Genomic DNA, 72,089 nt, shown 5'->3' with positions numbered 1-72,089 from the left:
GCAATTATTTAGATCTGACTTTATTTGGCTGAGAAGTGCCTTATAATTGTTTGTACAGGTTTGCGGTTTTTCTTGGGAGGAGATTCCCAATTACTTAATGTTGTCAATAGTAATTTTAAATGGAATTTGTCTTTTTATCTCTTTCTCTTTGACTTTGTTCTTCATTTATAGAAATTCTAATGATTTATGTAGGTGTATTTTATATCTCGCTACTTTGCTGAATTTATTAATTGCTTCAGTTAGATTTAAGGTGATTTTCTTGGGTTCTCTAAGTATGACATCATATCATCTGCAAAGAGTGAAAGTTTTGCCTCTCCTTTGCTGAATCTGATTCATTCAGTTTTTTTCCTTGTCTTATTCCTACTTCTAGGATTTTTAATATGGTATTGAAGAGTAATGGTGATAGTGAACATAATTGTTACACCCCTGACTCCCTGACTTTATTGGAAATGCCCCAACTTTATTCCATTATATATATATATATATATATATATATATATTTGTTGATGATTTCAGATATATATATATATATATATATATATATATATATATATATATATATATATATATATATTTGTTGATGATTTCAGATAGGTAGTATTTGTTATTTGAAGGAAAACTCCATTTAATCCCAAACTTTCTTGTGTTTTTAATAGGAATGGATGTTGTATTTCATAAAAGGCTTTTTCAGCATCTGTTGGGATAATCATATGATATCTGTTGGTTTTGCTATTGAAATGTTTACTTATGTTGAGTGTTTTCCTAATGTTGAATGATCTTCTCTGCCTTGGAATAAATCCTACTTCATAATGGTGTATTCCAATAGTAATTACTTGCGGCAGTCTCATTGATAAAATTTTACTTAAGATTTTTGCATCAATATTCATCAAGGACATTGGTCTATAATTTTTTTAATCTGTTTTGGTTCTTCCTGGTTGGGGTATTAGCACCATGTTTTTGTCATAAAAAGGGGTTTGGCAGAACAATATCCTCTTCAACTGATTTTAATTGTTTATATAGAGTAGGAGTTAATTGTTCCTTAAATATTTGGTAGAATTCAATTGTAAATCCATCTAGACATGGAGACCTTTTCTAAGGGAATATACTGATAGTTTCTTCAATTTCTTTTTATGAAATGTGATAATTTAAGTAGTCTATTTCCTCTTACATTAATAAGGGCAGTTTGTATTTTTTAACTATTCATCTGTTTGAATCAAGTTATCCAATTTATTGCATACAGTTCAGCAAAGTAGTTACTAATTACCTCTTTAATTTCTTCCTCCTTTGTGGTTAGGTAACCCTTTCTATTTTTGATGCAGGTAATTTGGTTGTATTCTTTCTTTTTAAGAAAATCAGATCAATAAAAAGTTAGCCTATTTTATTGGCTTTTTTATAAAACCAGATCCTAGTTTTATTAATGAGATCAAGGGTTTTCTGGCTTAAAGTTTTATTAATCTCTCCCCTGATTTTCAGAATTTCTAATTTGATATTTAATTGGAGAGTGCTACTTTATTTTTTTTCACTACATTTTTATTTACATAGCCTTTTCATTTATCTTTTTTTTTCTCTATTATATTTGTATAGGCATTTAGAGATATAAAGTTTCCCCTTAAAACTGCCTTGGCTGCATCCCATAAATTTTGGTATGATGTCTCATTGTTATAATTTTCCTAGATATAATTATTGATTATTTCCATAATTTACTGTTTGATCCACCCATTAATTAAGATAAAGATATTTAATTTCCTGTTAGTCCTTGGTTTATCTTTCTATGAAACTTTATTGCATATAATTTTTATTGCATCATGGTCTGAGAAGTGTGCATTTATTATAAATGCCTTTTTCCATTTGATTATAGGGTTTTTGTGGTGTCATGCATTGTCAATTTTGGTGCAGGTGCCATGTAGTGTTAAGAAAAAGGTATATTCTTTTCTATTTCCTTTAGGTTTTCTACAGATGTCTATCCTATCTATGTTTTCTAAGTTTTCATTCACCTTCTTAACTTCCTTCTTGTTTATTTTGTGATTATATTTATCTAGTACTGAGAGAGGGAGATTGAGATACCTGTTATTAAAATTTTGCCATCTTTGCCCACTTTTAATTTACTCAGCTTTTCCCACTAGTAATCTGGATGCTATATCAACAGATACATATATGTTTAGTAATGATATAACTGTATTACTAATGGTGACCTTTAAGAGGATGTAGTTTCCTTCCTTATCACTTTTAATGAGATTGCTTTTTGCTTTTACTTTATCTGAGATGAATTTCACTACCCTATTTTTTTTTGAACTTCAACTAAGGCAAAAGAGATTTTGCTCCAACATTTTTGCCTTTACCCTGTGTGTATCTCTCTGCTTCAGATGAGTTACTAGAAAATGACATATTGTAAATTTCTTCTTTTTCAATCCATTCTGCTATCTGCTTCCATTTTATTCTGTATTATGCTCTTGTTATCTTGCTCCATTCATATTTTTCTCTTTCCTTTTCTCTTATTCTTCCTCAGCAAAATTTTACTACCTTTCCTCTTTAATTTATTTATAAATATTTGAGTATACCTTTGCCTTCCCTTTTATCAGTTCGTTCTTCTCTTATATTACCTTTTCCCATTCTACCCTCCCACACAGGTTAGGGTAGTTTTTTAACCAGATGTGGCAAAGTATCTTATTCCCTCTCTGAGCTAAATCCATTGAATAGAATTTATTCTGCATTCACGTTTCCCTTCTTTCCCTCTAAAATTATAAATATTGGTGCCTCTTCCCTTGGTGTTATGTATTACACTAATACTATTAATCAGGTATCATAAATCACTGTTTGGTTATCTGATTAACTGATAAGCTCATATTTTTATCAAGATATCACTAATTGTTTTCTTAATTGTTTGATAAGTAGTATTGACTCAAATTTCATCAAATTAAAATTATAATCATTTTTTTACTCTACCCCCTTTTCAACTATCTTTCAAGTACACACAATTCTACTCATGAGCCAAATCTTCATCCAAAGTCATATCATTTCATGAATTGTTTGTGCTCCTCCCCCCAGGAAAATTTCCTTTCATACATTATACTCCCTCACCCCCACAGGTTACTTAACCCTTTGTTAAGTGAAGCAAGACGTATTTTCTTTCATACTTTACCCCTGCCCATTCTTCTCCCAGTGTATTAACACCTTGTTAAGTGAAGCAAGGTTTAAGTCTAATCCTAATCTAATTAACTCTAAGAATCTTAAAGATCTATAAGTATTGGGAGATTCTAGAGTTCTCACCTGAGAATTTTAGCAATATTTATATGTTGGAGACACACTGACTCAGTACCTCCCAGTTCTTGATGCCCTCATTAGACAAGGTGCTAGGCATGTAGAAGTAAAGTGGTTCAAATGATAATGAAACAACTTAATTTTAAGTTAACACCCCTGCTTTTCTTCAGGGCTTTTTGCTCAAACATAGTGATGACATCTTGGAAATTTTCAATGAAGGGATAAACTGCAATAATATCCATATACTTTAGGTTTGTTCTCTTCAGGTAATTATAACCTTTAATTAAAATAAGAGAAGTAAAGTTCTAAAGAATTAGAATTTTATATTTTCTTTTAGGTTCTTATATTAACTTCTGATAGTCTTGAGCAACATTTTTTTGATTTTCTTTTGTTCTCTCCTCATTCTTTTGAATTACCTTTTTTTATGCAATCCTTGAGTAGTGTATTTCGAGATTGAATTCTCTAATAAGTTCTGGGTTTTGTGTCAGGGAATTCTGTAAGTCATCTATTTCATTGAACATCCATCATTGTCCCTGACAGTATATGCTGAATTTTGCAGGGTAGTATATTCTTGGTTGTAATTGTAGATCCTTTGCTCTCTGAAATAGGCTGTTCCAGTTCTTCATATACTTCAGTGTTTAGGCTGACAGGTTCTGTATGTGTCTGCTTGTGTTTCCTTTGTATTTGAATTGTTTTCTTTTTTGCTTCTTGCAATATTCTCTCCTTTATATGAGAATTCTGGAATTTGGCCATTACAGTCCTTGAAAGTTTTAAACTGGGGTCTCTTTCTGTAAGCACTCTCTGGATTCTTTCAATGGTTATATTATTATTTGGTTCTAGAAGATTTGCACAGTTTCCCTTATAATTTCTTGCATTTTATTTTCCACGTTGCTCTTTTGATACAGTTTTTCTGTTTGTCTGATGAGTCATAGATTATCTCTCCTGGACCTGTTTTACCAGGTCATTTGTTTTTCAGTAAAAGAAACTTAAATTTTCACTTCTGGTCAAAATTGTGGAGAAAAGAGAGGCGCTGTGTTACGTGCACCTCTTTCCCCTCAAACATTACATGAGAGAAACCTCTGAACAGAAATTTGACCTTGGACAAGCCACTTAACCCCATTTGCTTTGCAAAAACTGAAAAAAAAGGAAATTACCTTGACAAAACCTAGAGAGAGAAACTAGGAGAAGAACACCTACCAAACAGGTCTATCTCAGGTAACTGTAAGAAAACTGGGAGACAAGAGCAATGAGTCAGCCCAGAGACAGCAACTGGGGGAAGCCAGAGGACTAGCCTCAGCTACAGAGACTTTGGTGAGTGGTGGGTGTGAGATCCAACTTTAGCTGAAGAATCTTTGACCAGGGGGAGAGGATCTATGGGAGGGTGATTTCCAGCAAAGAGAGTTTCAGAGCATGCTTGAAGCACAACAAGCTGTGCTGGGGATCTGAGCTCCATACTTTCAGCTGAGCCAGTTTCCCAGGACAAACAATAAACAAACCCCCCACCTCAGGCTCAGCTGTGGGCAAGACAGGTCACTCAAATGAAAGAAAGATTAACTCCTGCCTCCAGGGCTCAGCACATTGTTCCAGGTAAACTCAGACCCTGCTACTGAGGGCCTCAAATACTCCAGAGAAAGCAAGCAGTGCTCCCTACTGTCCAGCCCTTGAAATAACTAAGCCACATAAACAAAGCCTCTAGGATGTTCAAAAAAAAAGCTGATAGCTAGGCCCCCAAACATAAGATCCCAGAAATATGAAAAAAAAGCCAGTGAAAAGGGTTACCCATGGAGAAATGCTTAGAAGAAAAAGATTTTAACCCAGAGAGGTCTAACACTTCTGAGGAAAATATGAATTTTCTTCAGTCCAGAAATATTTCTTTGAAGAAATCAGGAAGGAGTTAAAAAACAAATTGGAAAAATTGGGAAAAGGAACTCAAGAGAAAACTAACACCTTGCAACAAGAAAATAAATCCTTTGAAAATAAAATTGGACAAATACAAAATGAAAATAACTGTCAGATCTTCAATTGGGCAAATGAAAAAAAGAAAATGACTTCTCTCAAAACTGCACTTGGACAAAAGGAAAACTCTTTCAAAAATAGAATTGATCAACTAGAAAAGGAGTTGCAAAAGGTAAATGAAGAAAATTCTTCTCAAATTAAAAATAATGGAATCAGTGGAAACTAATGACTTCATAAGACAAGATTCTGTTAAGAAAAGCCAAAAGATTGAAAAAATAGAAGGTAATGTATAATATTTTATCAGAAAAATCACTGACGTCAAGAACAGATCAAGAAGGGACAACCTCAGAATTATAAACCTTCCTGAAATCACTGAAGTGATTAAAAAAGAAAGACTAGACTTAAAATTACAGGATTTAGTGATGGAAAATTGCCCTGATATCATGGAACCAGAGGACAAAAAAGTTATTGAAGGAATACATCAATCCTCTCTGGAAAGAGACCCTAAAATGAAAACACCAAGGAATGTTTTGATTAAATTCCAGAACTATCAGATAAAAGAGAAAATTCTGTAATCAGACAGAAAGAAACAATTGAAATACCAAGGAGTCAAGGTAAGGACTATGCAGGAACAGGTTGAATCAACATCAAGGTTTCAAAGTGGCTGGAATGAGGTACAACAAAGAGCAAGTGAACTTGGAGTGCAGCGAAGCATCCACTATTGAGCAAACTGAGCCTTCTCTTCCAAGGAAAAAGATGGACATGTAAGGAAATGGCAGACTCCAATCATTTCTTGCTGTAGATAACAGAGCTAAATAGACAATTTGGACATCAAACAGGAGGCTCAAGAGAAACATGAAAAAGTTAAAAAAGGCTGCTATCTAATAAGATGAAACTGGTTATATACCTACTTGGGAGGAAGATTCTCATAACACTTGAGAATTTTAACTCTTATTAGAGAGAATATACTTATCCAGAAGTGATGGACACTCATAACTTTTCTGTGACTCAGAATGATTTAGAAACAATACCTCTCTAAAAAGGAGGACATTAAGGAGATGGGAGGATGGAGGAGATTTAATGAGGAAAATCTCATTACATCAAGAGGTACAAAATAACTGTTGTCATAAAGGCAAGGAAGTGAGGAGCTGAGAACCACCTGAATCTTCATCTCATTGGACTTGGTTTAAGGTCAACACACACACTCAGTTAAGAAAATTATCTTATTTCTAAAATATTAAAAGGGGAAAAGGGGAGGGGGACAGGGAGGGGTCAGAAATGGGAACTAACTGAAGGAAGGGAAGAAGGAGTAAAGGGAAAGAGGAAAGAAAGGGAATGGAGATTGATATAGAAGGGCAAACACAAGGAAGGTGGCAGAACTCAGAAACAAAACACTGGGGAATATGGATAAATGGAAAAAGGGGATTATTCAAACAGAAGGAAGATAGCATGAAGGGCAATAAAGAGTTTGCAAATATCAATCTGAATATGAATAGGATGAACTCTCCATTAAAACATAAGTGAATAACAGAGTGGAATAAAAAAACAGAATCCTACAATATGCTGCTTACAAGAAACTCATTTGAACCAGGGAGATACATATAGAGTTAAGGTAAAAGGTTAGAGCAAAATATACTCTGCTTCAGCTGAAGTGAAAAAAGCAGGGGTAGTAATCTTTATCTCACAAAAAGTAGATGCAAAAATAGATAGCGTTAAAAAGGTACCATAGACAATAAAGTAATTTCAATACTAAATATGCATGCATCTAATAATATAGCATCCAAATTCTAAGAGGAGAAGTTGAAAGAGCTACAGGAAGACATAAAACAAAACTCTACTAGAGGGAGACCTCAAACTCCCACTGTCAGAAAAATCTAATCATAAAATAAACAAGAAGGGAGTTAAGGTAAATAGATTCCTAGAAATGATAGATTGCTGGCTATGATAGACTTATTGAGGAAATTGAATGGGGATAGATGGGAATATACTTTTCATTTCTACAGTATATATCACACAAAAATTGACCATGTTCTAGTGCATAAAACCAAAGGATCAATTGCAGAAAGGCAGAAATAGAGAATAGAGACCCAGAAATAATTGGAAACTAAATAGCCTCATTTTAAAGAATGAGTAGATCAAACACCAAATTATAGAAAGAATTAATTATTTAATCCTAGATAATGACAATAATGAAACACCACACTAAAACCTATGGAGCTCTCCGGGGATATATTATATCTTTAAATACTTACATGAATAAATTAGAGAAAGAAAAAAAATCAGTGAACTAAATATGCACCTAAAAAATTATGGAAAGGGGCAGCTAGGTGGTGTAGTGGATAGAGAACTGGCCTTGGAGTCAGGAGTACCTGGGTTCAAATCTGACCTCAGATAATTAATAATTACCTAGCTGTTTGGCCTTGGGCAAGCCACTTAACCCCATTGCCTTGGAAAAAAATCTATAAACAAAAACAAAAAAATTATTGAAGGAAAAAAAAAACTTCCAATTAAATACCAAATTCTAAAAATTAAAGGAAAAATTAATAAAATTGAAAGCAAGAAAACTATTGAATTAAAAAAAATTAAATATCTAGGAGCCACAGTAAGGATTACTCAGGACCTGGCTAAATCAACATTAAAGAATTGAAGGGCCTGGAACGAGATATTTTGAAGAGCAAGGGAGCTTTGAATGCAGCCAAGACTCCACTATCCCAACAAAGCTGAGCATTCTCTTCCAGGGGAAAAAGATGGACATTTAATGAAATAGGAGAATTCCAAAACTTCCTGATGAAAACATGAGAGCTAAATAGAAAATTTTGACATCAAACAGGAGGTTCAAGAGACACATGAAAAGAAAAAAAAAAGGGGGGGTGCAGTAAATGAAAAAAAAAAAACCCTGCTATCCAATAAGTTGAAACAGGTTATATTCCAGCATGGGGGAAAAGATTCTCATAAATCTTGAGAATTGTAACCCTAACAGAGAGAATATACCTAGCAAGAAGTGATGGGCATTCATGACCTATCCATGAGACTGCTATCCAATGAGATGTAACTGACTTTAACCCTATTTGGGAGAAAGACTCTACTAATTCTCAAGATTTTAACTCTGTTAGATAGAATGTACTTAGCTAGAAGTGGCAGATAAACAGAATTTTCTATGAATCAGATAGAATGAGCTAAAAAACACTACCTCCTTTAAAAAGAGGGACAGGAAAGAGAGGGGAGGAGGGAGGGGATTGAATGGGGCAAATGTCTTTGCACTAAGAGGTACAAAAGGGTGACAATACTTATTTCACACAAAACAGTAGCAAAAAAATAGATCCTGTTAAAAGAGATATAAGGAAGGAAATTTTATCCTCCTAAAAGGTACCATAGACAATAAAATCATTTCAATACTGAATATCTATGCACTCAATGGTATAGCATCCAAATTATTAGAGCTGAAGCTGAAAGAACTACAGGAAGACATAGACAGCAAAACTCTACTAGTGGGAACCCTCAACCTCCCACTCTCAGATCTAGATAAATTGAAATATAAAATAAACAAGAAAGAAGTTAAGGAGGTAATTTGATTGTTAGAAAAACTAGATATTGTGGACTTATGGAAGAAACTGAATGGGGATAGAAAGGAATATACCTTTTTCTCTGCAGTACATGAAACTTATCTAAAAATTGACCATGCAGTAGGACATAAAAACCTAATGATCAACGGCAGAAAAGCAGAAATAGTGAATACATCTTTCTCAGTTCACAATGCAATAAAAGTCATATGCAATATTGGGCCAAGGAGATACAGACCCAGAACCAATTGAAAACTGAATAACCTCATTTTAAATAATGAGTAGACCAATAAACAAATTATAGAATGAATTAACCATTTTATCGTAGATAATGATAAAAATGAAATAACATACCAAAACCTATGGGAGTCACTCAAAGCATCTCTCAGGGTATATATTATAGCTTTAAATGCTTACATGAATAAATTGGATAAAGAGGAAATCAATAAACTAAACATGCAACTAAAAAAATTAGAGAAAGAACAATTTTAAAATCCCCAATTAAAAACCAAATTTGAAATTCTAAAAATTAATGAGAAATTAATAAAATCAAAAACAAAAAGACTATTTAATTCATAAATGAAACCAAAAGTGGGTATTATGAAAACACCAATTATTTTGGCAAATCTCTGGTCAATTTGATTTTAAGAAAAGAAAGAAAGAAGAGTATCAAATGTCTAGTATCAATAATGAAATAGGTGAACTCAACAGCGAGGAGGAAATTGAAGTAATAATTCAAAATTATTTTGCCCAATTCTATGCCAATAAATTTGACAATCTTAATGAAATGGATGAATATTTACAAAAATATATGTTGCCCAGGTTAAATAAAGAGGAGATTAAATACCTAATCAACCCCATCTCAGAAAAAGACATTCAAGAAGCCATCATTGAACTCCCTAACAAAAAGTCTCTGGGCCCGATGGTTTCACAAGTGAATTCTACCAAACATTTAAGCAACAGTTGGTTCTAATTCTATATAAACTCTTTGGAAAAATAGGGAAAGGTGGAACTCTGCCTAACTCTTTCTATGAATCCAATATGGTACTATTACCTAAACTAGGAAGAGTTAAAACAGAGAAAGAAAATTATTGACCTATTTCCCTGAAGAATATAGATGAAAAAATCTTAAATAAAATCTTAGCAAAACAATTACAATAAGTTATTACTAGGATAATACATTATGATCAAGTAGGATTTATTCCAGGAATGCAGGGTTGGTTCAATAATCGGAAAACTTAGCATAATCAATTATATCAACAACAAATCTATCAGAAATTATATGATCATATCAATAGATGCTCAAAAAGCTTTTGACAAAATACAACATCCATTCCTACTAAAAACACTAGAGAGTGTAGGAATAAATGGACTCTTCCTTAAAATAATTAGCAGTATCTATCTGAAACCATCAACAACTATTATATTCAATGCAGAGAAGATAGAGAGATTCCCAATAAGATAAGGGGTGAAACATGGGTAACTATTATCACCACTACTATTCAATATTGTATTAGAAATATTAGCTTCAGCAATGAGAGAGGAAAAAGAAATTGAAGGAATTAGAATTGGGATAGAAGAGACAAAACTCTCACTCTTTGCAGATGACATGATGGTCTACCTAGAGAATCCCATGAAATTATCCAAAAAACTACTGGAAACAATTAGCAATTTTAGAAAAGTTGCAGGTTATAAAGTAAACCCTCATAAATCCTCAACTTTTATATTTACATACATACATATGTATATTTATATATATATATGGACTAGACAAATATATACATATATATATGTATACATATATATATGTATATATATGTATATATAGCAAGATACAGCAGGAAGAGCTAGAAAGAGAAATCCCAAAGTAAACTCAGACAATATAAAATACCTGGGAGTCTATTTGCCAAGACAGACTCCAAAACTTTTTAAAAACAATTATAAAACACTTCTCACACAAATTAATTCAGATTTAAATAACTGGACAAATATCAACTGCTCATGAATAGGTAGAGCTAATATAATGAAAATAACAATTCTACCAAAACTATACTACCTGTTTAGTGCCCTACCAATCAATATTCCAAAAAATTACTTTGAGTTAGAAAAAAATTGTAAGTAAATTCATAAGAAAAAATGCAAAGTCAGCAATTTCCAGCAGCTTAATATAAAAAAGTGCAAAATATGGGTGCTTAGTCCTACCTGATCTAAAATTACATCATAAAGCATCAGTCATCAAAATTATTTGGTATTGGCTAAGATATTGATTGGTGGACCAGTGGAATAGACTAGGTATAAAAGCAGGAGATGATTATAGTAAACTGCTGTTTTATAAACACAAAGAGTCCAGCCATTGGGATAAAAACTCCCTCTTTGATAAAAACTGCTGGGATAATTGGAAGTTAGTATGGAAGAAACTTAGATTAGATGAACACCTCACACCCTTTACCAAGATAAGATCCAAATGGTTACAGGACATAGACATAAAAAACAATACTATAAGCAAATTAGAAGATCAAGGACTAGTTTACCTGTCAGATCTATGGAAAAGAGATCAGTTTATGACTAAGGAAGAGTTGGAGAACATCACCAAAAACCAATCAGATGATTTCGATTACATTAAATCAAAAAGTTTTTGCACAGATAAAACCACTGTATCCAAGATCAAAAGAAATGTAGTATATTGGGAAACAATCTTTACAACAAGTGATTCTGACAAAGGACTCATTTCTAGAATATATACAGATAACTGAGTCATATTTTTATAAAAAAAAGCCATTCCCCAATTGACAAATGGTCAAAGCATATGCAAAGGCAATTTACAGATGAGGAGATCAAAGCAATCCATAGCCATATGAAAAATTTCTCTAAATCATTAATTATTAGAGAAATGCAAATTAAAGCTTTTCTGAGGTACCACCTTACACCTCTCCAATTGGCCAGTATGACCAGAAAGGATAATGATCATTGTTGGAAGAGTTTTGGAAAATTTGGGACTCTATTACACTGTTGGTGGAGCTGTGAACTCATCTAACCTTTACGGATTGAAATTTGGTACTATGCCCAAAGGGCAACAAAAATGAGCATACCCTTTGACCCAGCAATACCACTACTGGGTCTGTACCCCCGAAGAGATGATGAAAAAGGGTAAAAACATCATTTGTACAAAAATATTTATAGCTGCCATGTTTGTGGTGGCAAAGAATTGGAAATCAATAAAGGTCCTTCAGTTGGAGAATGGCTTAGCAAATTGTCATATATGTATGTCATTGACCAATATCGTTCTATTAGAAACCAGGAGGGACATGCTTTCAGGGAAACCTGGAGGGATTTGCATGAACTGATGCTGAATGAGATGAGCAGAACCAGAAAAACACTGTATACCCTCACAGCAACATGAGGGTGATGCTCATTCCATCAGTGCAACAATCAGGAACAATTCTGGGCTGTCTGCAAAGGAGAATGCCATCTGTATCCAGATGAAGAGGTGTGGAGTTTGAACAATTTCCAGGACTATTCCCTTTAATTTAGGAAAAAACAGTTATCTTGTTGCCTGATGTTATCTCTTAGACTTTTTGTCTCTTCCTTAAGGATATGATTTCTCTCTCATCACACTTAATTTGGATCAATGTACAACATGGAAACAAAGTAAAACTGACAGATTGCTTTCCATTGTGGGCGAGAAGGGAAGTAATATTGGGGAAAATTGTAAAACTCAAATAATATCTTTGATAAAAATATTAAAAAAATAATTATTCACTTCAGGAATAAGAGAAGAAAAAGAAATTGAAGGAATTAGAGTTGGGAAAGAAGAGACAAAACTGCCATTCTTTGCAGATTACATGATGGTATACCTAGAGAATCCCCCCAAAATCATCTAAAAAACAACTAGAAATAATTAGCAACTTTAGCAAAGGTGCAGGATATAAAATAAATCCTTATAAATCCACAACATTTCTGTATATGACTAGCAAGATACAGCAGAAAGAGCTAGAAAGTGAAATTACATTCAAAGGAACCTCAGGCAATTTAAAATACCTGGGAATCTACCTGTCAAGCCACATGCAAAACCTTTTCTGAAAACAATTACACAACACTGCTCGCACAAATAAAATCAGATTTGAATAACTGGGAAAATATCAACTATTCATGGATAAGTTGAGGTAATATAAGAAAAATTAAAATTCTACCAAAACTCAACTACATATTAAGCACACTACCAATCAAAATTCCAAAAAATTACTTTAATAAGTTAGAAAAAGTTGTAAGTAAATTAATATGGAGAGATAAAAAGAGAAAGATTTCCATGGATTCAAAGGAAAAAAGTGCAAAAGAATGTGGCTTAGCTTTATGAGATCTAAAATTACATTGTAAATCATCAGTCATCAAAACCTTCTGGTATTGTCTAAGAAATAGAGTGGTGGACCAGTGGAATAAACTAGGTGCAATAGCAGGAAATGATTATAGTAATCAGCTGTCTGATAAACTCAAAGTGTCTAACTATGAGAATAAAAAAACTCTCTCTTTGATAAAAACTCTTGGGAAAATTGGAGGTTAATATGGAATAAACTTAGATTAGACAACACCTCACACTCTATACCAAGATAAGACAATTTGGATACAGGATTTAGACATAAAAAAACAATATCATAAGCAAAATAGAAGATCAAGGAGTAGTTTACCTGTCAGATTTATGGAAAGGGAAGCAGTTTATGAACAAGGAAGAGATGGAGAACATCATTAAAAAGAAACTAGATAATTTCTATTGCATTAAATTAAAAAGCTTTTGCACAGATAAAACCACCATAACCAAGATCAAAAGAAATGTAGTAAATAGGTTAGCAATTTTTATAATTAATATTTCTGACAAAGGACTCATTTCTTAAATATGCAGTGAACTCAGTAAATTTTTCGAAATAAAGAAGCCATTCACCAATTTATGAATGGTCAAAGGATATTCAAAGACAATTTACAGCTGAGGAAATCAAAGCAATCCACAGGCATATGAAAAATAGCTCTAAATTATTATTTATTAGAGAAATGCAAATGAAAGCTGTTCTAAGATACCACCTCACACCTCTCAGACTGAGCAATATGTCAGGAAATTACAATTATCAATATTGGAAGGGATGTGGGAAATTTGGGAAACAAATACATTGTTGGTGGGACTTTGAACTCATCCAAACTTTCTGGAGAGCAATTTGGTTCTATGCCCAAAGCACAATAAAAATGTGCATACCCTTTGATCCAGCAACAGCACTACTGGGTCTATACCCTGAAGAGCTTATGAAAAAGGGTAAAAACATCACTTATACAAAAATATTCATAGCAGCCCTGTTTGTGGTGGCATAGAATTAGAAATTAAGTCAATGTCCTTTAATTTGGGAATGGCTTAGCAAACTGTGGTATATGTGCGTCGTGGAACACTCTCGTTCTATTAGAAACCAAGAAGGATGGGAATTCAGGGAAGCCTGGAAGGATTTGCATGAAGTGATGCTGAGTGAAATAAACAGAACCAGAAAAAACATTGTACAACCTAAGAGTCACATCTTTGTGATGGCCAACCTTGATGGACTTGCTCATTCCTTCAGTGTAACAATCAGGGATAATTTTGGGCTATCTGCAATGAAGAATACCATCTATATCCAGAGAAAGAATTGTGGAGTTTAACAAAGACCAAAGACTACCCTTCAATTTAGAATAAAAAAAATATCTTATTATATAATTTGTCTATCTCTTATACTTTACTTTTCTTTCTTATGGATATGATTTATCTCTCATCACAGTCAGCTGAGATCAGTGTATACCATGGAAACAATGTGAAGGCTAACAGAATGGCTTCTGTGGTGGTTATGGGGATTGAAACAAGAATGGAGGGCATAATGTGAAACTCAAAATAAATAAAATCTTTCTAAAAAAAAGATAATTCTTTTCAATTTTTCACCTATTTTATTTGATGAAATCCTACAGTCTTAAAGTCTTGTATAGTCTCTATTTTTACAGTTCTAATTTTTATTTTCTTCAATTGGTTTTTGTTTTTCCTTTTCCAGTTCATTATTTTTATTTTTAATGGAGTTTTCTTTGGTCAACTATTCATACTTTTCCTACAAGACTTTCCATTTCTTTTTTTCCATTTTTCTCCTTCCTCCCTTCTTTGGTTTTTAATTTTTTAAATCTCTGTTGAGATTTTGTATTTGACTCCAATTTATAGACTGTTTAAAGACAGTTATAGATTGTCCAATTAATAGACTCCCCTATGAGTGATTTTTGACTGCTTTTTTGTTCAGACGTGGCATTGTTATCATCTTTGTCTTTAAATTAGTTTTCTATACTGAATGCTATTTTAACTATTTTTAGCTCTGCTCCTGGGGAACTGGGAGTATAAATCGAAGATTTTTTTTTGTGCTGGGGATGGGGAGTAATCCATGTCTTGTAGTTGGCCAAGGTGTTGCTTATACAGTTCAGATCTTGCCTTTGCAGAGGCTTTTGTTTCCTCCTTTATGTCCAGGTTCTGACTTAACAGTGGTTTGTTAATGACCCAGTCCTGTCTTTTACTCTGATGTTCTCAGGGTTCAGACTTTGTTTAGGGTTGGGGTCCTGCCTACTGGCTTCCTATCTAGCTGCCAGGACTTCTTCTGTTGTTAACTTCTTGGGACATAGATTGCACTGTGGGTAAAAGCTTCTGGCTTGTTTTCCCACTCTCCTGTCTTCTGAATTTACTTCCACTTTCTCCCCAAAGAGGGAGACCTTCACTGAATATCGTCCATGTTGTCCTCAGAAAACTTTTTTGAATCTACTCTTTTGCTTGGTGGAATTTGTAATATGAATGTTAGAGTAGAGGTTTTACTTCTCTTTGGTATTCATGAAGTATGTGAGCTTCATGTTGCCATCTTGACTGCCCTCGAAGCTGAAAAACGTCTTTACATGTAATCTGAAAATGTTTTTTAAAAATTAAAATTAATAATAATTTGAAAAGAATAAATTTAGTGCCAGATGAAATAAAACACAGGAACAAGAACCATTTGTCAACCTCAGGAGAGAAGGTGTTCCAAATACCAGTGAATTTCAAAAAGAAAAAATAAATTGATCTTATATCCTTTGGGCTAGCTCCTTTCTAAACCATTTTATTGTTCGTGAAGTTCTTTACACATTTAATTCTTTTATACATTTGTATATATACATATATATATATATGTATATACACATTTATTTCTTCAAATTTCAATCAATAGGAGGAATTAGATCTGTTATTTAGACTCAGATCTTTATAGATGGATATTTTGAGTCTGTCATTTCCCAACACATGTCCTTTAATAGGGCTTTCTCTTCTTTGAAGTACAATTTTAAAAACAATAAAATTTACATATTTTACAACCAAGGGAATTGCTCAGCTTACAGTCCTAAAGAGTGCAGGGAGAATTTAATTTTTCAGTCCAGCTGTAAGACTTAAGATGAAATAAAGTATATAGTCAAACTGAAATGGAATGAAATTCTTTTTTAGTTTAATAAGGGAGCCTGATTGGTAGCTCAACACATCTAAAATACATGCTTGAACTTTGTATAAAGTTAATTAGAAGCTTTCTGCAGTATTTAAATGGACAAGCAGCATAGTATTCTTCTAAGTTAGGAAAACTGAGTATGAAACTTTTATTAATGGATGGTGCAATATATACAAAATAAGGCTATGAGTGCTCATATGCCTATAGTGCCTTATAGTTTCCTGAAGATCATCCAATGAAAAGTTCATTTCAGAGACAAAAGGAAGTTTGGTATTTTAGTTATATATATATATATATATATATATACATATATATATATATATATATATATATATATATATGTAGCATGTCTTGTCCCTCCATCTCTGATGGCTTCCTCATTCCACACTGTCTTCTACCTAGAGAAGAGATACATTCCTTTGTACTCTAGAGTCATTTCATGTTGTGAGTTCTGATGTTTTATAGTTTTAATATTGTTTATATATATTGTTCTCTTGAATTGTACTTTTGATTTTTTCTTTTTTAAGTTTATTATTATTAGAGATATTATTGAAGTTTTACAATTTTCCCCCATCTTACTTCCTTCCCCCCCAACAGAAAGCAATCTGTCAGTGTTTACTTTGCTTCCATGTTGTACCTTGATCCAAATTGGGTGTGATGAGAGAGAAATCATATCCTTAAAGAAGAGACAAGAAATCTAAGCGGTAACAAGATCAGACAATAAGATGTATTATTTTCCCTAAATTAAAGGGAATAGTCCTTGAACTTTGTTCAAACTCCACTTCTCCTTATTTGGATACAGATGGCACTCTCCTTTGCAGACAGCCTAAAATTGTTCCCGATTGTTGAAATAACTTTATTGTCTATGCTACATTTTAGGAGGATAAAATTTCCTTCCTTATCTCTTTTAACACTATCTATTTTTGCTGCTTCTTTGTCTGAGATAAGGATTGCCACACTTGCTTATTTTTAGTTCACCTGAAGCAAAATATAATTTGCTCCAACCTTTACTCTATATGTATCTCTCTCTACTTCAAATGAGTTTTTGGTAAGCAGCATATTGTAGGATTCTGGTTTTTAATCCACTCTGCTATTTGCTTACATTTGAAGGGAGAGTTCATCCCATTCACATTCAAAGATATGATTACTAATTCTTTATTGCTCTCCATGGTGTTTGTATTTCTTCCCTTATCCATATTCCCCAGTATTTTGTTTATGAATACCACTCCCTTCAGTGTGTTTGCCCTCCTATATCACCCCTTCCCCCTTTCTTTCCCCTTTCCCTTTTTTACTTTTCCCTTCCCTTCCTTTTGTTAGTTCCCCTTCCCTCACCACTCCCCTTCCTTTCTCCACCCCCCCTCCCCTTTTCCCCTTTAATACTGGAAAGGTTAGATGTTTTATAAGTTAACTGAGTATGTGTAGGTTGGCTTTAAGCCAAGTCTGATGAGAAGAAGATTCAGGTGTTTCTCATCTGCTCCCTTCTTCCCCTCTATTACCATAGATGTTTTGTACCTCTTAGTGTAATGAGATTTACCCCATTCAATACCCTCCCTCCTCCTGTCTCTTTCCTGACCCCCTTTTTAAGGAGGTAGTGTTTTTTAGATCATTTTATGAGTCATAGAAAATTCTGAGTATCTGTCACTTCTAGTTCAGTATATTCTATCTAATAGAGCTAAAATTCTTGAGAGTTATTAGAGTCTTTCTCCCAAATGGGGTTAAAGCCAGTTACATCCCATTAGATAGCATTCTCATGGAGAGATCATGAATGTCCATCATTTTTGACTAGGTATATTCTCTCTGTTAGAGTTACAGTTCTCAAGTTTCATGAAAATCTTTTCCCCCATGATGGGATATAGCCAGTTTCAACTTACTGGATAGCTACTTTTGAATTTTTTCAGTATTTTTTATTTTATTTTTTTTCAAATTTGTTTTAATTTTCAATTTTATTTACTTTCATATAATTTAAATAATTTTATTATTTTTCTTTCATATGGAAATGTATATTTTTGAATTACAAAATTTCCTTTCACCCTTCCCTTCCTCCCCTCCCTTCCCCTCAGTGTACAATATTAATGTCAGCTTGGTATATACATATTTTTGATAAACATGCTTACAGATTAGTCATTCAATGTGAGGAATTAGGATTAAGTGAATGACATACATGAGATAATTTTTATAAAGCATCAGTTTCTGAAGGGTTGGGCTTTTTGTTTGTTTGCTTATTTTTTTTTTGTTCTGATTTTCTTCCTCTGGATGAGATTAACACTGTCCAAATAATAAGCTAACAAGGTTATCCTTTTTTTTCTGTCCTGCTGACAGGAGCTGGTTCCATCAAGGCTGATCATATCACAATGGTGCTGTTAATGTGGTCATTGTTCTCTTGGTTCTGCTCCCTAACATCAGCATCAAATGCTGTAATTCTTTCCATACTTCTCAAGAGACTGACCATTTATGCTTTCTCATAGAACAAAAATATTCTATACTATTCATGTATCATAATTTTTTTAGCCATTATCCATTTTATGGGCATCCCCTCTATTTCCAATTTTTACCCACTACAAAAAGAGCTGCAATGAGTATTTTGGAACATGTGGAACTTTTCCTATTTTTTATTATTTCATCTGGATAAAAGCCTAGAATTGGAATTGTTGAATAAAAGGTAATGAACATTTTTTTGCTCTTTGGACATAGTTCCATATTGCTTTCCAGAATTGTTGGATCCATTAGCAATTCCACCAGCAATGTGTTAATGTCCCAATCCTCCAACATTGATCATTTTTGCTTTCTCTCATCTTTGCCAGTCTGATAGGTGTGAGGTGATACCTCATAGATATTTAAATTTGCATTTCTCTAATCAATAATGATTTGCAGCATTTTTTTCATATGATTTTATATATATAGCTTTAATTTCTTCATTTGAAAATTGTCTATTCATATCCTTTGACTATTTATCAATTAAGGTAAGATTTGTAACCTTACCTATTGTATATAATTCTTTAGATAGTTTAGAAATGAGACCTTTATCAAAACTCCTAATTTTGAACATTGTTTTCCAGCTCTCTGCTCTTTTTCTAATTTTGGCAGCATTGATTTTATTAGTTCAAAACCTTTTTAATTTAATATAGTCAAAATCATTCCTTTTGCAGTTTATAATATGCTCTAATTCTTGTTTGGTGATCAATGAATAACATTTCCATATGGGGCAGCTAGATGACACAGTGAATAAGAGCACCAGCCCTGGAGCCAGGGGGACCTGAGTTCAAATCCGACCTCAGATAATTAATAATTACCTAGCTGTGTGGCCTTGGACAAGCCACTTAGCCCCATTTGCCTTGCAAAAACCTAAATAAAAAATATTTTTACAGATCTGATAGATAGTGTATTTGTTGATCTATTAAATTATCTCTGATGTCACCCTTTAAATCCCATACCCATTTTGACCTAATTTTGGTTTAGGGTGAGAGATGTAGATCTATGCCTAGTTTTGCAATACTCTTTTCCAGTTTTCCCAACAATTTATGTCATTTAGTTTGTCTTATCACAGAAGCTAAGATCTTTGGTTTTTGTCTAAGAGTAGAATGCTGAAGCTATGTACTGCAGTTTCTTTTGAACCTATACTGATCCACGGATCCATTACTCTATTTATTAACCAGTACCTGGCAGTTTTGATGACTGTCACTTTGTACACAGTTTTAGATGTGGTAGAACTAGGTCACCTTTCTCTACATTTTTTTTTTGATCAATTCCCTTGTTGTTCTTGACCTTTTGTTGTATCAGATGAATTCTGTTAATTTTTTTTTCTAACTTGGTAAAAGAGTTATTTGGTGGATTGATTAGTATGTCAATGAATTAGTAATTTAATTTGGGAAGTACTGTCATTTTTCTTATTTTTGCTAGACCTAACCATGAGCAATTGACATTTTTCCAATTATTTAAATCTAACTTTATTTGGGTGAGAACTGCATCATAATTATATTCATACAATTTCTGGGTTTGTCTTGGGAGGTATATTCCTAAGTATTTAATGTTGTCTATAGTTACTTTAAATGCAATAATTTCTCTTTCTATCACTTGCTCATTATATATATATATATATATATATATATATATATATATATATATATATATATGCTGAGGATTTATGTGGTTTTATTTCATATCCTAACACTTTGCTGAATTTGTTAATTATTTCAAGGAGATTTTAAAATGATTTTCTTGGGTTCTCTAAGTATATCATCATATCTGTAAAGAGTGAAAGCTTTGCTTAGTATTTATGACTTTCTAAGTGTTTATTTCAAATCTCCTTATAACTTACTTCTTAAATAATAATAATAATTATTACAATAATAACAATAATAATAATGTTCAATTCTATTTCTCCATAACAGTTTAAAATACTTTATTTTTCACATGTGGAAATTAAAAATCAGAGTAAGTGAACACGGGGAGTCTGAGTAGAGATTTAAATCAAGCTCATTTGACTCCAAACTCAGTTCTACTTTCATTAAACTACTTTCCCTTATAGAGACAGAACTCCAGTTCTCTCAAGTACTACTCCATCATCTTACTTAGTGGTATGTAATGCAGTGTAATGTTCTATAATATGGTAAGAATCTTTACATAAAGATGAGGAGCTATAGTTATTATAGCCTTATTTTCAGTATAACTAGAAAGTTTAGGTAACAAGCAAGAGAAATAATTTCCTTTCTATTACAACCACATGATCATGGAATTTGGAAATTTTAGCATAACTATGCAGACAGGGCTATTTGCCTCAATTTTAAAACAAAAGAAATATCTGATATATTTTACACAGTAAATCATTGTCCAGACTTACCTAGAAGAGTAGAGTGAGCCCACATGTTCTCAAAGCAAATCATTCACTTTGGGCAGGGTTCTAATTGTTAGAATTATTTTTCCACTTACATCAAGCCCTAATTTATCTCTTTACAGATTTAAAAAATGCAACTTATTAAATTGGTAGACATCATAGAATGTGTATATATTAATGAAGAGAATAATCATTTTCATTATTTCTTATGACTATTTTGCCTGTTTCAAATGTGATAAAATTATCCAACATGAATTTTTTTTGCCATTGTTCAAAACAAAGATAATATTAAATTATTAAGAAAATTTTACAGTATTATTAGTGATGGAATCATATTCTATAAAATAATCACTATTTGAATATTCATTTATTAAACTGAGAATCTTCTATCATGTAGAGCATTTAAAAAATTCACGTCTTGTATAAATGTTTAACTGTTTCTCTGAATGGATGCCGCAATTATCTGTTCATCATGAAGCATATTTCTCATCAGTCTGCTTGTTCCTTTGAGTTCACTTGAATAGGTATCACCCTAAAAATATAAGGAGCCTATCACTTCACTTACTATATCAGAAGATAATAACAACTTTTTGAAGAAAAATCCATTAGTCATTTTGAATGATTGCTAGTTATTTGTGGAGGAAATGGCTAGGTATTTAATAATTTTAATCACTGGGTATAGTATAATTTCTGCCTTAACATGATGAGAAAATCAGGATTAATGGATCAGAAAATAATAAAACATAGCTTACTTTGTCCTTTTCTAGGACAAATTAAAGATAAGAAAGGCAGTACTAAAAGATAGTGGTTTCACAGTAGAGTCCACAAAAAAACTCCATTAGCTACAAATAAGAAAACACGTGAATATCTACTCATAATTATTTTTATCTTAGAATAAGAAATTAAGTTTTAATAAAACTTAAAATATGGACTGAAGAATCTTCAGCTCACATAGGTCTCAATGAAATCCCATACATAATGTTATATTGAGAACAAAATACTTATTGTGTCATTAATGAGTATCAAACTTTTTAACCAAAATAAATGTTTTTTGTCCACCTTTATCTCATCTTTTCAATGCTTGTCTTATATATTTTAATGAACGTAATATAATAATACAATAGTGAACACATGTAATTTAAAATTGAATGGACACACAAAATGTTAACAACAGTCTCAGTTATGCCTGAAGTCGTTAAAAATCTTCCAATTATAAAAGCATAAAGTACTTTTTATTTGCTTCATGCAAATCTAAGTGTTTGCAACTCATATCAGATCACCAGATTCATTTTTTTCTTTATTATTATTTTTCCCACTTACATGTAAAGGTAGATTTCAACATTGATTCATTTGCAGCATAATGAATTTAACATTTTTCTACTATCTTCCATTTCTTCCTTCCTCCTCATGACAGTGAACAATCTGGTAAAATATTTGTAAATTAAATTGTGTTTAACATATTTCCATATTGATTATATTGTGAAAGAGTAATTAGAACTAATGGGAAAAAGTATGAAAAAGAAAGAAAAAAATCAGCTTTTATAAAAGTGAGCATAGTATGTTTTGCTCATCAGTTTTTTTCTTTGTATGTAAAAGGCATTTTCCACAATAGATCTTTTACAATTGGCATAGATCACTGAACTTCTGAGAGGAACTGTGTTTATCATAGGTAATCATAACCCAGTGATCTTATTAATGTGTACAATGCTCTCTTGGTTTCTACCACTTCACTCAGTTCATGTAAGACTTTCCATGCTTTTTAAAAATTAGGTCACTCATCATTCTTTTACCAAAAAATAGTACTCCCCAGCATTCATATACTATAACTTGTTCAGTCATTCTCCATTTGATGGACAAACCCTGTTTCCAATTCTTTGCCACTACAAAATGAGCTCCCAAGAATTTTTTTTGTATATAGGGGCTTTTCCTAATTTTTATGGTCTCTTTGAGATACAGACCTAGGAGTAATATTTCTGGATCAAAGGGCATTCATAATTTTATTTCCCTTTGGACAGTTTCAAAATTCTTTCTAGAATGGTAGGTTTAGCTCACACATTCATTCACCATGTATTTGTGTGCCAATTTTCCCACATTCTCTCTCATATATGGAACATTTTCTCTTTTGGTGTTAGTCAATCTGATAGGTGTGAGGTTGAATCTCAGAGTTGTTTTAATTTGTATTTCTCTCATTAGTAATGACAAAGGATAATTTTAATTTCTTATCTGAAAACTGCTTGTCCATATCTTTTGAGCATTTATTATTTGTAGAATGATCTGTAATCTTATAAATTTGATTTAGTTTTTTATATATGTTTTAGAAATGATTCCTTTATCAGAAACTAACTGTGGGTAATCAGAACACTTAGATCAATAATAGAACCTGTAAAACATCTTGGAGGAAATTATGAGGGAAAACTGTTCAAATCGGCTAGAGCAAGAACACACAATAGGAAGCAAAAGAAAACAGAACTTCTCCAGAAATAGACTCCAGGATGGAAACTCCAAGGGCTAGCAAAGTCAAATTCTAGAATTCTCAAATAAAGGACAAAATACTGTAAGCAACAAAAAGGAAACAATTTAAATACAAAGGAAACACAATAAGGCTTACATAGGACTTATGAAGTTCAACCTTGAAGGACTAGGGGACCAGAAATATCATATATCAGAGAGCAAAGGATCCTTGATTACAATCTAAAATTTACCACCCTGAAAAATTCAGCATATGCTATCAGAGGAAAAGATGGATATTCAATGAAATAGAGGACTATCAAAATTTCCTGATGAAAAGATCAGAACTGAACAGAGAATTCAATCTCCAAATATCATATTCAAGAGAGGCATAAAAAAGTAAATGAGAAGGGGAAGGAAAAAAACAAAGCAAAAAGAAAGAAATATTAGTCAAGACTACCAAACCAATAAGGAAAGTTATAACATGTGTATATTTTGAGAATTATATTTCTTTTAGGATAATTAAATATTTGAATATAATTGAATTTATTGGATTTAGAGGATATCAATATGGTTGGTTCTTATCTCACCATTGAAGAGGACCAAGGTGACATCACTATATTTGAAACAAAATGTCAACACAAAAAGCAGGGATGTTTACTCTAAACTTGTTTCTCATTATTCTTTGACCTATCTTAATTCTACTTTACTAAAAAAAAAGCTTAGCACTTTCTCTAATGAGGGTTTCCTAAGGATGGCAGTCTTGAGCCAGTGTCACCTGTACTTTATAATCAACTATAAAGTGCTTAAAAGAGACTTTCAGAATATCAAAGTAATTAAAGCACTTTGACAATCAATAGTTAAGTAAGTCAGAAGTGATTTTAGTAACAAAATATGAGAACCTATTTAGGAGGGTTGGACCTAATCCATACTTCAGCTAACAAGAATGTACTTACCTGCACTGATGAGCTATTGGGGAAAAATATGGGAGACAGTATATTTGGGGGGAGGTACATAAATGATTGATAGAATGATTTGAGTTTTTTGATCCTTTGGCTCATGGGAATCATGTGGCCTTGGAAGGTAGGTGAAAATGGAGTAGGTTATAAAATTATTATAATTTGATATAATTCAAAACTTTTAGAAAGGATATGCCAAATGAGACAGAAGAGAGGAAGGGTACTTAATGACTCTGAAGCAATACTACTTATCAAATAATCAATCTGTGATTGTACTTTAATAGTTCTTTGAGCTTATCCAGCAATCAAGCAATCAGTTAATCAAGCATTGATAGAAGATACATGATTGATAGTACTTGATTGATAAATTACACTGGGGGAGGGGTAAAAAGCCATTGTATTACTTGGAAAGAAGGAAGGGTGTGAACTCTGAGTAAATCCTATTCAATAGAATTTGCCCAGAGAGGGGAAAAAAGATACATTTCCAGTTGGGTTAAAAAATCTATTGTACTTTTCAGGGAATGGGGCAAGGGGACGAAGGGAGGAGGGGAAAGAAAAGGAAAGAAGGGACTGATAAAAGGGAATGCAAAGCATAAGTGAAAATAAATTGAAAGTTAAATTCTAAAAATAGAGTTAAAGGGGAAATGGAGTAAAACTTTGGTTAGGAGGAATAAGAGAAAAAGAAAGAGAAAAATATAAATGGGGAAGGATAGCATGGAGGTAAATACAGAATTAATAATCTTAACTGTAATAGTGAATGAGATGAATTCTCCCATAAAATGGAAGCAGATAACAGAATGGATTAAAAAAAACCAAAATCCTACAATATGCTGTTTATGAGAAAAAAAAACATTTGAAGCAAAGAGATACATACAGGCTAAAGCTAAAAGGAAGGAGTAAAATATATTAGGCTTCAGCTGAAGTAAAAAAAAATGTATCAGGGGAAGGGATCCAGATGTCAGATAAAGCAAAAACAAAAATCTATTTTATTAAAAGTGATGACAAAGGAAACTACAACTTTTTTTTAGGTTTGTGCAAGGCAAATGGGGTTAAGTGGCTTGCCCAAGGCCACACAGCTAAGTAATCATTAAGTGTCTGAGATAGGATTTGAACCCAGGTACTCCTGACTGCAGGGCCAGTGCTTTATCCACTGTGCTAACTAGCTGCCCAGAAACTGCAACTTCTTAAAAGGTATCATGGGTTATGAAGCTCTGTCAATACTAACCATGTTTGCACCTAGTAGTACAACATTCAAATTCCTAGAGGAAAAGCTGAGTGAAATACAAGGAGGCATAGATAGCAAAGCTTTAATAATGGGGGACCTCAACCTCCCACTCTCAAAACTAGATAAATATAACCACAGAATAAACAAGATGAAAGTTAAGAAGGTGAAAAAAAATCTTGGAAAACTTAGATATAATAGACCTCTGGAGAAAACTTAATTGGTATAGAAAAGAATATACCTTTTACTCTGCAGTACATGGCACCTACCCAAAACTGTCCATGTATTAGGGCATCAAAATTTTTTAATGAAATGTAAAAAAGGTAGAAATAAAAAATGCATACTATTCAGACTATGATGCAATAAAAATTATATTTAATAAAGGATCACAGAAAGAGAAACCAAAAATTAATTGGACACTAAATAACTAAATTATAAATAGCAAGTGGATCAAATAGAAAATCATAGAAATAATCAATAATTATATCCAAGAAAGTGATGATATTGAGATGTTAAAGTCAGCCAAGGCATTTTGGAAATTATATATCACTAAATTCTCAAATGGTTAATTGGTTGATTTTTGTCCTTTGTTATCAAGGAAGATTGAGAGGGCATCATTAAGTTTGAGACAAATTACCAGTGTGTCCTACTGTGCTTGATAAGACCAATCGAAGCTTGGAATACTCACAGGTTGGGAGCAAATAGTCCATGTGAAAACCTGGGGTGCGTACTTTAGATTTAAGGATGTCACATTTCCTTTAAGTTGCTTCAATTCTACCTTCCTCATAGAGTGCAACACTTTCTCTGCTGAGGGAACATCCATGCTGGGTCACCCTGTACTAGTGCCTCCCATGCTGTACAACCAATTCTAAAATTCTTCATTGAGATCCTCAGGGTGTCTCAGTATCCTTCTTCTGACCCCCTTGTGAGCATTTGCCCTGAGTGAGTTCTCCATGAAATAGTTTTGGTTTTTTTTGGCAAACATACATCTGACATTCTAACAACTATCAAAGCATCCAACCCATCATAGCTGCACTCTCTGCAGTGATGTTGGAATGCCAGGCAATTTACCTTGAGAAATAGCCTCAGGGTGTGGTATCTTCTACCATCAGGTGATCTTTAGACTCTTCCTATCATAATTTAAATAGAAGTGATTCAGTTTACTTACATGGTGCTGGTATACTGTCCAGGTGTCACAGGCATATAGTAAAGAGCTCAGCATACTGTCTTTGTAGACCTACAGTTTGTAGTCAGTCTAATACCACTTCTCTCCCAAACTTTATTTTGGAGCCTCCCAAATACTGAGCCAGCTCTGGTTATGCGAATACCAACCTCATTCTAAATGTGTCTCTCCTTGGAGAAATGTACATTCATTTCTATTAAAAAACACTAGAAAGTATGGGAATTAATGGAGTTTTCCTGAAAATAATTAGTATCTACCCAAAATATAAACAAATATTGTATGTAGTGGGGGTAAAAATAAAAAAAAATCAGGGAATGAAACAAAGATGTGTATTATCTCCATTACTATTCAATATAGTATTAGAAAGGTTAACCTTAGCAATAGGAGAAGAGAAAGAAATCAAAGGAATAAGAATTGGCAATAAGCAACCAAAGATTATACTCTTTGCAGAGAACCTGAGAAAATCACCTTAAAAAGATACTTGAAACAATTGACAAATTCAGCAAAGAAGCAGGAAACAAATTCACCTAAACCATCAGTGTTTCTATATATGAAGAACATAGTCCCAAAAGTAACAGATAGAAAGAGAAATTCCATTTAAAGTAGTAGACATTAAATTCTTAAGAATTGACCTCCCAGGCAAACCTAGAAACTGTGTGAAGACAATTACAAAGTAATTCTCCCAAATAAAGTCAGATCTAAACTACTGGAGAAATGTCAATTGATCATGTTTGGATTGAGGTAATATAATAAAAATGATAATTCTAGCCAAATTAAATTCCTTATTCAGTGCCATAGCCCAATCAAACTACCAAGCAATTAATTTACCAAGTTAGAAAAAAATAGAAAACAAAAAGCATGTGGACTGATAAAGGACAAGAATGTTAAGGGAACTGATGAAAAAATATATATAAAAATATGGCTAAACTCTACCAGATCTAAAAGTGTACTATGTTGTGGCAGTCATCAAAACTGCCTGGTACTGTTTAAGAAATAAATTAATGGATCAGAAGATTGGGATAGATTCAAAAGAACCTGTAGTAAATGCCTACAGCAATCTACTATTCAACAATACCAAAGACTTCAGCTTCTGCAATAAGAACTCACTATTTGACAAAAATTGTTGGGAAAACTAGAAAATGGAATGGCAAAAACTAGACATCGACTCACATCTCAAATCCTGTACCAAGATAAGGCCAATATGTTTACAGGATTTAGATATAAAGGGTAACATCATAGATCAATTAATAGATCAAGAAGTATTCTACCTGGCAGATCTATGGAATTGGGAAAAATTTATGACCAAGCAAAAAATAGAGTACATTATAAAGTACAAAATGGATGATTTTGACTATACTAAATTAGATAGATTTTGCACTAATAAATCTAATGCTGCCAAAATTAGATGGAAAACAGAAATCTGGGGGACAATTTTCACAGCTAGAGCTTCTGATAAAGGTCTCATTTCTAAAATATATAGAAAATTGCATCAGATTTATCAGGTTAAAAGTCTTTCTTCAATTGATAAATGATCAAAGAATATGAATATTTTAAATGAAGCAATTAAAGCTGTTTATAATCATATGAAAAAAATGCCCCAAATCATTATTGATTAGAGAAATGCAAATTAAAACAACTTTTAGATGTCACCTCACACCTATCAGATTGGCTAAGATGAAAAAAGGTAAAATGATTAATGTTGGAGAGGTTGTGTGAGGATTGGTATATTAATGCATTGCTGATGGGGTTGTGAACTGATCCAACCTTTCTGGTGAACAATATGGAACTATGACCAAAGAGTAATAACAATGATCATACTCTTTAACCCTGCAATTCTAATATTAGGCCTATATCCAGAAGAAATCATAAAAAGGCAAAAATTCCATGTATTCCAAAATCATCATAGCAACTCTCTTGAGGCAAAAATTGGAAATTGAGAGGATGTCCTTCAATTAGGAAATAGCTGAGCAATTTATGGTATATGAATGTTATGTAATAGTATCATTCTAAAAGAAACCATACATAGTTGGACTCTAGAGAAACAGAGAATGAATTACAGGTACTGATGCTGAACAAGTGGAGCAGAACCAAAAGAATGTTCTACACATAACCACATTATGAGTTTATACTCCTTGAAGGATGCAGCTCCCTCAGCAATTCAAAGAGCTAGGACAATATAAGTCCAGCTATGGGCAATACTATCCTCAGAGAAAGAAAAGCAAAGTAAACAAACAAACAAAAAAAAAAAAACTCCTCAGAATCTGATGAATACTACATTCACTTTTTAAAAAAATCTCTCATGTATTTCTTTCCTATACTATGTTTTTCTTTCTTTTCCCTTAATAGTAATTCCACCTAAAAAATGACTAAATTGTAAATTAATCTGTAAAGTTAAACAGAAATGTATCTGTACAATATTCACCTAACTGCTTACAACTGAGGGCAGTGGGCTGGCAAGGATGATGAAACTATATAACTCAAAAAAATAGACATATTCATATGGATGATTGTTGATAAACTTTCTTAATTTGTATCTAGATAAATAAAATACCAATTAAAAAAAAAAAGAAACTAGCTTTGAGAATTGTTTCCCAGATTCTGCATTCCTTCTAATCTTGGCTGAATTGGTTCATTTTGTTTGGAATTTTTCTAATTTAATGTAGTTGAAGTCATCCATTTTACAATTTATAATATTCTCTTCCTCTTGCTTGGTCATTGATCTGAAAGACTATTTCTTGTTCTCAGAATCGGTCTATGATATCACTCTATGCCTAAACCCATACTGATTTGTTTTTATTTTGGTGTAGGGTGATGAGATATGGGTCCATGCCTTGATTTTGTAAACTATTTTCCAGCAGGTTTTCTCAAATAATGAGTTATTATCTCAGCAGCTAATGTCTTTGGGTTTATCAAATAGGAAATTCTATAGTCATTTATTACCTTTTTAATGAATCCCTTGAACTGTGCCACTACTTGATTTCTTAGTCAATACCAGATAGTTTTTATGTCTGCCACTTTCCAATATAGTTTTAGATCTGATAGAGCTAAACAACTTTCCTTTACATTCTTTTTCACAAATCCTCTTGATATCCTTGACGTTTAGTTACTCCACATCAATTATACTTATGTTTTTTTCTAACCCTGTAAAATTATTTTTGATACTTTGATAAGATTTTGAAGGAACAATTTATTTTGGATATGTTGTAATTTTTATCCTTTTAGCTCAGCCTGAACAATTGACATTTTCCCAATTGTTTAGATCTGACTTTATTTGTGCAAAAAGTATTTTGTAACTTAGTTTATACCATTTCTTGGTTTGTCTTAGGAGGTAGATTTCCATGTATTTTAAGTTATCTAGTATTAATTAAATGGAATTTCTCTTTCAATATTTTGCTGTTGGACTTGGTCACATAAAAATTATTGATGATTATGTGGATTTATTTTTATATAGCTATGGAGCTAAAGTTGGTAACTGTTTCAAGTAGCTTTTTATTGATTTCTAGGATTCTCTAAGTATACCATAATAACATCTGGAAACAGTTGCTGGTTATGCTTCTTCGAACTTCGTTTTTTTTCCTTATTGCATAGTGTAATACTTTATTTTTTCTTTTCATATTTCTAAAGTTAATATTTCTATATTAAATATTATATAATAGAGGTGATAATGGACATCTTTGTTTCCCTTTGATCTTGTTAGAAATGCTTGCAGTTTCTCCCCACTAATTTAATGTTTCCTAATGATTTTAGCCAGATATTGTTTATCATTCTGAGGAATACTCAATTCACTCCTATTCTCTATATTATTTTTAATAAGAATGGATGCTGTATTTTTTCAGTCACCATCTTTTGAGATAAATATAAGATTTCTGGCAATTTTCTTATTATATTCAATTATATTGCTTGTTTTCCTAATAGTAAGCATTCTGTGCATATCTGGTATAAATCCTTCCTGATCATGTTGCATTATCCTAGAAATAATATCTCCTTGATAAAATTTTATTTAAAATTTTTGCATCAATATTATTCATTAGGGAATTATTTTGTTCTGGTTCTTTTTGCTTTAGATATCAGCACTAATGTTGATGTTATAAGAGGTATTTGGTAGTACCTCTTCAGCTATTTTTAAAAAAAGTTTATATAGTATGATTATTTAAATATTTGGTAAAATTCACTTGCCAATTCATCTTGTCCTGCTGATTTTTTAGGGAGCTTATTGATAGTTTCCTCAATTTATTTTCCTGAAAATAAAATTTTAAGTGTATTTTTCCTCCTCTGTTAATTTGAGTAGTTTTTATTTTTGCAAATATTCATCCATTTCACATATTATATCAGAGATGTTGACATACAGTTGAGCAAAACAGCATGAATTATTAATTTAATTTCCTCCTCCTTGGTAGTGCGCTCATCCTTTTCACTTTTGGTACTGGTAGTCTTTCATTTTTTGAATCAAATTTTCCAAATATTTATCTACTTTTATTTTTATTTATTGGTCAATAGTTTGCTTACTTTCAATTTTATTAATTTCTACTTTGATTTTCAGAAATTTTCATTTGTTATTTAATTTGTGGACTATGAAATTCTTCTTTTTCTAACTTTTTAGTTGTCCATTTCATTGGTCTCCTCTATCTCTATTTTATTCATATAAGCATTTGGAGATATAGTAATAAATATTTTAGCTACATCTCACAATTTTGAATATGATGTACCATCATTTTAAGTGACTTGGATGAAATAATTGAGAATTATGTTGATTGATCCCCTCATTTTTTAGGATTATATTTACTTTCTGATTAATTTTTAGCTTATTTTGCATGGTCTTTAATTACATGTACATTTTAGTGCATCATGATGTGAAAGCATGTATTTAATAATTCTACCTTGTGCTTTTGATTGTGAAGGTTTGACTTTTTTGCCCTAAAACATAATCATTTTTTGTGTAAGTGCCATGTATTACAGAGAAAAGGGTATAATCCTTTCTCTGTCCATTCAATTTTCTCCAGATGTCTTCAATATCTAGCCTTTTTATAAATTCTATACACATTCTTAGCTTCTTTCAAATTTATTTTGTGGTGAGATATATTTAATTCTGAGAGAATAACTCACTAACATACTTTTGCTTCCTTTGCTTCACTCTATCTCATTTAGGTTCTCCTCCAAGAATTTTCATGCTTATTTGGGGATCTGTGTTTAATATTGATATTACTTTATTGACTTTGCTAACTTTTAAGAAAATATACTTTCCATCCTCATGCCTATTAATTTTATCTTTTTTGATTTACTTTGTCAGAGATCAGGATTACTACCTATGTTTTTTTTTTTACTTCAGTTCAAACATACTATATTCTGATCCAACCTTTTCCTTTTACTGCTTTTACTGTATGTCGATCTCTCTGCTTCCAGTGTGTTTCTTGTCAACAGAATAATTGAAAATTCTTGTTTTTAATCCACTCTGTCATCTGCTTCTGTTTTATTGGACATTTCTTTTCATTCATATTTGCAGTTAGGATTACTCACTCTATAATTCCCTCCATACTATTTTCCCCATGTTTTCTCTTTCCTTTCTCTTTTTCCCACCTCACCAAAGTTGTATTTCTGACTGCTGTCTCTTGATTAGCCTTTTCCCTTTATCTCTCTATTTCCTCTTTTAATGTTTTGAACTTTAGCTTTATCTTTGTTTTTATTTTTACATTTCCCCTTCCTTTCTCTCTCTCTTCCACTCCTTTTAGCATGGTATAAATTTTTAAACCCAACTAGAAATATTGGTTAATTCATCTTTGGGCTAAATTTGTTGAGAGTATGATTCATCTTTTTCTCACAGTGCTCCTTCTTTCCTTCTGCTATAATAGGTGTTTGTGCCTGTGGTTATTTATCGACTATTGCCTCACCTTCTCCCAGGATAATCTTTCTTTGACTCTCTTTGTGGCTTTACAGCTGTCTTATACCCAACCTCTTTCAAGATATACTAGCTTTAATGTGCTCTGATATTTATACAATGTCCAAATTTTGATTGATTGATTTATTGATTTATTAGTATCATTAACCTATACTCACTTCATACCCTCAGTCTCTGTCCAAGTATACTCTCCTCAACTATTCAATTGGAAATAAATTTTCAAGAGTCAAAAAAATCAATAAATTATAATAATCAATTTCAGCCACATCTTCTTTCCAAGCACAATCTATAGAAATACAATCAGAGTACTTCTGGGGCAGAGCCAAGATGGTGACATGAAGCAAACATGCTTCTGGAGTTTTTCCTCTACTAAACATATATGAAGCCTCTTCTTTGACATTCACACTTCAGATATAACCAAGGGAAAGAGAAGACTCAAAAAAGTGTGCAACTGTATACATCTTGGAGCATCTTCAATGAAAGACTATTTCTTTGAGGAAAAGGGGGAAGTAAACCCCAGGAGATGGGAGAGTGGGAAAACCAGCTGGAAGTTCTTAGGCAAGTACAATCCAGGTCCTAAAAGCTAAACAACAGCAGTGGTCTAGGTAGCTAAAAAGCAAAACAGAATGGAGGACCCCAAAGCAAAACAAAGTCTGAAACCTGAAAACAATGGGGTAAAAGACAGGGCTGGGTCAGGAACAAACCACTGCTATGTCAGAACCTGGACATAAAGGAGGAAAAAAAAACAAGTCTGAAAATGCAAGGCCCAGATTGCATAGGCAACATCTTTGTCAACTTCAAGCCAAGGATGAGACCCTAGGCCCCATAATTTTTTTAAAATTGGACCTATACTCCCTATTCACCAGGATTTAAGCTAAAATACCAAAGACAAGCAAAAAAGCTAGAAGAGTGTTCATTATGGAAAAATTCTTTACAAGCAAAGATGATAGCAATGTCACACCTAAAGAATAAAGTAGTGAAAAATCACTCAGAGAAGTATTAAAATATTCTATAAATTAAACCCAAATATAAAAGTTCATTGAAGAGCTTAAAAAAGAATTGAAAAATCAAAGAATATAGGAAGAAGAAAAAAGGGGAAAAAAGAAATAAAAGTCATGTAGGAAAATTATGAAAAAATGATTAAAGAAATCAACTCCATTAAAAATAAAAATAACCAACTTTAAAAGAAAACATAGAAGCTGATTGAAGAAAATAAAATCCTAAAATTAGAATTAAAGAAATACAAACCAATGAATCTACAAGACTACAAGATTCCATCAAACAAGATAAAAAAAGGTTGTAAAATTCAAGAAAATGTAAAGTATCTTTTGCAGAAACTGAATGACTGGGAAAATAGATCCAGAAGAGACAAACTATGAATGGTCAGACTACCTGAAAGTTTGGACCAAAAAAGAATGTGGAAAATATCATGAAGGAAATTATAAAGAAAAACAGTCCAACTCTACCAGAAAAAGATAATAACATATAACCATTGAAAAAATCCATAGAACCCCTCCAGAAAGAGATCATAGGATAAAAACTCTGTAATAGTCAAATCCCAGAACTTTCAAATAAAGGACAGAAAATTGGAAGCAGCAAAAAAGAAAACAATTCAAACAGAAAGGATGCACAATCCAACTCATGCAAGATCTAGCAGACTCAACACTGAAGGATCAGAGGAAATGAAATAACATCATTTGGAGAGCAAAGGGCCTGGGATTACAACCCAGAATGTACTATCTTGAAAAATTCAGCATATACTGTCAGGGGAAAAGATGGAAGTTTAATGAAATAGAAGACTTACAGAATTTCCTGACACAAAGATCAGAACTGAACAGAGAACTAAATCACCAAATACACAACCCAAGATTTGCAAAAAAGAAAAGGTAAATGAAAAGGGGAAGGAAAAAACAAAACAAAACATAAGAAATGTTGGGAAAGCTCATCAAATTGTATAAAGCCTAAAAGGGAAGATATAACTCCAAATACTTTGGAACTTTACTTCTCTTAGGATTATTAAAGAGTAGAATATAATTGAAGAGAATGAACCTAAAGGATATGAGTATAATTGGGTCTCATTTATCCATTGAAAAGGTTCAATATGACATCATAATGTTTGAGACAAAAGGCCCTGAAGGAAAGCAGGGATGTTAACATTAACCTTAAGTGTTTCATTATCACTGACCTACTTTAATTCTACTGTGCTTAGCACCTTATCTAATGAGGGCATCATAAAGTGTGCAGACATGAGTTAGTGTCTCTATAACTTATATTCATTTGTAAAATTCTCAGGTGAGACCTCTAGAGCCTTCCAGTTCTTATAGCCCTTTAAGTATCATAAACTCCAAGGTCCTGAGTCAGTATCTCTATAACTTGCAATCATTTGGAAAGTTTTCATGTGAGACGTTCAGAGTCTCCCAGTACTTAGAGATCTTTATTGGTTATTGCAATTAATTGGATCAGGGATTGACTTAACCTATGCTTCACTTAACAAAGGATTAAGTACCCTGGATGGGGAGGGTGGGGGTTAAGTATGAAAGAAAATAGGCCTTGCTTCCCTTAAAACATTAAGTAGATCCTGCCTGGGATGGAGGAGGGGGTTAATGTGTGAGAGCAAATAGACCTATGAGGAGGGGAATAAAGAATTCAAGAAATGATATGGTTTTGAATGATACCTTGGCTCATGAAGAGGATTGTATATACTTGAAAAGGGCATAAAGTAAAAAAAAATGAATATAACTATAATCTGATACAATTTGAGTCAATGCTGTTTATCTAACAATCAAACACACAATTGGTGATGATACCTTGATAACAAAATGAGCTTTACAAGCAATAAAATAATCAAACTTTGATTGGTGATATGTGATTAACAGCATTTGAGTCATGAATAAAAATAAGAGAAAAGGCACAAAGCTTTATAATTTTAGAGGGAAAGAAGAAAGAATGTGAACATTGAATAAATTCTATTCCAAAGATTTAAGACACATAGGGAATAAAATACTTTCTACTTGGGTTAAAAATCTATCCTAATCTACAAGGAAAAATGGAAATCAGGAAGGGAAAGGTCAGGGAAGATGTAACTGATAAAAGGGAAGATGAAGGTAAAAGGAAATTAAACTGAAAATAATATTTTAAAAAAAAGTCAAAGGGGGAAGGTAGTAAAATTTTGCTGAAGAGGAATAAGAGAAAAGGAAAAAGAAAAATATAAATGAAGAAAGGTAGCATGGAGGGAAATACAGAATGAATAATTTTAAATGTAAATGTGAATTGAATGAACTGTCCATAATAGAAGCAGATAACAGAATAGATTAAACACCAGAAAGATAGAGTATGTTGTTTATGAGAAACACATTTGAATCAGGATGCTACACATAGGATAAAGCTAAAAGTTTGGAGCAAAATATATTATGTTTCAGTTAAAAAAAATCAGGGTTAGCGATCCTAATTTCAGGTAAAGTAAAAACAAAAATCAATGTCATTAAAATGGATAATGAAGTAAATTACATCTTTTTAAAAGGCACCATTATTAACGAAACTATTATCATTATTAAACATGTATGCATCGGGGGTGGCTAGGTTGCATAATGGATAAAGCACCGGCCCTGGAATCAGGAGTGCCTGGGTTCAAATCCGGCCTCACACACTTAATAATTACCTAGCTGTGTGGCCTTGGGCAAGCCACTTAACCCCATTTGCCTTACAAAAAAACCCTAAAAAAATGTATGCATCTAGTGATATGACATCCAAATTCCTAGAGGAAAAACTGATTGAATTACAAGGAGACATAATCAGCAAAACTTTAATAAATGGAAACCTCAATTTCCCTTTCTTAGATAAATCTAACCACAAAATAAACAGGAAGGAAGTTAAGAAGGCTAATGAAGTCTTAGAAAACTTATATATGATAGATCACTGGAGAAAATTTGAAGGGAATAGAAAAGAATATACCTTTTCTCAACAGTACTTGGCAACTGCACCAAAATTGACCATGTACTAGAGCACAAAAAACTTATAGTAAAATGCAGAAAGACAGAAATAATAAATAAAAACTTCTCAGACTATGATGCATTAAAAATGACATGTAATAAAAGGTCAAGGAACAATAAACCAGAATAAATTGGAAATTCAATAACTTTATTTAAATAATGGATGTATCAAACAGCAACAAATGCAAATAATCAATAATTGTTACAAAGAAAATGATAATCATTCGACATAATACAAAAATTTATAGGATGCAGCTAAAGCAGTTTTGAGAGTCACTTTATAGCTTTAAATGCCTTAATAAATATAAAAGAGAAACATGAGATCAATGAATTGTGTATGCAACTAAAAAAGCTAGTAAAAGAACAAATTAAAGATCCCAATTAAATACAAAATTAGAAATTCTGAAAACCAAGGGAGAGATTAATAAAATGAAAGCAAGAAAACCATTGATCTCATAAATAAAACTGATTTGCTTTTACAAAGTCAATAAAATAGACAAATTTTTGTTTAATTTGATTTTAAAAAGAGAAAGGTACCAAATTACCATTGTCAAAAATTAAAAGGGTGAAGTAAGTACCAATGAGGAGGAAATTAATGAGATAATTCATAACTGCTGAATTTTATGCCGAAAAATTGGATAATATGATTGAAATGACTGAATATTTACAAAAATACAAGCTGCCCAGATTAACAGAAGATGAAATAAATTAATTAAATTAACCCATTTGAGAAAAAAGAAATTGAAGAAACCATTCCAATAAAAGTTTCCAGGACCAGATGGAATTACAAGTGAATTCTACTAAATATTTAAAGAACAATTATTCCTTTTGTACTTAAAGTATTTTTAAAAATAGGAGAGGAAGGAGTAATTCAAACTCGTTTTATGACAACAACATGGTACTAACACCAAAACCAGGAAGAACCAAAACAGACAAATAAAATTATAGTCCAATCTTCCCAAGGAATAATGATGAGCCATCTTAAATAAAATGTTGACAATGTGACTACAGAAAGTTATTACTAGCATAATACACCATGATCAAGTAGGATTTATACTGGGAGTGGGGAAGGGATGGTACAACAATAGGAAAACACTCAACATAATTAGGCATATCAATAGCAAAAGAAATAGAATGATATGATTATCTCAATAAATGCTGGAAAAGCCTTTGATAAATACAACTTCCATTCCTATTTAAGACGCAAGAAAGTTCAGGAATAAATGGAGGTTTCTTGCAAATAATAAATAGTGTCTATCTGAAACCATCAATGCATAATATTTAAAGGTAATAAATTCAGAGTATTTCCAATAAATTCAGGGATTCAATAAGGATGCCCATTGTCACTATTACTATTCAATATAGTATAAGAAATGCTACCAGTAGCAATAAAAAGAAAAAAATAATGGAACAAATCAGAATTGGCAATGTCGGAGCATAACTTTCACTCTTTACAGATGATATGATGGAATATTTAGACAAACCAAGAAAATATTTTACAAACTCCTTGAAACACTTAATAAATTCAGCAAAATAGCAGGATATAAAATAAAACCATATAATTCATCATTTCTAGATATGAAGAACAAAGATCAAGAGCAAAAGACAGAGAAATACCATTTAAATCACTATAGACAACTTTAAGTACTTGACAATCTGCCTCCCAAGACAAACCCAGAAACTGTATGAACACAATTATAAAGCATATCTCACCCAAATACAGCCATATCTAAGTAATTGGAAATATGTAAAATGATCATGACTGGGATAAGCTAATATAATAAAAATGACAATTCTGTGGAAATTGAATTACTTATTCAGTGCCATAACATGCAAACTACCAATAACTACTCTATTAAGTTAGAAAAAATGACAAAAAAAATTCATCTGGAGCAACAAGACGGCAAGAATAGCAAGGGAACTAATGAAAAAAATGTAAGGGAAGGTTGCCTAGCGCTATCATATCTCAAACTATAATAAAAAGTGGCAATCATCAAAACTGCCTGGTATTGGTTAAGAAATAGAGCAATGTATCAGTGTATTAGGATAGGTTCAAAGGAAGTCACAATAAATGACTACAACAAACAGTTTACTATTTGGCAAAACCAAAGACTTCAACTTCTGGAATCTGAACTTACTATTTGACAAAAATTGTTGGGAAAACTGGAAAAAAAAGGAGGGCAAAAGCTGGGTGTAGATCCACACCTCATATCCCATACCAAAATAAGTTAAAAATAGGTATAGGAATTTAGACATAAAGGGCAATACCATAGATACATTAATAGACTAAGAAATAACCTATCAATTAGATCTGTGGAAAGGGGAAAAATTTATGACCAAACAAGAATTAGAGCACTTTATAAACTGCCATATGAATGATTTTGACTACACTAAATTAAAAAAAAAATGCTTTTGGACTGATAAAATTAGAAGGAAAGCAGAAAGCTGAGAAATAACGTAACAACTAGGTGTTCTGATAAAGGTCTCATTTCAAAATATATAGAGAATTGCATCAAATTTATAAGGTCACAAACCTTTCCCCACCTGATAAAATGGTCAAAAGATATAAACAGACAGTTTTCAAAACAAGAAATGGAAAGTATATAAAATCATATGAAAAAATGCTCCAAATCATTATTGATTTGAGAAATATAATTAAAAGAACACTGAAGTATCACTTCTCACCTATCAGACCAGCCTAGCTGAGAAAAAAGGGAAAATGATCAATATTGACGTTGTGGGGAGATTGGGACATTGATGCATTGCTAGTGGAGTTGTGAATAGATCCAACCTTTCTGGGGAGTAATATTGAACCATGACCAAAGAGCAATAAAGTTTTTCATATCCTTTGACCCAGAAATCCCAAAATCCCAATTCATTTATCTTCTTCATATATATATATATATATAAATATATATATATGAAATTGTAGTAAAAGGGAAAAGTACTACATGTTCCAACGTTCCAAAATATTCATAGCAGTTCTTTTTGTGGTGGTGAAGAACTGGAAATTGAGGGCATGACCTAAATTGGATAATGACTCAACAAATTATATTTCATTTCTATGGAATGCTTCTGTTCTATAAGAAACCATAAGAATGGAATCATTTACAGGATCTGATGTTGAGCAAAGGGAGTAGATCAAAGAATACAATGCACAGAACAACAACAATATTGTGAAATGTATAAACATGATAGAAGCCACTCCTCTCAGCAATCCATAATAAACTACCTATGGACAATGTTATTGCCATCCAGAGGAAGCAAAACACTCCACTCTTCCCCCCCAAAATACAACCATTCAGATTCAGATGAATGCTTTATAAATTTTTTTCTCTTAGATATCTCTTTCCTTAAGACTAATTCCTCATACTGAAAATTAATAATCTTTAAACATGTTTAACAAAATATGTATGTACAATGCTCACCTGATTGTTTGCTGCTGAGGGTATGGGGGTGGGATGAAAATTTGGAAGGAAATTTTGTAACAAATATATTGTAACTTTATATATATACTTATATACTAGATATTTATATGTATATATATATATGTATATATACTTATATATACTAGAATATACTTAGCCAGAAATAATGGACCCTCATATTTGTATATGATTCTCATAGAATGGCTTACAATGATTTGAAAACAATATTTCCTTAAAAAGGAGAGCCGGTAACAAGATGAGAGGAGGGAGGAGATTGATTGGGGTAAATCATATTATATGAAGAGGTACAAAGGACCTATGGCAATAGAGGGGAAGAAGCCACGAGGCGAGAACTGCCTGAATCATTCTATCATCAGATAGTATGAATTAACATACACACATTCAATTAAGAAACTTATCTTACATTTTGAAAATTAAAATGGGAAAGGGGGATGGGGGAGGATAAAGAGGAACTAGCTGAAGGAACAGAAGGAAGTAGGGGCAAAGGGAAAGGGGAAAGATGGGGAGGGGGTGGATGTAAATAGACAAATACTGAAAGAGCTGGTATTCAGAAGGAAAATACTGGGAAATATGAACAATTTGAAAAAAGGGGAAAATAGAAACAAAGGGAAGATAGCAAGGAGGGCAACAGAGAGTTAGCAATTATAACTCTGAAATGGGATAAATACTCTCATAAAAAAGAAGTGAATAGTAGAGTGAATTAAAGTATCTTGCAATATATTGCTTATAAGAAGCTCATTTGAAGTGGAGAGATACCTATAGAATAAAGGCAAAAAGCTGAAGTAGAATATCTTTTGCTTCATTTGAAGTGAAAAAGTCAGCTGCAGCAATCCTTGTCTCAGACAAAGTAGCTGCCAAAATAGATCTCATTGAAAGAGAAAAGGATGGAAATTCTACCCTCTTAAAAAGTACCATAGACAATGAAGCAATTTCAATATGAAATATGCATGCACCTGTGTGAGAGCCACACGAGTGAGTTTGGGTCAGAGGTCAGTTATGAATAAATGACCTAAGCATTGGTGACCCTCAAGCCTGAAGATTTTCCATGGAACTCTGATCTGATAACACAACTCTGTCATTCGTGGCCTCACGTGTTGATAGCCCTGTTCCAGAACTTCCTGACCTGAGTTACATCCTGCTAGGTTACATCCTGCCCAAAACAGTTACATCATTATTTGTATCCTGGATGCTAATTTTGTGGTTTTGTTCTATTAGAACTCTTTGATACTTACAATAAACAGCTCTGCTAGATGTCCTACTTGCATACCCCACCTGAGTGTATGCATGTTTCTTTTTCTTTCCTGAGCTGAATGAATTCCCCTGGTAGCCAGGGAAATGTAACATTTGATCCCCTTATGTAGGACAGGCACACAGAACTTGATGTGGGGATGGAAACTGAAATAGTCCATCAGGAGAAGTAAACCTTCTGGTAAAGCCATGAAGAATCTTAAGATCAAGATAAAGGAGAATTCTTGGATATAGCCATTCTGCAGTGGCAGCTTTTTACTTTCTTTTTTCCAAGTGGTCATAGTGGGTATAATGGGGAAAAAATTCTCCAAGGAATTCAAAAAACAGGACACTAAAAACAGAAACTAAGTAAAAGGGATTAGAAACTGACAAAAACCAAATAGATGTCTTCACAGACAGTTTATGATGTTCTCCATGGTTCCCAAGGAAAGGAAAATTGAGCTTAGAAGGCACTTTGAATCTACATGGATTGGAGAACACTGTGTGAACAGATAAATGAATATTAATATGAGAAAATACTGTTGAATTTTCTTTTTCCTGCTTTTTCACTGTTATTCTTCCAGAGTGGTTTCCCCCCTCCTTAACCCTCTCCATGGCTTTTCTGTTTTACAATTCTGGCTCTTATCTTTTGAGACTTAAGTTTAGCATAAATAATATTTGTAGAAATAAAAGAATAGAATAAGAAATAAAAGAATAGAAATAAAAAGAATAAAAGTAAGAGAGAATTTTCATGAAAATTTAGATAAACAAGTGTTAAAAAGGAATTTATTTGGAGTTAAAAGAATCAGAAAAGACAGTATCTATTACCCAATGCATTATATATAGAAATCATAAAAAAGAAATACTATTTTTAATTTGTAAGTTTGGGGAAGTGCATTGCAAAAAAGAGAACAGAGTCAGGATAATTCTAAAATATATTATTTGGGTATTTGTAATGCAAAAAATAAATAAATGAAAGTTACTCTTTTACCAGAATAATATTGCAATATTGTAGCTTCAGGATTTTATCAATATAGATTCTGATAATGTTAGTTATTACTGAAAATTATATGTCAAGTGAGGATTTGAAAACAGAAATCGCACCACCCCAGAAAAAAACTTAAGACTGTATCCTTAAAAAGAAGTTATTTCATTTACTCTATTTGAAGAAGAGGGGAGAGGGGATATTCCAATTAAGGTGAGAGATTTTTAAGTGACTGTTTTGCCCTTTCAAAAGTTATGCTAGGGGCAGCTAGGTGGGGCAGTGGATAGATCACTGGCCCTGGAGTCAGGAGTTATCTGAGTTCAAATCTGGTCTCAGACACTTAATGATTACCTAGCTGAGTGGCCTTGAGCAAGTCACTTAACCCAATTGCCTTGCAAAAAAACCCTAAGAAAAGTTATGTTATTAATAATCCAGAAGTATTAAATATATTAGTACTCTTTTATGGAAAAATGTGTTGTGATATATTGAATGTTCTATATATTTCCTTTAGTATGAGATCTAGGTACAACTTTCATTAGAGTTCAGGGGTCTCTCCAAATCAAAGTACTGTGATTCTGTTCATTGTATTTTATATGTGTTTGTTTTAAAATACAGGCAGAGGGAAGCTCTTAGCTAACTCTGCCTGGTCACACCTGTGTTAATGTCTTTATGTTCAGATTGGTCAATCCTCTTTCCTTTCTCTCTTTTCAAAATTGGATCTTTTTCTTTTTTCTAAAACACATGAATAGGCATCACAGGAAATTTTCCTGGGAATCGTGTTGTTTGGGGGAAAGAAGGGGTTCTCTTAATTTTCTTTTATTTCCTATTGTTTGTTTTCTGGTCTGATTGTCTAATAGAGTTTTATTTACTGATTTGGTAAATTATACTTATAAGGGAGCTAGTAAAAAATTGAAATTGTCCCTAAAATTGTTTTTTTCTTGACTGGTCAATAAAAGATTTTATAGAAAAGAATAATGAAATTGTATAATTAAGGGAATATGTAAGTAGTTCAGTCTGAGTAATGGGTTCTGAAAAGATCTGGAGTATGAAAAAAGAGTTGCAAAAAAATGAAAAGAAATAGAGACTATTTGGGTTTTTTAACCATTTGTGAAGTATGGAAGTTGGTTAAAGCATGCAGAAAGTAAATATGAGAGGTTTGACTTTTTATAAATGAGAGATGGATTTTTGAACTTTAAAAAGTGATTTTACAGATCATTGTAGTAAGACAAGAAAGTCTAGAGAGCTATAAAAATATATGTAGATATGTGTTTGAATGAGGTTGGGATAATCTGAAAATTGTATTAAACTACCACGTTTGTATACTACATGATACCTTGATATCTTATAATGTGGGGAATCTCAAATTCCCAGAACATCATTTTGTCAGTGAGAATAGAATGTTCTTATTGAGTTAGAACATTGAGAAATTAGAATATCACTAATACAGATAAGAAGAATTTGAAATCTTTTATATTTTGAAAAGGAAAAGGATTTAAGGTAATTTTTGAATATGTTTTAGAATTTAAAAAATTATTAAGAGAACTATAAAGAAAATCTTGCAATCATAAAAATTTTTCAAAACATTTGGTCTTAAGAATTTTTTTACCCCAAAATTTTAGAGAGTAAAGGAAATATATTTTGAATTGAAAATGTGTTGTGTATAATAAGTAAAATTTGTATAAAAACAGATTCAAACAATTTTTTGAAAATTTAAAATTGTGCTACAAAAACAAAATATGAATGATTTAAAGTGTCATCAATCACATTTGTAAAGATTTGTTATAAGAAAATTAAAGAATACCTTGCCAACAGGTTATATCTCTCAAGGTCTTTTTTAGCCCAGAGGGATTTGTTTTTCCATCTGATGTTTATGAAATTATATTTATTAAAAATTATAAATGTATCTTTTAATACTGGCTTTAGTAAAAAATTTCTACCTTGAGTTTTTTGAATATATATATATATATATATATATATATATATATATATATATATATGTTATATAAAGATAAATTCACTGAAAATCCTATGTCCTTTCTGAAAATAGGACTGTATTTGGAATAGAGGAAAATAAGCTTATAATACAGAGATGTGAAAGAAATTTGTGTGTTAAAGATATTCAGTTCTAAGGTTAACTTTAGGAGAACTTTTGTTTTTTTGTTTAAAACAATGAGTTTCCATCTGAAGACTTTGTGTTTCATGTAGGTTTAGAGTTAAATATTCAATTTTAATGAAGTATTATGGTAACCTGAAAAGACTGACTGCATAAGATATTAGGAAGTATATATTAATTGCAATTTATTTCCATTGATATTGAGTATATGTGTGGGACTTTGAAAGATGATTGGGAAATTGAAAATTATGTCACCCATACTTAGATAACTTGTTTATGAGCAAGATGCTGAAAACGTTATGTGATCTAATTTTGTCTACATAAGCTATGTTACTGTAAGAATATATAAACCTGGATTTAATAATCGTTTGCTTTGTAGAGATAATGAGGGAACATATCACAAGTTATGACCCTTTGGGTTCCCTGAAATTTTTAAACAATATGATGGACCTTATTCTAAACCTGTAGGTCCAAGCATATATGCAATGATAGAAACGAAATTATATGCTATATTATTGGCATTAAAAGAATGGTCACAGCTCCTTAATATTTTTACAAATAGTAAGTGTGATTATCATGTCATCAGATACATAGTAACAGCATTTATTAATCATAGCACTGATGTAGTATTATATCAACTCTAAAAATTACTACAAGTTATTAGAAATGGATACAATTTCTTTTTTATTGAACATATAAATTCCAACACAGGATTTCCTGGATATATATATATATATATATATATATATATATATATATATATATATATGTATATATATATATATATATATATATATATATATATATATATATATATATGAAAATATCAAAAATATCATATAACCAATCAATCAACCCTTCCACCTTCCACCCCTTATAGGCTTAGTAGAAGAGTAAGAGTAAGGTAAGCTGCCTTTCAAAAAAATTTCATCAAAGTACCTCTTTACTAAGGAAAGAATTAAAATCATAAGAGAGCAAGCTAGGAATATAGTCAAATCCTGTCCACAAAGAGGTATTTACCTACCCCTCCAAATTATTATAAGAATCTCAGAGACCAAACTCCTAATGAGTTATAGCAAATGAATGTGATTCATTATGCATCTTTTGGAGAAATGAAATCTATTCTTGTCATTGTAGATACATTTAGTTCATATACTATGGCAACATCACAAAGTTCAGAGGCTACTCAAAGTATGATTGATCATTTATTCTATTGTTTTGTAAGGATGCCATAATCCATAAAAACAGATAATGGCCCTGGATTTTCTTCTATGGCATTTGAACCATTCGGTCTATATTACAATCTAAAACATATTACAAGATTTCCAATAATCCCATGGGTCAGACTATAGTTGAGAGGAGGAAAAGGTCATTAAAAATTTTCCCACATATGCAAAAACAGGGAATGTGGGAGAGTAGATACAGGCAGGCCTAAATAAAACCTTTTATTAATTATTTATATGATTTTGGATGAGAAGAATAAAATTATGGCTGAAAATCTTTGGTTAAAAAATTACCAGAGATAATATAATATATACCACTAAAGAGTATTCATAGAGTAATGTGGAAGGATACAAAAGATGGATATTGGAAAGGACTTGATCAATTATTAACCTGGGGTTGAAGGTATGCTTTTGTTTTGTCCACAGATGGAGAAACTGACTGGATGACAGAAAGAAACATTAAAACATGCAAACCAGATGATCAATACTTATACTTATACTTAAGAAATCAAAAAAGAAAGCATAAGAGGAGAAAGAAGGACAAACAGGCAAAAGGAAAGCACAAAACAGACATAGAACAACACATTGTGATTCTTATATCAATCATGAACACTTTGGGGATTGCAAAAGGAATTGAATATTGGACTTATATTCAAAATTATACTACAGAGAGAAAAGTATGAATGAAGTTGTTTCAATAGGGGAAGCTGAAAATTGATTGTGATATAACAAAATTACTATTGGAAATATCGAAGAGATACTGAGAAGTTAGGGATAATTTTTCTGGTTAATAGTATCACACTCCATATAGAGGAATTTATGATCATTGGTGAGAAAAAGAGAGGAAATAATATTAACTCTTATAATTGCATTATTTGAGTATGTGTGTATATAAAGAAGTGATCAATAAGGAATAGATAAAAGCAAAATATATTCAAGAATTGTCAGAAAATGTTATTAGAGCATTTAAGGCTCATAAGAAGACTTTATGAAAATCTTTATTATTTGATTAATGCATTACAAAATTCTGTAATGAACAATTTTTGTAAGGGAAGAATATATAGATTTGAGCAATAAATTATATGATTTGTTGTCTTATCCACCTGTAATACCTACAGTTATATGGTATTATTTCTGTTATCAGCTTTGTTGCAATTATGATATTTCTCATTAGTTTGTTTCTCATTTTAAAAGCTATCTTTTGGTATTAATAATTTGTATAAGTTGGCTAAAGACATCCAAGAAGCTCCTCAGTGAAAACTGATTCCTGAAAAAAACAGCTGATAAGATAATTAAATGGTTGCATCATCCCACACTTTTCAGGCATTGGATGCAGTGTATTATACAATTGTGTCTTATCTTGATTCTCTTGATGTTTCTACTCTTCTGTTTTCCAAGCTTTTTCAAAGTATTTTTTTTTTCTGTAACCAAAGCTATTATATATGCTATCAATAGAATTCAGGATCATATAAGTCAGTTTGAACATCAGCTTGGGCAATTGTGAGCTCATTGTATAAATAGAAAAGAGGGAAGTATTGAGAGCTACTTGAGTGAGTTTGGGTCAGAGGTCAGTTATAAATAAATGACCTAAGCTTTGGTGACCCTCGAACCTGAGGTTTTCCCACAGAACTCTAATTTGATAATACAACTGAGTCATCCATGGTCTCACTTGTTGATAGCCTGGTTCTAGAACTTCTTGACCTGAGTTACATCCTGCAAGATTACATCCTGCCCAAAAGATAGTTACATCAATTTTTTGTCCTTTATGATAATATTGTGGTTTTTTTTTCTATAAGAACTGTCTGATACTTACAATATACAGTTCTGCTAGATGTCCTGCTAGCATTCCCCACTTGTGTTGCATGCATGTTTCTTTTTCTCTCCTGAGCTGAATAAGCCCCCTGGTAGCCAGGGGAACCCAACATGCACCAAGTGGTATAGCATCTAAATTCTTAGAGGACAAGCTGAATGAGTTACAGGAAGACAGGCAGCAAAACTCTACTAGTAGGAGATCTCAACAGCCCTCTTTCAGATTTAGATAAATCAAACCCTAAAATAAAAAAGAAGGAAGCTAAGGAGGTAAATAGAATGTTAGAAAACATAGACATGATAGACCATTGGAGAAAACTGAATGAAGATCAAAAGGAATATACTGTTTTTTCTCTAATTCATTGCACTTACACAAAAATTGACCATATAATTGAGCATACAAACCTTATAACAAAACGCGAAAAGGCAGAAATAGTGAATACCTCCTTCTCAGATCATAATGCAAAAATAAAAAAAAGAACCAAACTTGTGAAACAATGGATAGTGGAAAGACAGATCTAAAAGTAATTTGAAACTAAATAACCTAATTTTAAAAAATGAGGGGATCAAACAGCAGATTATAGCAATTATAGATAGATTTAATGATTTTATCCTAGGTAATGACAATAAGAAGACAACATACAAAAATTATGGGATACTGCCAACACAATTATTAGGGGATATATTATATCTTAAATTGTTTATGTTAATAAAATTGAGCCTGAAACAAAAACATTAGAGAAATACCAAATTAACCCCCCCCAATTAAATTCTAAATCAGAAATTAGAAATTATAAAAATTAAATGAGAACTTAAAAAAATCAAAAGCAAGAAAAGTATTGAACTAATAAATAAAACCAAGAGTTGGTTTTATGAAAAAAAATAATAAAATATTCAAACCTTTGGTTAATTTCATTTTAAGAAAGAAGAAAACCAAATTACTAGTATTACAAATAAAGAAGGTAAACCCACTACCAAAGAGGAGGAAATTAAATTAATAATTCAATATAATTTTTACTCAACTGTATGCCAATAAATTGGATATTCTGAGTTAAATGGATGCATATTTGCAAAACTGTAAGTTTCAAAGGTTAAATGAAGAGGAAATTAATTACCTTAATATCCCTATCTCAGAAAAAGAAATTCAACAAGCTGTCATTGAACTACCTAAGATAAAAGTCTTCATAGCCAAATGGATTCACAAGTGAATTCTATCAAGCGATTAAGGAAGAAATGGTTACAATTCTATAAAAACTCTTTGGAAAAATAGGTGAAGACAGAACTCTGCTAAACTCCATCTATGACACCATTATGGTGCTGATACCAAAACAGCAAGAGTCAAAACAGAGAAAGAAAATTATTGACCAATTTCTCTAATGAATATTGATGTAAAAATTTTAGGACAGCAATTACAGCAAATTATCACTAGAATAATAAACTTTGTCCAAGAAGGATTTATCCCAGAAATACAGGGTTGCTTCAATATTACCAAAATTGTTAGTATAATTCAATAACAAGCCTAACAGAAATCATTTAATTATCTCAATAGATGCTGAAAAATGTCTTTGATAAAAATACAGGATCCATTCCTACTAAAAACACTAGAGAGCATAGGAATAAAGGAATTGTTCCTTAGAAAGATAATCAGTATCTATCTAAAACCATCAACAAGTATTATATTCAATGGGGATAAATTAGAGGCATTCCCAATAAGATCAAGGAAAAACAATGATGCCCATTATCACCACTAACACTCAATATTGTATTAGAAATGTTAGTTTCAACAATAAGAGAAGAAAGAAGTTGAAGGTATTAAATTTGGGAAGGAAGAAGCAAAACATGTTGGAATACAAGGGACCTAGGGAATCCTAAAAAAATCATTTAAAAATTATTGGAAATAAAAATGACAATTCTACTTAAATTAAACTAATTATATTGTGCCTTAGCAATCAAACTTCCAAAAGAATACTTTAACAAGCTAGAAAAAATGTAACTAAATTCAAATGGAGAAACAAAAAGTCAAGAATAGGGGGTGGCTAGGTGGCACAGTGGGGGCAGCTAGGTGGCACAGTGGATAAAGCACCAGCCTTGGAGTCAGGAGTACCTGGGTTCAAATCTGGTCTCAGACACTTAATAATTACCTAGCTGTGTGGCCTTGGGCAAGCCACTTAACCCCATTTGCCTTACAAAAACCTAAAAAAAAAGTCAAGAATATTGAAGATTTCAATGAAAAATAGTGCAAAAGAAGGTGGTTTAGCCTTACCAGATCTAAAGATATACTATAAAACATCAGTCTTCAAAACTGTCTGGCAATAGCTAAGAAAGAGAGTGATGGGAGAGTGTAATGGATTAGGTAATAAAGAGAGTGCAAGAAACTATTATGTTATTCTTCTGTTTGATAAACCCAGAAGTTAGTATGGAAGAAACTTGGATTAGACCAATATCTCACACCCTATACCAAGATAAGATCAAAATGGGGACACTATCTATTATAAGCAAACTAGGAGGTCAAGGATTTACTTGTCAGATTTATGGAAAGAGAAGCAGTTTATGACTAAGGAAGAGATGGAGAACAGCATTAAAAATAAATTATATAATTTTGAATATATTAAATTATAAAGCTTTTGCCCAAACAAAACCACTGTAAGCAAGATCAAAAGAAATGTAGTAAATCAAGAAACAATTTTTATAACTTGTATTTCTGACAAAGGACTCATTTCTAAAATATACAGAGAACTGACTCAAATTTATGCAAAAAAGCAACCAATTCCCCAATTGATAATTGGGCAAAGAGTATGCAAAGGTAATTTGTGGATGAGGAAATCAATGTTATCTATAGTCATATGAAAAATTGCTCTAAATCATTACTGAATAGAGAAATGCAAATTATGTATATGTGTTAAGATAGCATCTTTTAGGTGCTATCTTCACACATATCAGATTTACCAAAATGATCAGAAAGGATGATGTTCAATGTTAGAAGGGATGTGGGAAATCTGGGACACTTATACATTCTTGGTGGTGCTATTCATCCAGTCTTTCTGGAGAGCAATCTGGAACTATGCCCAAAGGTCAATTAAAATATGTATACCCTTTAAACCAGACTATACCCTGAAGACATCATGAAAAAAGGATAAAATCATCACATGTAGAAAAATATTCTTAGCAAGCCTGTTTGTGGAAGCAAAGTATTGGAAATCGAGTTGGACAAATTGTGATGTATGATCATTATGTATCACTATTGTTCTATTAGAAACCAGGAGGGATGGGATTTCAAACAAGCCTGGAAAAATTTGCATGAACTGGTGCTGAGCAAGATGAACAGAATCAGAAGGACATTGTACAGCATAACAGTAAAATGGGAGTGATGATCAACCTTAATGGACTTGCTGTTTGCATCACTGCAACAATCAGGGATAATTTTAGGATATCTGTGATGCAGAATACCATCCATAGAGAAAGAATTGTGTAGTTTAAGCAAAGATCAAAGTCTATTACCTTCAATTAATTTTTTTTAATAAGTGTCCTATGTACTACTTAATTTTACTCCCTCTAATATTTTATTTTCTCCTCAAGAATATGATTTCTCTCTCAACACACTCAATTTTCGATCAATGGATAGCATAGAAGCAATATAAAGACTCTTAGAGTGCATTCTCAGGCAGGGAGGGAAGGGGGGTGGGGGGAAATGTAAAATTCATAACCTTACAAAAATAATAGGTAGAAACTACTATTATATATAATTGGAAAATAAAATATATTTAAAATAATATTTTGCACTAATAAAATCAATGCCACCAAAATGACAAGGAAAACAGAAAACTGGGAAGCAATCTTCACAACCAGAGTTCTGATAAAGGTCTCATTTCTAAAATATATAGAGAATTGCATCAAATTTATAAGATCACATCATTCCCTAATTGATAAATGGTCAAAGAATATGAACAGACAGTTTTCAAATGAAGAAATTAAAACTAAATATAACAATTTAAAAAATGTTCCAAATTACTGTTGATTAGAGAAATGCAAATTAAAATGTCAGTGAGGTATCATCTCACACCTAATAGATTAGCCTGGATGAAAAAAGAAAAGATGATCAATGTTGGAGAGGTTGTGTGATGATTGGGACTTTGATGCATTGCTGGTGGAGAGGTGAATGGATCTACCCTTTCTGGAGAGTAATATGGAACTATACCCAAAGAGCAATTAAACTGTACATACCTTTGACCCAGCAATTCCAAATCTAGGTCTATATTCAGAAGAAATTGATAAAAATAGAACAAATCCTACATGTTCCAAAATATTCATAATAGTTCTTTTTTAATGGCAAAGAATTGGAAATTTGGGGCATGCTCATCTTTTGGGGAATGGCTAAACAAATTATGGTACATGAATAGTATGGAATACTATCATTCTATAAGAAACCTTTAATTGTTGGATACTAGAGAATCATGGAATGTGTTACAGGATCTGATGCTGAGCAAACCAATGGAAAAATGTACACATCAGCAACATTATGAGATGAAGAACCTTGATGGAAGTAACTCCTCTCAACAGTCTAGAGAGCTAGGACAACTGTATTTGACTGGTTGTGGACTTTATTATGCCCGACCACAGGACTAAAAGCAATACATACAAAACACACAGGAAAAAAGTACAACCCTTCCAAATCTGATGAACATTTTATAATAATTATCTCTTTCCCTTAATCCTATCCTCACACCAAAAATTACTCATTTGTAAATATGTTTAAGAAACTGCTATGTAAAATGTTTACCTGACTGTTCCCTGCTGAGAGGAGGGGATGGAATAGGAGGATGTAGGGAAATTTTGTAAATTGGAAATATTCATGTACAAACGTATGAACATAAATTTAAAAATATTTAAATTTAAATAAAAAAACAACATTAGGTCATAATCGGTTATGAAAGACAAAGTTCTCAGCAAATCAGTGATCAGGGACAATTCTATAAGGCATGGGCTAAAAATGTAGAGTAGAAAATGGAAGATGGGGTTCTCCATCTCCATTTCCATGTACTTCTATATCTACATATATGGATTCCAAATGTAGATAAACATGTACTATTTTCACTTTTTAAAACTTGCTTATTTACCCTATTTCTCATGTTTCCCCCCTTATTTTTGATTCTTCTTTCACAACATTTCTAATATGGAAATATGTTAAATATGATTGTGAATATATAACCAATATAAGATTACTCACTATCATGGAGAGAGAGGAGGGAACAGAGGGAGGAAGAAAATTGTAGAACTCAAAATCTTACAAAAGGTAAACTATCCTTGCATGCAACTGAAAAGATAAAAAGAAATCAAGTTTTTCTCACATCTGACCACTGTCTTCCTTAATATTCCTTCCTTTTTATTATATATTAGTCCCTCTTGCTCTCATTTTTGCTAAGAAGATAGAATTTTCTTACAGAATTATGAACATGAATATGTGCATACATAATCTCCCATCGAACAGTTCTGAAGAGAGTGAAGTTCAAATATTGCCCATCACACCAATCATGAATTTCCCCCTCTGTTATAAAATCCGTTTTCTTCCAAGTCTCTTTTATACAATTTTTTTCTCCATTCTACACCTCCTTTCCATTTTATCCCAATGCATACATTTTTCTCACTCCTTTACTTTTGAGGGTTGATCACCTCAGCTTAATTGATGCACACTTATGATCTCTGACTCTTCAGAATCCTAAGTGTAGTAATAATGAATAAGTTCTTTGCAGTTACATATATTATATTCTCATAGAGATATGTAAGCATTTCACTTTATCGAGTGTCATATGATTTCTGTTTCAAGTTTATTATATTTCTCTTGAATTTTATATTTGAATGTTGAATTTTCTATCAACTATGATCACTTCATAAGGATTACTTGAAATTTCTCTATTTCATTAAATATTCATTTTCCTCTCTGGAAGATTATACTCAGTTATGTTGGATAGATTCTTCTTGGATGTAATCCTAGATCCTCTAACTTCCAGAATTCTAAGTCCTCTTATCCTTTAAAAGATAGCTTCTGAAACAATCAAAAGTATCATAGTTCTCAATTTTCTATGACTTCTGTAATTACAATTTGATCTCAGTTTGATTCCATCTTCCATACTGTGTGGCTTGTGAAAAGGTGGCAAAAATCTAGACACCACCTTGACCAAAATCAATTTGTTTGTGTGTATGTGTGTGTGTGTGTGTGTGTGTGTGTGTGTGTGTGTGTGTGTAGGAGGGGAGAAGGTAAGGAGTTTATGTTGGGAATAGTAGATTGCAATAGAAAAGGCCCTTCTAGTTTCTTCACAATAACTATTGTTCTGTATCATTCATTTGTAGCACACAGATTAATATACATTAAAATTTCTGATATTGAATCTATATCTATAATCATTGTGTTTGTGGTAATTGTAGAAAAAATCATTATCTGACCTTTTATGCAGCTGCCTTATCAACATTTTGTAAATGTTGAGGCTGAAATTACTACAACTATCTTACAATCAATGATTATAAGATATTGACTAAAACACTATCTAATGTTTTTATTCCTGAAAAAGTTGCTATATGTTCAGCATTGTGCCTTTCCAACTTAATCAGGAGATAATCCATTAATATTTACTTTAACCACTAATATGTATCTAGATTTAAATATAAACCACAAAACAAACAAGAATTAATATTTAAGGTTTTAGTACTTCTAACTCTTCCCCCAAAGATTTTATATTTGTTACAAACTACATAGCAGGATCAAGTTTTGCTTTTATCATTACAATCAAGAACTGTGAATTAGGGAATGGGGTGGGATTTAATGGTTGATTTGTTTGGTCATTTCCATGTCAATCAACTGTGAAAGTTTTCTTTTCTAGGTGACCAGAAAACAGCAGAAACATGATAACATCTGGGAGGGTTTTTTGAAGATCATCAAGGGAACAACATTTAGAAAGCAATAGTCCTCTTGTTATTAAAATCAAAGAAATAGGGGCGGCTAGGTGGTGCAGTGGATAAAGCACCACACCTTGGAGTCAGGAGTACCTGGGTTCAAATCCTATCTCAGACACTTAATAATTACCTAGCTGTGTGGCCTTAGGCAAGCCATTTAACCCCATTTGCCTTGCAAAAAAATAAAAACAAAAAAAATCAATGAAATAGGACAATCATAAATATGTATGTCCATTAACTCAGAGATATTCTCAAAAAGGGGTCTGGATGATTAAAAAATTATTAGGTAAGAGGTAATGGATAAGGCACATGGCCAAAAGTAGGGAGGACAAAAAAGAGGCAGAGATAGAGACAGAGTCAGAGACAGAGATTTGGGGTTGATATGAGAAATGCTAATAATTTTATCTAGTATATAATATGAAAGTCATAAAGATTTTTTATAAATTAATATGAATATAATGGAAACAGAAGAATATTATTTAAACAATAGCATGTGGTATGAAATTAAATTTGGTGAGTCAGAACTCATTTAAGAATAGAAGATTTCATTCAAAACAATTCATGAAATATTTATTAAGCATGTACTATGTGTTAGATATTGTTCTAAGCATTGAGGATACAAATGAAACAGACCCTAGTTTACGTGTTATTTGAAAGATTCAACATGAAAGGAGTGGTAGCATGGTAGATTGTCCTGAATTGTTTGGTTCCAGGAAAACCTAGATTCAAATCTCACTTCAGATAATTAACACTGCTACCCTTGGTAAGTCATTTAATCTTTTAAGGTCTTGGTCTTTAAGGCCTTCATCTGAAAAATGAAATGTTTAAAGACATTGACATTTTGACATTTAAGGTGCCATGTAATTCTAGACTAGTTATGTCTTATGACAGACAGATGTTCAGATATCATATAGAGAGATACATATATGTATATGGACAACAAATATGTGTATTAAGATATCTAGCATTTAAATTTAATAATTTTTATTTGATTTTATACATCTTTTACATATTTTGCAAATATTCTATATTTGATTGCAAATAAAAATAAAATATAGAATATATTTTTATGTCTGGATGTATTAAGTACTTGAATATATACCAATATTTATATGTATATATCTAATAAATATATTTTTATAAATGCAATATTTTTTCAAATACAGAAATGTGCAAAACAATTTATAGGCAAACCTACTAACAACTTGGAGAAGAAAGTTGACTTCCTACAGGAAGCAGAAATCTTGATGTTCACATTAAAGTATAATATTGATTGTTTGAGGTGAAAGTGAGCAGGACTGTAAAAACGTATGACAGGTGGTCTATATGAAAATATGGAAATAGAAGATGGAATGTTATGAAAACAAGAGTGCAAACAAATAGCCAGTTTGGTTAGAAATACAGAATGGGTGAAGGTTGTAAGGTATAATATGTCCACAAAACAAGATTGGATTCAGGTTATTAAGAACTTCAAAAATTAAATATAAATGATCATTTGGACATTGTGTGAAGAATGGATTGTGGAGGGGAAATGATAGACTTGTACATCAGTTAAGATGCTAATGAAATTGTCAGTTGGTCAACACTCGCATGGTAAACATATACTATGTGCAGGCACTACATTCTTCTTTGAACTCTGAATTTCTCTACACTGTATGATCTGAATGACTTCAATGTTTAGTATGTTTAGGAAAAAACATCCAGATTCAAACCCTGTTAATTATTCTTTTAGAAGAAACATAATAAAAAAAAGTCAATAAGTCTATTACACATGCATTTGACTCAATTAAACCCATTGTTATATGCACAGAATTGCAAAATTTTCAACTTTTTATTAAATGAAAAAGAAAGTGGAGTTAAGAATAATAGTGGAAATTTTCATTGTTGAAGCAATATTTTTGCCTTTATCTTTACCAAAACCAAATGCATGTTTGTTACCAGAAACAAGTGACTAATGATGAGACGCTACTATTTTTACATACTCTATGATTTCAACCTGCTCAGCTCTAGGCACAAAGCTAATATGCTAAACAGAGAAAACTAAAAATTATTCTGTTTACAATATCCTTTTAGTCCTTTGTCAGTATTCAAAGTACAAATAACATCAAAGAATAAATCAGTTGATTAAATATGACTTTTAATGTACTCTATAAATTTCTAATGAAAAGAAAGAGGATATTGAGGTTAAACTTAATGGTTTGCAAAGACAGTGAAACACCTAAAATATTAGTTATTGACATCTTTAAGCAGTTTGAAAAAATATGAAAAATTTCATCTTTCTTAAGAATATGTACTAATGTTTTAAAGAGATCATTATTCTAGAAAGCCTGCTAGAAAATATTACTTAAGTAGATTTATAGGACAATAACTATATCTTGAATTGTAACATAATATAACTGGCATGAATTGTATTCTGAAATAAGACACCCATGTATTCTCAACCATCAAAACTTAAAATTACCTAAAACAACAATGATAAATCACATTTATTTGGGTAATTTATGATTAATAAAACATTTTCTTCTCTCAATGCCCCTGTGAAATAGTTGTTAAGATCTTCATTTGGGGGTGGAGTCAAGATGGCGACAAGAAGGGATCAGTCTTAGGAGCTCTTTGATAAAACTCATCAGCTAAGGACTCTAACTAAACTTTCGAGAGACAGAACCCACAAAGGGACCCAGTGAGGCAGTTCTCCTACTCAAGGTAACCTGGAAAAGAGCAGAAAGACTCTGCTCCCCAGGTACGGAGTGCTGGCCCGCCAAAGCCAAAGAACTTCAGCCTCCTGGAGGCAGCCCCAGGGAGCTAGGAGTCTCAGCTCACAGCAGTGGGGGAGTCTCCTGAGCTGCACCCCGGGAGCACTGGGCACAAAGTGGAGGAAGAGTGGGGGAACTCTGCCAGAGTGAGCACGTGGAGCCCAGCCCTTGGGGCACACAGGGAGCAGCTTTGTCTTTCCCCAGACCTGATCCAGGAAACAGAAGCAGGCAGAGCTAGTAAGTAGGAGTGCCCAGGGCATGAGCCTATTGAGCTGAGGGAGGGGAGTGAAGAGAAACTGCCAGCTGGGCCCTCTGCCCCAGGAACAGGACTCTGGGGCTCTGACCACATTCAGATCCTGATCACAGTCTAGGCCCCCCCATAGAACAGTAGGGGCCCCCCACTTCGGCCCCGTGGCAGAGAAGGGGGTGCATATGGTCATTCACAGACCAGGAGGGAGGACAGAGCCTCACACACTGAGACCCTTGTGGGAGTGCTCCAAAAGCTCAGGAAGCATGCCAAAACCAGGCCCAGGCTGGGAAAATGAGCAAGCAGAGAAACAAAAGGAAGACTATTGAGAAATATTTTGCAAATGAGCCCAAGAAGGATCAAAATACTCAGTCTGAAGATTAGGAAGCACAAGCTCCTGCAGCTAAAGACTCCAAGAAAAACAGAAATTGGGCTCAGACTATGATAGAGCTCAAAAATGACTTTGAAAATCAAGTGAGGGAGTTGGAAGAAAAACTGGGAAAAGAAAGGAGAGAGATGCAGGAAAAACATGAAAATGAAGTCAGCAGCTTAGTCAAGGAAATCCAAAAAAATGCTGAAGAAAATAGCATGCTAAAAACCAGCTTAGGTCAAATGGACAAAAGAGTTCAAAAAGTTATTGAGGAGAAGAATGCTTTAAAAAGCAAAATTGGCCAGATTAAAAAAGAGAAGAAAACTCTCTAAGGAGAACAAATCCTTCAGACAAAGAATAGAATTCAGGGAGATTGATGAATTTACCAGAAATCAGCAATCAATACTTTAAAACAAAAAAAAAATGAAAAATTAGAAGAAAATGTGAAATATCTCATTGAAAAAACAACTGATATGGAAAACAGACTTAGGAAAGATAATTTAAAAATTATTGGAATACCTGAAAGTCATGATCAGGAAAAGAGCCTTGGCATCATTTTCAAAGAATTACTACAGGAAAATTGCCCTGATATTCTAGAATCAGAGGGCAAAATAGAAATGGAGAGAATCCACCGATCCCCCCGAGAAAGAGATCCCAAAAAAACCAACCCCTAGTAATATTATAGCCAAGTTCCAGATCTCCCAAGTCAAAGAGAAAATATTACAAGCAGCCAGAAGGACACAGTTCAAATATCGTGGAGCTGCAGTCAGGATCACACAGGACTTAGCAGCAACTACATTGGAAGCTCATAGGGCTTGGAATACAATATACCAGAAGGCAAAAGAGCTTAGAATGCAGCCAAGAATGAACTACCCAGCAAGGCTGAATCTCCTCTTCCAGGGAAAAAGATGGACTTTCAATGAGCCAGGGGAATTTCAAAGGTTCCTTTTGGAATGGCCAGAGCTGAATAGAAAGTTTGATCTTCAGATACAGGACTCAGGTAAAGCATGGAGATTGGAGGAGGGGGAAAATATAAGGGACTTAATCAGAATGAACTACATGTATTCCTGCATAGAAAAATGACATTGATAATACTCATATGAACCTTCTCAGTTAATAGAGCAGGTAGAGAGAGCTTTTATAGTTGAAGCACAGGAGAAAGCTGAATTCGAAGATAAAATATGGTGTAAAAATGGATTCAATAGAAAAAAAGGGAAATGGAATGGGGGAAAGAAAAAGGAGAGGGGGAATAGTCCAAGATATTTCACTTAAGATTTTTTTTTTATTACAATGAGCTATTGCAATGATATGGAAGGGGGATGATTGCAATGATATGCAAGGGGGAATGAGGGAACTTTTGCTCTCATCAGAGATGGCTAGGAGAGGAAACAGCATATATACTCAAAGGGGTATAGACATCTGGAGTAAGAAGGAGGGGGGGAGCAGTAGGAAGGGATGGGGATGTGAATAAAGTGGGAGTGGATGGAACATGGGGGAGACTGATGAGATATAACACATTTTCTTTCTTCCTTGGGATTGGAAGGCTTGCCCAGGAACATGGGGCCAGGTGGATGCTGGACTTAAGGGGTGGTATGGGGCTTCAGGGCTTCTTCGCCCCAGGAACAGGGATCTGTATGCTGAGCCAGTCAATGACCCTACAGCAGAGTCAGAGTGAAAGGAGAGAGAAAACAGAGTACATGGTAGTGGAGAAATAAGAAAGGAAGGAGTTATGTTCAGCAATGGCAAGGGTGGAAAAATATGGAAGTAACTTTTGTGATGGACTTATCATAAAGAATGAAATCCACCCATGAAAGAGTTGTTGGTGTTGGAACAAAGACTCAAGCACATTTTTTGTTATTATTATTAGGGGAGGGTGCAGGGCAAGTGGGGCTGGATGGCCCGCCTGGGGCCACATAGCAGGGTGATTTTTGGGTGTCTGGGGCCGGATTTGGACCCAGGTGCTCCTGGCTCAAGGGCCAATGCTCTGTCTGCCACCCAGCCACCCCTACTATTATTACTATTTTATTTTATTTTGGGTCTTTTTTTTTCTTTTTTTTTCTTTTTCTTTTGGTTTTTGCAGAGCAGTGGGGATCTGGTGGCTTGCATGTTACACGGCTGGGTGATTGTTGGGTTTAACAGGCTGGATATGGACTTGGGTGCTCTTAGCTCAAGGGCTGGTGCTTCATCCATTGCGCCACCTGGCCATACCTACAATTATTACTATTATTATTTTTTATTTTAATTTTTTTCTCTCCCCTTTACTTTTTTTGCCCAAGCAAGTCTATCTATATTCATGGGGGAGGAGGGGTATTTTGTTTACTTGTAAACAAGAATATTTTATTAATATAAAAAATATTTGTGCAAAATGAGAATAAAAAAATAAATTTATAAAAAAAAAGATCTTCATTTGACAAAAAAAGAACCTTCAGGAAAGGTCTCTTTTTCCTTACCAAGCTTACTATTTCTTTTTCTAGGGTACCAGAACTTATATTTTTCCCTTATATATTTTCATTTGTTTTTATCTCTTCCCCATTTATAGTTATTAATGCTCTAGTCATCCACAAATATGTATATGAATAAATGTGTGATTGTGTGTAAAATCTTGAAAAATGACTGTTAGTACATAAGATCCCTGGGGTGGGGATAAGTTATTTCTTTGTTTGTTTATCTATTCATCCAATCATCTATCTACATATTAATTTCTTTGTTTCCTGTTCCTAGCACTCTGTCATGAACATTAAAAAATCAAGACAAATATTATATTGTTATAGGGAACACTTGATGAGTAAACTCCTTCAAATAGAGTTAACAACAATTTGGCAATTTATTGTCTTAGAGAATCGACAGAAAATATAAAAACTTAAGTTATTTGTCAAGAGGTTTTGATTAAGTTGGTATGCTTCAGAAATAAATTTGAATCCAGATCTCCTTGACTTTGAGGCCAGACACAATTAAATATCAGGTAATTTGCATATACTACATAATGGTAGTTTTGAAAGAATTGAGATTTTTAAAAATAAATTATTTAAATCTGCAAACAACCCAGAGAAAATTAGCTTGTAATAAAGTATTGATTTGTGTAAATTAAATAGCTGGCCACTAATTATATTCATCAAAAATGTTTTAGAAGAAAAAAATACTCTAGATTAGGAAACTAAAAAAATTACTATTCAACATTTTCTTTTCAGTAGCTTCCAAGGAACTTGAGAATAAATTTGAAGTAAGTCTTATATTAACTCCTTTATCAATAGCTGTTAAATATACATCCTTAAATAGATTGTTTAATAGATGATAAAGAATCTAATTAAAGGGGGAGTAAGATAGTTATGGTGACTTGCTTTTTGAAAAAAAATGTAGTTAAATTTCTCTGAGGTACAAAGAAAAATAAACTACATCTGGGAAGTATGAGAGGTTTGAATAAACTTTATTCTTTGACTCCCATGGATTATGATCAGTGAATTCAGAATCTTTTCACAAATACAAGATTGGAAGGTGGAATGGGGAATAAAGGTAATTGTTAGAATACTTCATGGTAAACAACTGTTCTCATTTGAATTGTCTTTATTTTTTTAAATAAGTCATCTTTCTCATTTTTTTTTTTTACTTTGCATGGAAATATTTCTTCAGCACAAGTGGATTTTAGTGCCAGCATTATCTAGATTGACTTACATATAAATTCAGTTCACAAGTAGATGGATCAGCCATTTTCTTCTATGGCTATATAAAGCTTATTAGCTTTATTTGATATCTATGGCAAATGAGAGATCCAATAATAAAATAAGGATGATGCTACAGTCTATCTCCCTGGTGGGTTAAAACATTTACACTAATAAAATCGCTGGTCTTCTGAAGAATTGTGAAAAAGTCAAATGCTTGAAACCTTTGTCTTTGCTCTATGATGGTGTAGGAGTACAGAGTCTGACTCTCTGATTGTCTGTCTGTCTGTCTCTCTTCATGTGTGTCTTCCTCTCCTTCCCTCACTCCTTTCCTCTCCTGTCCCTCTCTCCCCCTTTCTCCTTCTTCTGTCTTTCCCTATCCTTCTCTCCATCTTTATCTATTTCTTTCCATACCCAATGTTTCAGTCATAACCATCACACTTACTCATTTGTGTCACTGTGATCTCAGGACAAAGTGAGCAGGCAGAACTTGGTAGCTCCCTAAAGGCTATTAATGTATAGTTCAAGTCTAAAGCTTTCATTTTACTATCTCTGGCCTGAGGCAATAATAAATCATTTTCAAACAGTGAACTGAATAAAAGATAAGTACAAATATCACCAGGATCAATAGCCTGAGGTTTATATCATTGTACTATAATTACTAACATAATTTAACTCTAATGCTATCTAAAATTGAGTTTAATTACCCAAAGGGAGCAGAACAATGGGTTACAGATTATAGACTAAAAATGACAGAAGCTATTTTTATACAAAAAAAGAGTTTCAGCAGAAATGATTTGCTAATGAGTCCAAACAATTAGTTTGCTACTTGAACCCTACACTGACATTTTTAAGTCACTGAAGCTTAAAAGGATAAATATTACTAAGAAAATACAGCACATTACCATGATTTTCTTTTCCCCTTATTTGATCTTATGGCATTTTTATTCCCTTACTTTCCTTCTTATGCCTTATTATCTCATGCTAACAAGTTAAACTTTGAAAATTCAAAAACCATTTTTTTAGTATTTAATGAGCTATTAGATATGTAACTTAAATTTCCATAAGCATATGTATGTATGCGTGTGTGTGTGTGTATATATATACACACACATATATATAACCATAAAACTATGTACTCACATTTGTGTTTATCAGTATATGTGATATCTGCATGATACACATATCCACATAAATAAACATAAACATGTAGAACTAATACTGTCATCATTCTTAAAAAAAAAAAGTTAGTTGCTCTAGGCCTGAAACAAGAGAAAATTATTGTCCAGAGTTTCCTGGAATATTAAGTCAAGCATACTTAAGAAAAATCTTTTGCATAGATGCTATAAAAGCTGCAAGTAATGTGGAATGAAACATTCCTCTATCAGAGTATTAGAAGAGGATATTTAAACCAGGTATGATCAGGATGCACACATATCACTCTCAAAGTCTTGTTTGCTTGTGGCATTGTTATGAAAATGCTTTAAACACATTTATGAAATAAAGTTACATCTTGACACTTTTTTCAATTAAAATACTATTTTTGTCCATCTGCACAATTGTCCATTAAACATAAAAGAACAATAGGATATTAACTTGTTCCTCTAATCTTTCTATCTATATTCCATCAAACATGAAATGAGAAGAATAAAAGAAAAACAGACAGTAATACAGCACTTTAAGCTTGTAAAAGTTTTCACATGCACACTATTCTTGGGCAAATATATAACACACACATATATCTATGGAGACAGGCAGACAGAAAAAGGCAGAGATATGTATGTAAATAAAGTAAGCTCATCTTTTTTAACAGTCATGTAATATAGACACCTATGTTCATATGTTATCAGGAAATACTTTCCCCATTTTACACATGAAGCAACTAAGCCTGAATCTTGAACTGATTTGCCTATCTTCACAAAGTTATCTTGGGCTAGACTTGTGACTGAAACCTGGGTCCCTCTTATTTCAAGTTTAATACTCTATCCCAGGAACAGGTCAACTTGGGTAGACCTGGCAGGGACAAGGAACAATAAAGTTTCATTAATTCAACAACTTCAGTACTCTCCATAATCTCTCATCAGTCACTGACCAGACTATCTTTCTTCTAAGAGTTTTCAGGACAATTAATCCCAATAGATCTGGTATATTTAGGGACTATTTTGTGTCCAACCTGTCACTTATCAAAAGGGAAAATTTTGACCACCTATGGAAAATTACTGTCAAAAATGGATAATGGAAAAATATTGAAGCTAATTGGGAATCACTGAAGGAAATGAGGTTAACAGTTATCAACTATTGATGAAATGACTTAAATAAATCACTAAAACAGGTAGCTCTCTATGTTCTCTAAAAAAGAATATAAACAATTGACCACACAATCAAATTATTTTAAAATTGTCTTAGAGTTATAGTAAATAGGTGTATTGCCAGACCTCAGAAATGCAGATTATTGAGGAGTGAAGCCAGGATGGTGGAGTGGAGGCAGGAACACTTGTAGACTCTCCCCCAAATCAGTCAAAATACCTTTAAATAATGACCCAGACTAAATTTTAGAGGCTAAGCAAAATAATTTTCCATCCCAAGACAGCTTGGAAGATCTGCAGGAAAGGACTGTTAAATTGGGATTTGAAAGGAGCACAGGAATACTGAGGGCATGTGAACCAGCTCCAGTCATTCAGAAATAGTGCAGATGGTGCCTGGGTCCCTAGGGGCACCTGGGTCCATGGAAGGAGTGACTTCCAGACCTCTCTGTCCAAGGATTGCCAAGGATATTTGGGAAGTTAAGCAGGAAAATTCTGCCTCACCAGGATAATAGAGGAGCCCAGTCCAGCTCAAGTCTCAGGGAAATCCTACCCTACAAACCAGTAATAAGCAGGAAGTCACCTGGCAATTGTTTCCAGAGCACTCACCTCTTGGACAGTAAGGGGATCAGGGGAGATTGAAGAAATCTCTTTGCTTTCCCTGAGGCAGGACTCTGTTCCCTTGATTATATTCAGATCAAGGTAATAGTATAGAGTCCCAGTCTCAGAAAAAGGAGCTTTATTGACATAATGGAGCAGGGAGCCTCCTCACAGCTTCAGGGAAGTGGGATGGGCTTGTGGTCATCCACAGACCAGAGGACAAGCAAGGAGATCAGTCAGAGTCTCTCATAAGATCTTGGAGGAATTGAGGACCTTGGTGCAATGTTCCTAAAAATAACTGCAAATATCTTCAAAAACTTGTGAAAATATATCCTCCACCAGAAGCAGAGCCCTTCCTTAACAAAGACGTAAAATCAAGTCATAGACTGGGAAAATGGGCAAACAATAGAAGAAAAAAGTCTGTCCATAGACAATTCCTTTGGTTCTGTGGAGAATCAAAATAGATACTCAGGAGATGACAAAGCCAAAGCAGCTGAATGGTATCAGGCCATGGAAGATTGCAAAAATGATTTTGAAAATCAAGTAAGGGAGATAGAGGAAAAAATGGAAAGAGAAATAAGAGTGATGTCTGAACATCATGAAAATCAAGTCAGCAGCTTGGTGAAGAAATTGACCAAAGGAACTACCAAAAAGTACTAAAAACCGACATCTTGAAAACTAGTTTGGGTCAAATGAAAAAAGCAGTCCAAATGATCCATGAGGTGAAGAATGCTTTAGAAAGCAGAATTGGCGAGAGGGAAGAAAATAATTCCCTAAAGAAGAAAACTTTGTGAGTATAATGTGTAAACAGTAAGGAGGCAAAGAAAATATAGTTCTGGATCTGGAATCAGGAAGACCTGAGCTCAAGTCCAACCTTAGATACTTGTTGTCTACAAACTTAAATAATTCCCTAAGGGAAGCTAAGGGAAGCTAAGGGAAGCTCATGACCTTGTGAGAAATCAAGAAACAATTTTTAAAAAATGAAGAACTAGAAGAAAATGTGAAATATCTCATTGAAAAAAAGCAAAATACCAGCAAAACAGATCCAGGAGACATACTGTAAAAAATATTGAACTGCATGAAAATGATGACCAAAAAAAAAAAAACCAAAAAACAAACCCTAGACTTCAATTTTAAGAAGTTATACAGGGGCGGCTAAGGTGGCACAGTGGAGTCTGGAATACCTGAGTTCAGATCTGGTCTGAGACACTTAATTAGTTGCCTAGTTGTGTGATCTTGGGCAACATTACTCAACCCCATTGCCCAGCAAAAAAAAAAAAAAAAATGGAAGAAGTAATGCAGTAGAATTGCCCTGATATCCTAGAAGCAGAGGATAAGATAGAAATTGAAAGAATCCACCAATCAAATCCTGAAAGATAGCCCATAATAAAAACTGCCAGGCAGATTTCAGAACTTCCAAGTTAAGGAGATATTACATGCAGCCAGAAAGAAATATACCATAACATACCATAGCTGCAAAGGTAATTTTCACTCTAGAAGTTCCCATCCTGGATGAATTTACAGGTACAAATCAGTCTTACTCATAAAATATTCCTAAATGTGTGATAAATTATAATTGCAATATTACACAAATCTACTTTTTTGGAATAGAAAAAAAACAAATAAGATAAATCTCTTCCCTACCCTGAGGAATATATCCACTTAGGTATAAACCAATGAACATTTTCCCTTGTGCTCACAGTGTTGCTGAATAAGAGTTATTCTCTTCAAGCATAATTTATGGATACTGACTCTCCTATCCCTTAGAGAATAAGAAGGAAGACAAGTAGCTATATTATTTCTGTAGTCTTTTATTCTGTAATCCTAACTTTTCCTTGGAACAATTTTTTTTTTAGGTCTTTTGCAAGGCAAATGGGCTTAAGTGGTTTGCCCAAGGCCACACAGCTACATAATTATTAAGTGTCTGATATCAGATTTGAACTCAGGTACTCCTGACTCCAGGGCCGGTAGTCTATCCACTGCGCCACCTAGCTGACCCACCTTGGAACAATTTCTGCAAGTCTTTTATTTAATATTTTATTCATAGCATATTACAAACAAGTTTGAAAGAAGTTGCACTCTAATGCTGAAATAAATGTATAGAGAAGGCCAGAAAGAAATCACTGAAGCTGAGGGGAGGAAGAAAGGGAAAGATTCATTTACAGTGATCCTCTTCTTTAAAAATTTTTAACTCTGTTCATTTATATCCATGTATATTCAGTGATATTAGACTTTCTCAGTGACACATATTGCTCTCATTTTACATTATTTTTCATATTCCAAGACCTTTATTGGCCTTCCAATTATTTTTATATGAAGTTACTCCAATTTTCCAAACCTTCTTTATCTATCAATCATTACAGTTAGCATGCCATATGTAGATAGACTGAATCTATTACTCTAAACAAGACATTTAACCTTACTTTAATGACTCAGCTGTTTTAACATTTCTGTGAATTCAGGCAAGCTACCTTACTTTCCTTGGTCTCTTTACTCAACTGAAAAGGAAATGGTGAAGGAACTGAACTTAGAAGATACTTCAGTCCCTTTCAGTTCTAAACTATTTTCCTAAGTGCAAAGAATTTATTATTTATCATTTGTGTCCAACTCAGCATTTTGTGTGTGTGTGTGTGTGTGTGTGTGTGTGTGTGTGTGTGTGTGTTCGTGTTTGACAAAGATACTGGAATAGATTACTATTTCCTTCTCTAGTTCATTTTATAGGGTCACACAGGGTTATGCAGACAAGTATCTGAGGTTGGACTTGAGTTCAGGTCTTCCTGATTCCAGATCCAGAACTATATTTTCTCTGCCTCCTTGCTGCCCACCCATATTACTCAAAAATATTTTTTCATTAGGAAATTATCCCATAAGGAATCATCTTACAAACTGGAAATAGAATCAAAATAGATCCCCAGATGATCTATGTTCCTCATGTATTATTCTCCTTTTCCCCATATGTTTTTCTCTAAAGATAAGAATAAATTTGCTTTATGTTCCCTCTTTCATCTGTAGGTACATTCAAGATCATTACCAATAATGCATTTTTACATTTACTGCTTGATATAAATCAATCCCTTCTTTTTTTGAACCAGAGTTTGCATAATACTACCTATTTTCTCTCCTAGGATTAGATTCTTATTGTGTAATAGTTTTCTATTTAAGCAGGTTACAAATATCAGTCTCCATATGCTTATATAGCAATGATAGAATCATCATTTATGGTCTTTTAAGAAGTGGGATATCATATTTCTGGTTATGATATTATTGTGCTTTAATTCTAATCTTTTAAATTCAAAGATATAATGGACATAGAGAGTGAAATGTTTCAAAGAAACAGAAATTGCCTATTAAAACTAAAAATGAAATAGAAAATTTCACTAAAAACATAAGAATGGGGAGAAAAAAATCCTATTAGTGAAACTTAGATTGAAAGGATAAAAAGAGACTTACCTAGGGTCACATGGTCAATATCTGTCACAGATGGTACTTGAAGTCAAATATATCTGAGTCCAAAGTCAACATTTTATGCATTATGCACTTAAATGGAATTTTATTATTTGCTAAACACAGGATCACCTTAAATGTCAATATCATTATCTGTTTTTGTTTTTAAGTGATTTTTATGTCTTGTCTAACTCTTGTAAACCCATTTGGCTTTTTTCTTACCAAAGATACTGTAATGGTTTATCTCATTTTATCTCATTTTTCTTGGTTTATCTTATTTTACAGATGAGGAACCGTGCTAGACAGGCTTAAGTGATTTCCTCAGGGTCACACAGCTAGCAAATGTCTGAGAACAGATATCAACTTCAGAAGATGAGTTTTCTTGCCTTCAGGTGTAACATTCTATCTATTATACCATCAAGCTGTCCATGTAATAAGGCATTTCTGGTAATATAAAATCAAATTTGTTAGGATAAAATATACAAATAAATTATGTTCATATAACATATGCATGTACAGTCTACAGTCTATATGACTTCTCTTTTTATATTCCAGAAAAGGCAGAGTCTATCTAATGCCCTATCAGGAAGACAGATATGAATATGTTTTAGTTTTTTTTATCCTGCAGCTTTGTATAATACTTAAATTATATCAGTTACTAATAAAGTTTTGTTAAATATCAAGTAAGGGAAAATTTTCTTCAATTAATGTATCTTAATAATGGTCTACTGAATGTAAGGCATTGTATAAGTCCTAGAAATAAAAATCAATAAATAAATATTGAAAAATGATTGTTAACTTCAAGAAGCTTCCATTCTCGTGGAAAATAAATAAACTGTACACAGGTGAATCAATATAAGATGTTTTTGTTAAAAAAGGAAGAACATATAACAATAATTTATTTTTTTGAAAGGAAGATCAATATTCAGAGTGCAACTATAAATGCTACCTGTAGCAATAAGACCAAAAAAAAGAAATTGAAAAAATTAGATCAGGCAATAAAAATAAGAAAAAATATCACTCTTTGCAAGTATTAAGATAGTATAGTTAGAGAACCCATAGATAATTAACTAAAGAACTAATTGAATCAATTAACAACTTCAGCAGGTTTGCAGAATATAAAACAAAATCAAATAAATGATTAGCATTCCTATATATTACAGCAAAATCAATTAATACAAAGTGAAAATGCAGAAAAATAACAACAGAAAATACAAAATAGTTTAGATTCCATGCACCAAATCATACTCAGGTTCCTGAAGAACACACACACATACACACACACACACACACACACACACACACATACACATACACACACATCATTTTCACGCAGATATACATCTCAACAATTAGAAAAATGCCAATTGATAATAGAGACTGAGCCAGTGTAATAGAAACAATTTTGCCTTTTTTAATTTAGTGTCATACCAATGAACTAGAATTTGGTTAATAAAAATCAATTAAATTCAAAAAAGTTATTTTATCAAATTTGAAAACATAATAAATCTTACCCAAATTCAAAATAATATCAAAGAATCAATAAAATATAGCATTATCTGATTTTAAACTTTATTACAAAGTATTAATTATGAAAACATTAATACTGGTTAGAAAATAGAGTATTTCATCAATTGAATAGGTTAGATCTGCAACATATAATAGTGAATGGCCACAATGATTTAAGTGTCTTGGCCCAGAACATGGTATTTCAAAAATAAAATGTTGGGGAAAATGGAAAATGAATCTGGCAGTCAGTCATATATCTAGATCTTATACTATATTCCAAGATAATGTCAAAATGCATTCATGATTTAGTAATAAAGGTTGATATAAACGGATTTGGTCTGTATGGAAAATTATGCCTGGCTAATCTATAGAGTTGACAGAAGAGCAAGTAAAACTGGCTGCATTCATATAAAATGCTCTAAATCACTATGTATTAGAAAAATTCAAATTAAAAGTATGCTGAGCTACCACCTCACATCTATCAGACTGATAGACATGATGGAAATGAAAAATGACAAATGCAGGAGAGAATCTGGATAATCAGTTGCACTAATGCACTTTTGTAAGAGTTGTGAACTAGTCTTAACCATTTTTGAGAATAGTATGAAATTATGTCTACAGGTATATGCCTGTGCATACTCTTTGAACCAGCAATTTTGCCACTATATCCATATTCCACAGAGACAAAAGGAAAATTGGGAAATCACTGGCAAGTTGTGGTTTATGATAATGATGGAATATTGCTGTTCTCTAAAATTCCTGAGCAGAACAGTTTCATAAAAATCTGGGAAGGCTTATATGAACTGGTCCAGTTTAACAGAAGCAGAATCACTCATTGCACACAATAAAAATATCACCTATATGATCAACTGCAAAATAATTAACTATTCCAATCCATATGATGATCCAAGACAATTCCAATTGTATTATCCAGAAAGAACTGAAAATATCTCAGTACAAATTGAAATGTTTGTATATGTGTGTGTGCATGTGTGTTTGCATGTATGAACACATATATACTTTTTTCTCCTTTTTTGTAACAAAGGCATATACTTTGCATTATTTCACAAATTTTATTGATATTCTTTTGCTTGCCTTCTCCCTGGTTGGGGAAGGGATAGGAAGAAGTTAGATAATTTGGAACTAAAATATATTACAAATAAATTTATAATTAATTATAAAAAATTGCATTACTATGATAATCTGAATTTTCATTAAAGTATTTTTTAATTTTACAGTTACATTTTTCCTTTAGCTACATGCAAAAGTAAGTTTCAATATTTACATTCCAAACCTTGAGTTCCAAATTCTCTCCTTTTCTCCAACCCACTCTCCTCATTGAGTAAGTCAATTACTTTATACAGTTTAAAAATATGTATCCATGAAACACATCACTACAGTAGTCAAATTATAACAGTAAGCATAAGTCCTCCTCCCCTGGAAAGAAAAAAGAAAACTCAAGAAAAATAAATTGGAGGAAAAAAATAATGTGTTTCAGTCTGTATTCAGAAACCATCAGTTCTTTCTCTGGGGTTGACAGCATTCTTTATCATCAGACAAACTGCATAAAATTTTTTCCCACAATTGTTATTGCTAGTTGTATTTTATTCCATCCTATTCCTCTTCACATTCATTTATTCTATTCTCACTCTTCTTTCATCCTGTTTTTTGTCAAAAGTGTGTTGTATCTGACTACTTTCTCCCATGAACTTCTCTCTCCTGTCACCTACCTCTCCTTCTTCTCTTCTGTCCCCTTGCTCTCCTGTTTTCCTCTAGGGTATGATGGGTTTCTATTCCCAATTGAGTGTGTATGCTATTTCCTCTCTGAACCACTTAGTATAAGAGGAAAGGTTCACTCACTCTCCCTTATCTTCCTCTTCTAATACAATGCAAAAATTTTTCCTTTGCTCTTTTATGTGAAATAACTTCTCCTATTCTACCTCTACTTTCACTATCTCCCAGTGCTTTCCTTTATCACCATTTACTCCATCTTTTCAATATATTATACCTTCAAATTCAACTACCTCTGTGCTTCATCTACATATACTCCTGATTGCCCTAAGAGATGAGAAGGTTCATATGAATTATCAGTTTCATCTTCACATGAAGGATTACCTGGAGTCCAACATCATTAATTCCCTCATAATTTCTCCTTCCCATCTACCCCTCCATGCTTCACCTGAGTCCTGGAAGGTTAAACTTTCTGTTCAAATCTTGATGGCTCAGGAAAGATTGAAATATAGAATAACCATCTTTGCACCTGAAAGAATTTATTCAGTTTTGGTGGCTTGTTTATTCTTGGTTATAATCCAAGCTCTTTTGACATCTGAAATATTATATTGCAAGTCCTACAAGTCCTTGATCTAGAAGTTGCTATATTTGGTGTTATCCTAAATGTGGTTCCTCAATATTTCAATTGTTTCTTTCTGACTGCTTGTAATTCATAAGACTGATTTGAACTTGTGAATTCATCCAGACTGGGAACTCCTAGTGTAAAAATTTCCTTTGTAACTATGGTATAGTATCTATATTGTGTTTTAATCAAAATTAAGGTAGAAATAATAATAAAAATAATACATCTTGTTTTGAATCAGAAATTGAAATCATCTAATTATAAACTTCAGAGGGACCAGCACATTCATTTCTCAATGGATAAAA

This window comes from Macrotis lagotis, chromosome 3, assembly GCF_037893015.1.
Source record: "Macrotis lagotis isolate mMagLag1 chromosome 3, bilby.v1.9.chrom.fasta, whole genome shotgun sequence".
Lineage (NCBI taxonomy): Eukaryota > Metazoa > Chordata > Mammalia > Peramelemorphia > Peramelidae > Macrotis > Macrotis lagotis.
Note: the sequence above shows the minus strand (reverse complement) of the source record.